At 46.2% G+C, this 72,089-nt stretch overlaps 1 protein-coding gene across 1 annotated transcript; it reads right to left on the bottom strand.

Moving 5' to 3' along the window:
• Nucleotides 1-6,149: 6,149 nt before the first annotated feature.
• LOC125945853 (uncharacterized) lies at nt 6,150-58,455 on the bottom strand. The gene is made up of 6 exons (XM_049668183.1): nt 58,374-58,455; nt 34,975-35,089; nt 23,964-24,115; nt 16,710-16,786; nt 14,198-14,278; nt 6,150-6,379 (listed from the first exon to the last, which is right to left on the bottom strand). Exons 1-6 carry the CDS (start codon nt 58,400-58,402, stop codon nt 6,246-6,248), a joined length of 588 nt encoding a protein of 195 aa, XP_049524140.1. The 5' UTR covers nt 58,403-58,455; the 3' UTR covers nt 6,150-6,245.
• Between the last annotated feature and the right edge of the window lie 13,634 nt (nt 58,456-72,089).

The raw sequence follows: 72,089 nt of genomic DNA on the forward strand, positions 1-72,089 counted from the left end.
AAAGATCTACCTAAGTCCTCTTTTGTCGTCGTTTTAAAGCTAGCCTCAAATACCAGGCGTCAATGCTGTGAGCTTTCTTGCGTTTTAATGCGATTATCCTTTGTTAGATACTTCAGGCAGTTTTTTTTTTTTGGTCTGACGGTGTTTAACCTCATTTACGGATCTCTTCAATTGCTGCGAGCACACTCCACCGATGCATGGGCAAAGTAAGAAAGCCCGCCTCTTCTAGCTGACAATAACCAAACGTTTTATGGCTGAAATAAACACTATGCAATCGTGTAGTTGCTCTTCAAAGTCAAACAATCTGAATACAATTCCACAGTACTAGCGGGACAAATCTGGGGCGGCATTTAGTGAAACTTTGTTTGTAGTGTCCGAAGGTGAACACACTGGGTAAAACGCTGAGTAACGAACGAGATAGAGCTAAACCATGGGATGGCCTCTGCATTGTTTCAGACACCACCAATGTAGGTCTCTTCGTGCCAAATGCTAACCTCAATAACAGTTGGGTCATTGGATCATTGACAGACAGACAGACAAAGAACTTTTATTCAGGTCCTGAGGAACTGCGTTTGGACGCCCCCTTTCAGGGGGAGTCGGTAGCAGTCGCGGGCCGCTCCCACGCAGGGACCGGAAGACCGTGGCCCTCCGCCCTCTCGCAGGCCCTCTGGACAGCCCGAAGTTGAAGCGAGAGGTCGCCGCTTTTAAGGGCTTCCTCCCAGACCTCTTCGTTGTTGAACTCTGTGTCGCGTAACGCAGGACATTGCCAGAGCATGTGAGCTAATGAGCAGTACGCCTCTCCGCAGTCCGGACATTGCGGTTCGATGTTGGGCGAGAAGTGACTAAATCTGCCCCTCGAAGGGAAAGACCCCGTTTGGAGCATCCTAAAGGCCGTCGATTGCGATCGAGTGAGTCTAGGGTGAGGAGGTGGAAAAGCCCTCCGCGAAAGATGATAATGAGTCAAGATCTCGTGGAAAGTGAGGAGCGAGTCCCTGTACCTCCCGGCGTCCCCGCCTTCGAATCCACCGGCACCGCCGCGGTGAGCGAAACCTCGCGCACGGTCATGGGCAAATTCATTGGCGTTGGGAACATCGGGATGTACGTTGGCCCCCATGTGGGCCGGGAACCATTTTATAGTGTGAAACCCGGCAGCCCCCTCGCTGCCGAGGATGGCCGCTGCTTCCCGCGAGATCGAGCCCGAAGCGAAAGCCCTAGCTGCGGAGCGCGAGTCCGTGAATATATTTGGACGCGACGGGTCCTTCATTGCTATAGCGATGGCCATTTGCTCAGCCACCGTTGCCGAAACATTTCGAACCGAGGCAGAACATAGGAGTTTGCCAGTATGGTCGACAGAAACCACTGCGAAGCAATCGGAACGCTCGTACTGGGCTGCATCGACAAAGGCTGCGAGATCCCCACTATCTGCAACCGATTTTAATAATGAACGGGCCCGAGCTATGCGGCGCCCTACATTGTATTGCGGGTGGACATTTCTTGGAAGTGGAGCTACCATAAACGTACCTCTGATTGAGGATGGTAGAGTCACTTTACGCTGGTTAGTCTCCGTAAGACCGCAGCCTATGGATTCCAGGATGCGCCTACCAGCCCGCGAGGACGATAGACGCACGACCTGAGCCATCTGCTGGGCCTCGATCACCTCCGCGAGTGAGTTATGCATGCCTAATTGTATGAGCTTCTCGGTGCTGGTGGTGATAGGCAAGCCTAGAACTCGCTTTATACTTTTGCGCATTAGTGCATCGATTTTTGCCTCTTCCCTTTTGGACCAGTGCAGCACCGAAGCGACGTAATTAATGTGGCTCATGAGAAACGCATGGTAGAGCCGTAGGAGATTGCTCTCGCTCAGCCCTCCCCTGCGGTTCGAGACCCTGAGTATGAGCCTAAGCATGTTCTCCGTCTTGGAGGTGATGCGGGCTATTGTCTGTGAGTTGCCCCCTTTGGACTCCAATAGGAGTCCGAGGATCCTGATGGAGTCTACCCTGGGGATCATTAGCCCATCCCGTGTGTATAGAGCTATGGGAATCTGCTCTAAAGGAGTGAAGTTCCTCACCCCTTGTCGTGTGGGTCTGTACAGTAATAACTCGGACTTAGCCGGTGACAGGCTCAGGCCCGAACCGACTAGAAAGTTCTCCGTGATGTCTAGTGCCTGTTGAAGCGCCTGCTCTACCCCGGCGTCGGACCCTCCCATGCACCACACGGTGATATCGTCCGCGTAGAGAGCATGGTTAGTCCCGCGCACCATGGCGAGTCGCTCCGAGAGGCCCTTCATGGCAATATTGAAGAGTAGAGGAGATATGACTGCCCCCTGAGGGGTGCCTCTCGCTCCCAAGGTAAATTCCTCGGATTTGACTTGACCGATCTTGATGGTAGCCCTGCGATCCCTCAGAAAGGAGCTAACGTACGCGTGGAAACGTTGTCCCAGCCCCATATCCGAGACCGCCTCAAGCACAAACTTGTGCGAGATATTGTCAAAAGCTTTGGCCAGGTCTAGAGCTAGTATGCCTCTAGTATCCCTGGTGTAGTTGTCAATAATCTGTCTCTTGATAAGGAGCATGACATCCTGTGTGGATAGTGCAGGTCTAAATCCCACCATATTGTGTGGAAATAGCTCTTTGCACTCTATGTACCGGGATACCCGATTGTGAATCGCATGTTCAGCCACCTTGCCCACGCAGGACGTAAGCGAGATGGGCCGCATGTTCTCCGGCGCTAGAGGTTTACCTGGCTTTGGGATGAGCACAACCGAGGCCGTCTTCCAGGATTCGGGGACCAGCCCCGTCTCCCAGATTTTATTGACTTCCTCAGTGAGCTTTTCGATGGATTTACCGTCCAAGTTGCGTAAGAGCTTATTTGAGATTCCATCCGGGCCCGGTGCAGAGCGCCCGTTGAGCTCATGGAGGACCTCCAGAATTTCAGGTTCCGTAAAAGGTGCGTCCAGCTCCTCAACCGGTCCCCCCCGGTAACGAGGATAGTCCGCATCCCCGGAAGGGCCCAGCGGAAGATATCTGTCCGCTAACTCCTGCAGGAGGGCCTTTTCGGACACCCCCTTCGCCTTTTGGCTATGAACGATTCTGTCAATAGCCAATCTCTGATTTCCCTTGGACTGCGACTCATCAAGTAATTGTTTGAGGAGGTTCCACTTGCCTCCCACTCTCATCTGTCCGTCAACCGAAGAACATACTTCGTTCCACTGCTGTTTCGACAGTTCAATAGAGTATGCTTCAATCTCGCGATTCAGCTGCGCAATTTTCTTTCGAAGCCTGCGATTTAATCTTTGCGTCCTCCATCGGGCTAGGATGGAATTCTTGGCCTCTAAGAGGTGCGCGAGACGCGCATCCATCCGATCAACCCTCAGGTCCGTTTTGACAACCTTGGTCGCAGCATTAGCATCCTCCTTGAGCCTTGCAAAGAGGCTGTCTAAGCTGTCATATTCATCCTGGTCCTCCTTTCGCAATTTCCGAAAGGCATCCCAGTCCGTCACTTTAAATTCTTTGAGGGGAGCTGCATTGACTGCTAGGGTAATAGCCAATATGAAGTGGTCGCTACCTAGGTTCTCTTGTAAATTTTGCCACCCTGCCCCTGGGACGTTCTTGACGAACGCCAAGTCCGGAGTTGTGTCTCGAGCCACCGACGTGCCAGTTCTCGTTGGGTATTGCGGATCCGTAATAAGTTCCAGCGAACAGTCCGATACCGCCTTTAGGAGATTTTTACCCTTGGGGGATTGCCTATGGTAGCCCCAAGCGTCGTGCGGAGCATTAAAGTCTCCCGCTACCACGATGGGGGCTCCCTTGGCTAGAGCCACCGCTTTTGCCATGATAGAAGCGAACGCCTGCCGGTTGTCCGACGGCGAGCTGTAGACATTCAGGATGAAAACTCTGTTTTTGAGCCAGCTGTTGGGGATGATTTCGACCATAATCACCTCTGCCCTGGTTTTGCCCAGTTGTAAGCTGTGTTCCTGAAAGGAGCATTTTCTTGCGACCAAGGTTGCCAAACCACGCTTCCCCTCCTCGCGCACCGAGACTACTCGATAGCCCGGGAAGGTTAGCTTATTACCTAGAGTTTCCTGTAATATAATTACGTGCGGTTTGACCGCCTGAGAAGCAACAAACTGCTGCAGCGGAGCCCTGCGCCTTTTGAAACTAGCGCAGTTCCACTGCCACATGACCAGCTGATTATTGTTGCCCGCCATGATTACTGTTCTCAATTAGCCACTCCCTTATGGGGTTCACTGCTACAGCACCTGAAGGTGACTGTGCAATGCTCGGGCCTTTCGGAGGCGAGCGTGCCGTAGCTAGCGCTGCCTGCGTACTTTCAAGAGATGACACTCTTTTAAGTAGAGTAGTCATGCTATCAGCAAGTTGTTTAATCGATTGCTGCATGCTTTCCAGTGCCTTGGTGTTGGACTCGGTCTCCATAGAGTCCCACTCCCCTTGCGGGGGCGAGGCCCTACGTTTACCCGAGCGCGCCTGTGCCTCCCCTGGCGGGGGCGTCTGCTGTCTCTCGCCCTGCGAGGAGTAAGATTTGCGGAACGACTCGAAGTCAGCCCTCATCTGTTGAAGCTCGGCCTTCAGGCGAGCATTCTCTTGGATCAACGTAGCTACCCTGGGGTCTTCCCTATGCTCAGGCAATGCTACCTGCGTTACCTTTCGTGGCGGCGCCGCTGGCTTCGGCTTGGCACGATCCGCCCAGGTTGGCTCTTTCTGGATCCGCACCCGGGAGTGAGAGCGCCCTCTGGAGCGAGAGCGAGAGCTGCGCCGGCGGCCAGCGGGCGTGACGGAGCGCCCCCGCCTGCGAGCACTTGCCACGCTGGAATCACGTGGCCGGCCCTCCTGGGCCAGCTGTTGCTGAGTCTTTTTGGCGCGCTTTCGGCGCCGTCTTCTCCGTCGCACGACGTAAGGGACTTGAAAGCGTTCTTTACACGTTCTGTCCGCCATGGGATGTGGCCCTCCGCAAAGGGCACATTTCGGTGAGCACTGGTGATCTTCGGGTGGGGAGGCGAGTCCACAGCCTCGGCACACCCTCTTGTTTGGGTTGGGGCAAACATCGGCCCTGTGGCCTAGGCCTCCACACGCGAAACACACGTCGGTTTGGCGCTTGTAGAGTGTGCAGCGTAGCAAGCTGACGCCGCACATGACGTAGTTTGGCACCTGCATGCCGTCGAAAAGCACTACCACCGTCGTGGTGTTCTTGATCCTCTTGGCTTCTAGGGCCTTTGGATTTCGGTGGTTGACAATCATCTTGTGGAGCTGGGCCTCGCTGATGTCGGTGTCCACGCCTCGTATGACTCCTTTACAGGTGTTATCGGGGGCCGCCATATATGCCGCCACCTTGTATGATCCTTCGCTTAGTCGAATCTGTTGGATCCCCGCGTAGGCATTTGCATTCTTCTTCGCCGGAGTGGAAACGACGAGAATGTTCTGGGCAACGTTAGGGCAAACGATGTCACCCTCGGACTCTGCCGGGGCTAGAGCAGCCGCCATTGCAAGAGCTTGTGCGAGCCTAATTTGGCTTGTTTTTCTGATGTCAAGTCCGTCCCTCGGCCTGACGATAATTCGTATGTGGTCCCTCGGTAGCCGGGGGAGCCTCGATGCGGCTGCGAGGCGCTTAATCGCGCCTTGCGGGGCTGCCGTGCGGCGGCCTCCCTTCGAGCCCACGTGCGATGCGTTGCCCGCCGAAACTGGCGTTTCTACACGGGCTTTCTTGTTCCTGCCCAGCGCTGTCGTCCAACCAGGGCTATTCGCTTCTTCGCGAGAGATATCCTCTCCCTCCACCATCTCTACTTCGGGCATGTTGCCCCTCTTCGTCGAGGTAGGCCTAAGCCTACCCGCGCCTCGCCGGCGTGGTCCACACGAAAAGTTCCAATAATTTGGCAAAACGATCACTCACCGAAAAAGGTCCGGTAACGACGTGATCCCCTGAAGTTACTGCGTCGAATGATGCACAGCTTGGCCACGGGAACCACAAAAATCCGACCGAAAACATTTAAATGAGCCGGAGCCGATCTGTCCACATCCGCACTCTTGGATCATTGAGCTTGTGGCTTTCTATAAATGTTCTTTACCAATCTAGAGCTCTGACAATCTAATTACTACGCACGTAAGCGAGCTACGTAACAAAAAGCCCTTGTAGTACCCGTTACCGCATTTATTTTATTCGCGTCTTTTATTTGAACACCTAAAAACCTGCATTTTCTGCCACCTCAATGCTTGCATCTTGGTCTGCTCTTCCTACATGCAGTCGTGTTCCGTGAAAACCTCTTTTTGTTCTCCGTCACAAAGTTTTTTGTACTCTTCATCACAGGATGTAGAGTGTCCTTGTGTGACTTTTTCCTGCCATAAATGCAGCTCGCATTTAGTCTCACCTGAAACAAGAGAAGAATTAAATTTTGATACATCGGGTACGCTCTTTCATTATCCTTCCGAGACCCAAACACAACTATGCGATATAATCGGTCTTCAACGTGCTTTCATAGTGTGGTATTATGTTAAAAAATAAATTATGGGGTTTTACGTGCCAAAACACGATCTGATTATGAGGCACGCCGTAGTGGGGGACTCCGGGAAATTTGGACCACCTGGGCTTCTTTAACGTGCACCTAAATCTACGTACACGGGTGTTTTCGCAATTCGCCCCTCATCGAAATGTGTCCGCCGCGGCCGGGATTCGATCCCGCTGCTATTATGTTATGCACTTGAAAAACTATTTTTTTATAATTTCAATACCATGGTTAGATACCTTGAACTGCGTATCCATGTACGTAAGAAAAAATAACTGTCTCCATCATCTTATGTTTCCTGTGCTAAAAACTGCATGTCATTGCTTAAACGCATAGATGAAGATGGAACTACGTGTTAGAGCACTGCACGGGCTCGGGCTTACCCGAAAGCCCGTGGGCCGGGCCGGGCCGGGTAGAGCAGTTTTTTCACGGTCTCGGGCCGGGCTCGGGCACGGCGTGTGCGTTTTGACCCGGGCCCGGGCCGGGCTCGAGTTTTTTGACGCGGGCCCGGGCCGGGCTCGGGCTTTCTGCGAGTTATTCTCGGGCTTCTCAACTCTGAAAAATATGTATTTTTCGGTCTCGGGCCGGGTTCGGGCCGGTTTCGAGCCGGGCTCGGGCCGGATCGAGCCGGGCTCGGGCCGGTTTCGAGCCGGGCTCGGGCCAGGCTTGGGCTTAAGGTGAAGGGGTGGCGGGCCGGGCCGGGCGGGTAGCGTAGATTATTTGCGGGCCCGGGCCGGGCCTGGGTCTCACCATAAAAGTTTTGATCGGGCTCGGGCGGGCCGCCCAATGTAAAAACGGGCCCGGGCCGGGCCCGGGCCACAAAAATCGGCCCGTGCAGTGCTCTACTACGTGTACTACATTGTCGTGTTGCTGCCGCATTCGGTATAGTCACGCAATCGCAGTGATTTCGAAACACACCTCAAGGTAGAATTCCGCCGTCTGGGACGACACAGAGGTCTAGATCAATTGAGTGTCAAATGCTTCCAAACTGGATGACAAGAATATCAGTAAACCACTTCTTTACAGTTACACGTGCACTGTACTTCATACCCAGAATGAATATATTGCGTAATCGCTTTCGAGTGGATTTCGAAAAAAAAATCTTGAAGGCAATGTGCAATGTATTGTACAAGGTATTGTACGACGTTACACAAAACCATCGAGATACATTCGACCAAGATATGAAATCACGGCTGTCTATTGCAACCATGTACCACTGAGTGTTTCTACACGTCCAGCAATCCAACGTTGCTGACATTGTGTCATGCACTCCACAGTTTACTTGTTCCGTAGGGTTGTAAAGGTTACAGGTTGTACAGGTCAGCCAACAATCAGTGGCTTCAGAGCAGTGTTACATGGCTGTGTAAAAAAGGTACCAGTCAAAGGAATCTAAAAACGTCATCAACCATTTGATACATCTGAAGAAAAAAAACTGCCGAAAATATGCGTTCATCACGCGTGCGCTTACTTTCTCAATGTATGTTTGCCTGCTTCACGGGCAGCAACGTATTTTTCAGTATTCTGAGCGATTAGTGCACTAGCAAGTTATGCTCAAGGCTAAGTGCACAGATACTGTTTGGTAATAATCAATGCGACACTACTGGAAATCAGCTCTGCCTAACTTGAAACTTTCGCCGCACGTGTTTGTATATTCTGTCGCAACGTATTTATTTAATTATTGGTATGTTTGTGCTGTTGCACGCAATACAGTGTCCACAACAGCTTCAGACTAGAGAATCAGGTGCATCACAACTTCAGTGTTTATGACTCAGCTGTGGTTCAGCTCACTTTTAAGGCCGTTAAATTGTCCGATTTACTCATTACTTGTCCATCTTGCTACGTTCCAACTCATTGGCGCTTCTTGATTAAACTGAATAAAACAAAAAATAGTTTATGTTTCTATGCAGACTACATTCACAATTATTGATATAACGAAAGCAGACGAGTTACGCCGGCAATAGATCCTGTGATGAGGAAACACAACGACAAATTCGCCGGTGTTTCCCAGTTGGGCCCAGGATCCTTTTAATAATGACACGGCAGACGGGAGCTTGCTACACGAAACACAGACTTTATACAGACACGCTAAACGATACAGACTATTTACATACAGACGATTTACATGTACGTGGACTAGAGTCCGCGAATCATTTGTCCTATATAAGTATGTGCCTAGCCCTCATGCGTCACCACTCGCCCTACTGCCTCGTCGTTGCGGTGCCCATGACGGTGGTTGTGCCGGTGGAGCGTCGTTGTGGCTAGGTCGCTGCTGTCGCGCCGCACCTTGTCGCGACGTGGCAGCAGGAAGAAACAGGAGGCCGGTAGAATAAAGGCCACTGCTGTAGCTGGCCAGTAACGCCTGGCCTGTCACGCCTCGGCCGCTATAACATCGGGCTCGGTCGGCGGACAGGTAGCTCAGGCGCCCCGGTGGCCAGCAGGAAGCACTGCACCAGGCCGCTGTCACAGCAGGCCGCTGGTACACAAGAGAGCAGAGCCACGGGCGGGATCCACGACCAGGTCCGCACGGTAGCAGGACGCCCGGTCGCCAGTCCTCGGGCTCGCTCAGCAGGCTGGTAGCTGGTAGCTCAGGCGTCCCGGTCCAAGCAGGAAGCACTGCACCAGGCCGCTATCACAGCAGGCCGCTGGCGCGCAGGAAGGCCCAGCCACGAACTGGATCCTCGACCAGGTCCGCACGGTAGCTGGACACCCGGTCACCGGTACCAGAGCCTGGAGCCGCCGTTTTGCGAGCTTGCGTTCGAAGCTGCCGCTCGCTCTCACGCTCTGCGTGCTCTCGTACCACTTCTTTGTTCATGGCACGTGGTCATCATCCATTATCACCATCATCAATCCTCTTCTTGGTGCTGCCATACAATCATCATTCCAAGCTGGTCTTCTCTCCACCGCACGCCACTATCCACATCATCACAGATCCATTGTTTTAAGTACACTAATGTTACCCATGCACAAATATTCTGCTTAGAATAAGATCAGAGTTAAAAAAGGATTTTGCGCTTCAACAGACATCATTACAAAGTGGCTTGGAAAAACTAGAATTGAAATAAAATGCCCTCCGGTCATCCTATACCGTATACCGTATATCGTATACCGGTAGCTTGCAGCTAATGACAGAGAGTCCACAACTAAGATACCAACATACTATGGTCTCCTCTCTATGTTAGGCCTTACGAATAGCAAAAAATAGCTTGTTCTTCCTTCGTACCACAATATAAATATTGCTGCATTATCTTCGTCATGTCGAAATGCTCCACTGACGCTCCCAACGAACGAGAACTTCCTTGATGTTCGCGTCGGCGGTGTCCCTTTGACGGCGTTAATAGATATTGCATCCCAGGTGTCCATAATGAGTTGTAACCTCCGTCATCGACTGAGGAAGGTTCTCACGCGTGCTACTACACGAGCCGTGAGCGTCGCCGATGGCCGCCCTGTTGCCGTCACTGGAATGTGTACTACCCGTATAAGTATCGCTGACCGCCACGTTCCAGTTTTATTGCGATAGCAATTATATGGACACTTCAACCGGATTTCTGCCGTCGGCGTCGCCGTCGCCGTCGCCGTGAGGTTTCGTATAGATAAAATCTTCGCCGCGCGCCGTATGCCCGAGCGGAAGCGTGCGGGCACGCACGCTATCACGGAGAGCGAACGCACTCAATCTCCCACGCGCAAGCAAGGAAGCGGGAAGCCAGCGCAGGAGGGAGCGGGGGGGGGGGGGGGGGGGGGGGGCACTTCTACTCTGCCAACAACCGCGCTCGTCGCTCGCCCGCACAGTCTCTTATCTCCACACGGCTCCGACCTTTGTACGCGCTGTGCATTCGCCGCTCAGTTTCCGTTGAAGCGATAGACCGCACGTACCTTCGCCCTCTGCGGCGTATGCACTTGCTGCCAGCGTTATGACAGTCGTTGTCTGCAGTCAATCAGTGTGATCTATTCATGTTTGTTTGTGCGCGCTCACACCCGGCTTGTTCATTCAGTTCGTAATATTCGGGCCACATTTTCCAACGCACGCTACACATGCAATGCTGCCCGGATCGGCAGTGCAGCGCTACAGGTGTGTCCCTTCACACGCGCTGCCCACGGGAAGAGCTTCTCATCAACACCACCGTTCACATGCACCTTCTCGTGGTCATGGAGTCTCTCTTCATGTCGGTCTACTTATGCCGCGGCACACCTGCTTACTTAATGAGCTCATGTTTACTACAATTCATATTGCTACCAAAGCCGCTCACCTTACTTCGTATGACATTGCTGTGTTGGTATCGCATTCATTGCTTCGCCCTTAGGGCGAAACTGTGACATTGTTTTACAGTGCTGACCAATTGTCCCCATGACTTAATCCTCGGACTCGACTTTCTTACGGCGCATTCAGCTTTGATCAACTGTTCTGCCGGTACCCTATGCCTCGAATTTCCTCTGCTCGCGCGTATTCGTGCCGAACTGTCGAACAACTTTAGTACGATCGCCTTCGTCCGCCTGCCGCCTGTGCCTGTGCCTGTGCCCTGTGCCCCTGTGCCCAATGGCGATTACGTCACCACACCTGTGCCGGATGTCCTTTTGATGCACGATATCACTGTGCCCCACTCCGTCGTCACCGTCGCTGATAACCGTACATGCCTCCCCGTGGTCAATTTTGGCCTGACAAACGAAGTTCTACCCCAAGGCATATCGGTTGCCACGATGCGTGCTATAGAAGATGACCACGTCACGATGTTTTCAGTAGATGTTCGCTCCAATTCTTCACCATGTCCACAGGATACTATTTTCCTTGACGCAACATTTCGTCCCATGATTGCTCCGGACCTATTACCTGAACAAGCAGAAGCTCTATGTCGCCTTTTGGTTTCCTACCACAACATCTTCGACCTCAGCAATCAACACTTGGGCCAGACTTCAATTGTTAAGCATGACCTAAATACTGGTGATGCCAGTCCTATTCATCGCTGGCCATATTAAGTTTCTGCTTCAGAGCGTAAGGTTATTCAACATGAAGTGAAAAAGATGCTTGCCAAAGGCATTGTTGAACCCTCGTCGAGCCCTTGGGCGTCGCTCGTGGTGCTCGTAAAAAGTCGCAGTTTCGCCCGTAAGGCGAACCATTGCGAGGCAAATTTACTAGTTGAGTATACGGAGTAAGGATGGTAGTTTTATCGGCAGTATAAACTTGGACACATTCGCTCATTAACTGAATTAACAAGCATGTTGTCAGCGCGCTGAAGCAAACATGAATAGATCACACTCGATGACCGTAGACGAGCACTGTCAAACTGCTGGCGTGTGCAAGCGCGGCTGGAGCAGTGACCGAAGGGTCGTGTGATCTGTCGGCTTCAACGGAAACTGAGCGGCGGAAGCACAGCGCATACAAAGGTCAGAGCCGTGTGCAGTCGCTTTCAAGGTACGGTGCGCGCGACAGCCCTAAGCCGCGCAAAGTATGTAGTTCTTGGCTGAGTAGAAACCACGCACTCGCCCTCCCGCACTGCCTTCCCGCTTTCCTCCTTTCGCGTGGGAGATTGAGACGCCAGTTCTCCTTGCGCCCGGTCGCAAGATACGCATTTAGTGCCGCATCTAAACGTTGCCTCCCCTTCCCCCCTCCCATCCCCCCACGGCCTTTCGCACGACCGGAGACGTCGTGTTTGCTCTCCGCCGTGCCTTCGCTCTCCGTGAAAGCGCGCGTCCCTCGCGCGCTTTTCAGTGACACATGCAGCATACGGCGCGCGGCGACGAGTTTATCACCGTTGGACTTTATACGGAACCTCACGGCGGCGACGACGACGACGACGACAGCGACGGCAGGAATGCGCTTGGAGTGTCCATATAATTGCTATCACAATAAAATAAAGATGGCACATGGCGTTTCTGCGTAGATTATCGTCATATAAACCGAATTTCCAAGAAAGCCACCTACCCCTTGCCTCGCATTGACGACAATGCGATGCCCTCGCATTGTCTGCACGGTGATAACTACTTTTCACCAATAGATCTTCGGTCTGGTTACTGGCAAATTTATGTGGATGAAAAAGACCAAGAGAAGACTGCGTTCGTCACCCTTAATGGTCTATATCAATTCAAAGTTATACCATTCGGTCTATGCGACGCCCCAGCAACGTTCCAACGTATGATGGACTCTTTGCTTCAAGGGTTCAAATGGTCAACATGCCTCTGCTACCTAGGCGACGTTCTCATATTTTCGCCTACATTTGAGACACACTTTGAGTGCTTGTCTGCGGTTGTTCAAGTCTTCAGGGAGGCTGGGCTCCAACTAAATTCATCGAAGTGTCACTTTGGTCGTCGGCAGATTACAAGGCTTGGCCACCTCGTTGACGCTTCCGGTATTCAACCAGACCCGGAGAAAATTCGTGCTGTCACCTATTTTCCTGTACCTCAGTCTGCCAAAGACGTCCGAAGTTTGGTAGGATTCTGCTCCTACTTCCGGCGGTTCGTTAAAGACTTCACAGCGATTGCCCGATCACTTAAAGATCTTCTGAAGAAGGACGTGCCGTTTACGTGGGGTCCCGCTCAAACTTCCGCATTTGCCCACATGACCAACATTCTCACCACGCCACCTATACTGGCCCACTTTGACCCGTCCTCTTCTACAGGGGTCCGTACCGATGCCAGTAGTCACGGTATCGGAGCCATCTTAGCCCAACGCCAACAGGGCCAAGATCGTGTTATTCCCTACACTAGCCGCCTCCTCACAGCAGCGGAGCGAAACTATTCGATTACAGATCGTGAATGCCTGGCTCCCGTCTGGGCGGTTTCCAAATTCCGCCCGTACTTGTATGGCACGCACGTCTCTATAATCACGGACCACCACGCGCTCTGCTGGCTTCCCTCTCTCAAGGATCCTACCGGCCGGCTTGGTCGCTGGGCTCTGCGGCCCTGCTACGCCTCAAACCATATTACTCTCCTGTTACCACCGATATTTAGACGCACCGGGATGGTGCTTCTGCCGCCGGCGATAATGATAGATGCACATTGCGTGTTTCTTTTGGACGATGCCCGCGGACGCCCCGACGACGACGAACTGCTTTTGGCTCACGAACTGTCGGGTGAACTGGCCAGAGCTGCAGTTATCCTTTGTACACATATTTTGTAAATAGTCTCCAGTTCTCAATCCTTCGTTCACGTAACAATATGTATATATATATATATATATATATATATATATATATATATATATATATAACGCGAGCGTACTTGAGGCTTTCTTTGGTTTATATGGTATATTACTCGAGAAATAGAATTTTAGGAGGAATGTACGAAGCCCACCCTAATTATGTCTCCCCCCCCCCCCCCGAACAGATCGCCCGTTCAGTGTCCGCGAATATGCACCTGGATTCAAGGTCTTCAGGCATGTTTTTCCTCCACGCACCACACATGACTGGAACTGCCTGAAGCATACTGTTGATTCTTCGCTATACTCCTCCTTTTCTGCCGCCCTACAGCAGCGCCTCAGTTGAAGTAGTGCACTTGAAGTATACCCGCAGTGCACGGTTGGCTCACATCAATTTTGTCACATATAGTTGTCGGCAAAGCGGAAAATTGAATGAAGTGTTTTGTTGTTTCCATGGCTTTTATGTCTTTAAGAAGATGTGTACGTTGTTGAATCCGCCCTACAATAATGCCCTATGTGCGCTGTAGGTGCTCAAATGAACAAACAAACAAACATACCTTCATTTCCGGTGTTGCGGGTTAGCACAAAACATTTACCACTGGGATCCCATTTCTGCAACGTGTAGGAGACTTCCCCTTCTGCAAAATACGAGTACTCGCGTGAACAGCTTTCACGAGCAACATTTATAGCTGCAATTCATGCCAAAACATAAACCCGCGCAGACGCAGGAGGCTTGAACGATAAAGTGCTTAGCGTTACGATGAGTTGACGTGTTTTAACCAACAGCGTAGCAATCTAGGATGCCGCGACATCATCAATAACGTGCATACGACACGGAAGTGCTTCGGCGAAATAACGAAGCAATTGCAGCGACGTCACCGTCGCACATCAAAACGGCCAGGGGAGCGAGCCCATAACAGGTATCGCTGTAAAACAGCTTCGTGCTGACCAGCGACTTTCAAAGGGAAAGTAACACGTAGTTTGCGTACAAGACTAGGCAACTTGAATAGATGCTCTTTAGAGACCACCACATTATCCCCGAGTCGATAGAATAAATAAATAAATAAATAAATAAATAAATAAATAAATAAATAAATAAATAAATAAATAAATAAATAAATAAATAAATAAATAAATAAACCAGCTTATGTCGTTTCCTGTGTCGAATCATTATCTCCAAACGAAAATAACGTCGCAGCATTCACGTGCATTAGAACCCGTCACCTTCGTCCTTACAACTACTTTCTGCACGGCGTGAAAAGTTGCGTTATTTCTTTTAGTATTTTTCTCGTTTGTAGTTACGTTCCCTAAAGGCATCTTTTCTGGTGGCTAATAACAGTCAACCATACATTTTTTTTTCGCTATTAACAGCTGTTAGGGCTTCTGAACACGAACTTTGATCCGAAGTTTATGCAGTCACGCGCAACGTTACTAAAACCAACTCAGTTTTGCAGCTCCGCATATCGGCCAGCGCAAGCATGTGGGCCACGCGGTGGTAGCGCGAACTAACGGCGCTGCGGTCGAGTCCGGCTACCGGTTGGCCGCGTCGGCTGCTGCTGCAGCAGCGCGGCAGCTTGGTATTGCGCACGCGTACGCTCGTCTGCGTCAATTCATTGCTCCACTGAAAAGCTATACTGCCTTCGTAATTAGAGTTCATGGTTTTTGGCTATGAGTGACAGCTTCGCAAGCACAGTATGAATCCGAAGGGCGACGTGAACGCTTCGATTGCAACGACTATGCTATACTGTGAAGCTACTCCGACATCAATTGTGACTGGCTGTGCTCGTCACATAAAGCAGTTCATAACCGATAATGCAGGATGGGGATAAAAGCAGGATGGCTAATGAGGCAAGAAGCAACAAAAAAATAGAAAACTACCAGATAGCGTGAAAAAAAATTTGACACATTATTGTTCATTTGGCCATCTGCAATTGGAGAGTTCCCTTACTTCTTATAGAAGAGTGTCCAAACTAAAATGCACCAATATTTAAAAATATACAGATGCCACGGTGCTGGACAGAACCAAGGTAATGTTGTTTGCCGTCGCTTGGAAATATATTTTTTTTGCATTCCACCTCAATACATAATTACTCTCAATTAATTAATCAACTTCTGAAATATTATAATTCGATTAAAAGCGTCAATGAGAAGCTTGTAGAGCACCATGAACAAATCCTGATCTAGATTTCTGTTGCTCAATTCGTGCTACATATAAGTGCTTTTCCGAGCGTTAAAGAAGCCCGTGAATACACGCAAAATTGCCGCTGCGACTGGCCGCTCGAGGCACTTTGCGTATATTCGCGGGCTTCTTTCACGCTCGGAAAAACACTTTATGTAGCACGTATTGCGCAACAGAAAGCTGTATCAGGAGTTTTAGGGGCGAAGCTCCTTATGGCGGCACCCGTTCCGTCCCCGTCGTAGTAGTAGTAGTAGTGTGTAACCAGTCTGAGAAAAATGAGAAAAAAAAAATGTCACAGTTTCGCCCTAAGGGCGAAGCAATGAATGCGATAGCAACACAGCAATGTCATACGAAGTAAGGTGAGCGGCCTTGGTAGCAATATGAATTGTAGTAAACATGAGCTGATTAAGTAAGCAGGTGTGCTGCGGTGTAAGTAGACCGACATGAAGAGAGACTCGATGACCACGAGAAGGCGCGTGTGAAACGGTGGTGTTGATGAGAAGCGCTTACCGTGGGCAGCGCGTGCGAAGGGACACACCTGTAGTGCTGCACTGCCGATCTGGGCAGCATTGCATGTGTAGCGTGCGTTGGAAAATGTGACCCGACTATTACTAACTGAATGAACAAGCGTGGTGTGAGCGCGCACAAACAAACATGAATAGATCACACTGAATGGCTGCAGTCAACGACTGCGCGCAAACGGAAGGGCAGCCGGTAGCTCGACTCGATCGCAGCGCCGTTATTTCTCGCGACCGCCACGGCGCCCATGTTTACAGTGGATCTGTGAAGCTGAGTTCGTTCTAGTAAAGCTGGTCACGGGTATGTGTCTGTTTGAGCGTGCTTGCACGTACGGTTGAAGCCACTACATGTGAAATAAGATATTCACTCACCCGATTGATAGGTTACACTCAACGTTGCCTTGTCGCCCTGCGCATCTAGTGTTGCATGTGTTCCATTTTCGCCAAAACTGTAAGTTGCAAGAATAGTAACCAGTGCCAGACTTTCAGTTAGGAAGGAAGGAATTCTTCACTACAGAATTCAGTTATCACTCACGTACTTTTTCACGCAGCGGCTACGCTCTCATACACGAACAGCTTTATTTTGTAGTAATCACTCATTTCTTTAGCTTACTTAATTTTTTCGTTACTGAGATTTAATTACGTAATGATAACTACTTATCTAACTCGAGAAGTACTGTCCTCATTAACGAATTTTAAATGCGAAAATTGTAGAGCAACATGAAAAACTTCCGATAAAGCTTTTTGTTGCTCAATACATGCTACATAAAAGTTCCAAGTTGGAAAGAAGCCCACGAATACAAGTAAGATTGCCGCACGAATGGCTGCCCGAGGCACTTTGCGTATATTCGCGGGCTTCTTTTCGCTACAAAAAAAACAGTTTTATGTAGCCCATATTGACCAACGTAAAGCTGTAACGGGAGCTTTTCATGTTGCTCTACAATTTTCTCATTGACACTTCGATAATTAGGAGAGTACTTCTCGAGTTAGATAATTAGTTACAATTACCTAATAAAATGTCAGTAACGAAAAAAAGTTACTTGCGGCTACTTCACTGTACTGGAAACATTATGCACTACGCTTTTGTCGAGTAACGCTATTGCTCTTTTCTTACATCTTGGTGCATGATAGTTGGCACACCCTGCATAACACATACGCTTGCTGTATTGCATACATCGATACCTCGAAAACCAGAAAAACGGAAGCGAACGACAAAAGTAGTAGCATTCAAAAAAATTACATAGAATTTATGGTCATATCTGCAATTATTTACAATATCTGGCTATAACAATGCTGTTATGTCTATTAGAAGTGCACAAGTTCACGAGGTAATGCGTGAAAAGTCACTCCGCATTTTCCAGAAGGTGCCTGCGGAAGCGCACGTTGTCTGCCACTCGTAAATTCCAAGCGAGTAGCGACTGAAGACTAAAAGAGCTTGACTGTTCTGCGGACACACTTGGCAAGTTGGAGAGCAGAGCCGAGCTTTGAAGTGAACTTTCTTGTCAAATCCATAAGCTACTCCTTCTGTCAGCTCGTGAAAGGTTTGATAGTTGTATTTACAGTGCAACATCAAATACTTACTCAGCTATCGTTTCACACGATATAAGTTTTACATTTGCCATGTTGTTTCCTGCTTGTGCCATTGCAGGGTGATCCGTCATTTCGCTGCTCTCATTCTTCTTCATGTTAGACGCTGTAGTCATTGCGCCGGAAAACCCACGCACACACTTGGTGGCATCCGGTGATTATAGCGGTCTCATTTAGCAAATTCTCCTACGTAGTAATTTTTGCAACCTCACCATGAAGATCATTGGCCACACAGCTCTAGTGGCCCATGTGCCACTTTTTTGGGCCAGAACAACAATTCTTGAATGGATCTTGTAGAATACCTGTTTACATAAGACATATCTAAGAGTATAGCATCCTTCCAGAAGCTACTGGAAGGATTTGTGCGGTGGCTGTTTCGAAACACTTCAGCTGCTAAACCTTTAGCATAGCTGGTAGAAATCTTTTTAGCGAGACCAGATATTTGCCTCAATTAGATCTCCTTTCTTTGGACGTTCTGAGTGCATACTGCAGGACGGTAATCCTTCAGGGCTTTTACTTGCGTGGCTTGCAGTGTCAGTCATAAAATTCCACACATTTATTCATTCGCTCTATATAAGTACGTCTGTGCCTGAAATCACCTTTCTAGTAAATATTACAGTGAAGTGAATCTTCGAATTGCTGACGGAGTAGGTACGTCTGCCCACAAAGTATTTAAGATTGCACGAACTATGAAAGAGCAAAAAAAAGAATGTAAGGTTCAGCACATCCGCACAGCCTGCAATTAAGGGGCTACAATTGAGCGTAGGGCCTCAAATGTATCGTTTCTAACGCAATGCTACAATGTGTTAAGTTTGCTATCCGCACTTCTAAAGCTTGTGCGTGCATTCGTACATGCTTAAATGCAAACGCAAATTAAACAAGCATAAGGAATAATTACCTGCTCATGCACTTTGTTCAACAAAATGCAATGGGCACGACAAATACTGGTCCGGTGTATTTTTATAGCTTACACTTATGGTGTTATATCTATATTTATGGAATCCGGCGTCGGATTCCTTAAAGCACCACCAGATGGTGTTCACGTCCGCGTAACCGCGGAGGAACGGCGCCGGTAATGCGGGGCAAAGAAAAATAAGAACCAGAAAGCACGCCTTCGCGCATAGCTTTCGCTGCAAGCGTTCACCGGTAAAGATTACGGTAGCTTAAGCTGCAGTTGCCGGGAAGCAGCCACTGCGTGGCCGGCCTGTATATAGCGCTGCGCGTCGCGGCTCGGCCAGTCAGTGCGGTGATTTCGGTGAGTTCTCTCGTGCGCTCGATGACAAACCTTCGACTTCGACTTCTTAGTCAGCTGCGGTGCCCTGCTCCTTTAGACGTCCACGCAAGTACGCGAACGAGACCGAGGCGTCATCGGAGAGACATTGCTATACTGCCGCATTCACCCACGTAGGGATACATAAGTGCCCTTGAGTATTTCTGGCACTGAGCGGCCTTTTGCTTGCCTGCCAGAGTCAGCCTTAGCACGTTCTTGTTTCTGCATTATAGCAGGGAAAATTATCGTCGCTCCTTGGGAACTTTATGCACCCCAATCCTCATTACTGTACTGTGCTGCATGGGGAAGTCTCATCGCTGTGGACTCTTAGAATGGAAGCTTGGGTTGACTTATGCTTTTCTAGAATAAAGCTTCCCAGCTGCGATTAGCTTTCTGTGGTGATTGATAAAAAATGCACAATACATGCAGCGATATTCGTAGAAATAGACCCCAGTGTGAGAGGACAGTGTATTCAGCGCTGTCTTGCCCTGGGCGCGAAGTGCACGTCTATTTTTCTTGACGTGTGTGTGGCTTATGTCAGCTTCCATTAGACTCATATTAAACTTTTTTTCTCAGTTTCCACCCTTCATCACGTGTTTTGCGAGCTGATTTGTGATTCTTCTTTAGTGGAGTGAACAGATAGATATACGCGTTTGTGCTTACTCCTTCCTACGACCGTGGGTGTTACACAACACACTCCTTAGCTCCGAGACAAGCATTTTGCCGAGGAGGCAGTGACGTCAGCAAACTGTACACGTATTGACAAGTCAGTGTAAAACATTTTGTCATGGAAGAGTTCCTAATAAACATAGTTAAAGTTGTGTTCTTTATAACACGAGGGATTCTGCCCAGAAAACTCACATAGGTCTCCTCCGTCGTTTACTGGTGTGTCATTCGCATGCAACTCACGACACTGGCAATGCGTTTATTTCACTATAGATGAATACATAATTGTCCTGGTGCTGAGGGAAAAAGGTATAATATTACATGAGTCACCTTTACCCTCAGCACCATGCCAATCATGTACTCACGACATGAATCACCTGACCCAGCCTCCAGCACCATGATAGCAATCAATATATCAGAGATGATCTCCACAGCGATGGTCAATTGCAAATGGCACCTAGAATTTAAAAAAATATAGGGTTTTACGTGCCAAAGCCACGATCTGATTATGAGGCACGTCGTAGTGGGGGACTCCAGAATAATTTGCACCACCTGGGATTCTATAACGTGCACGTAAATGTAAGTACAAGGGTGTTTTCGAATATCGCCCCCCTCGAAATGCGGCCTCCAATGGCCACGATTTGATCCCGCGACCTCGTGCTTAGCAGCCCAACACCCTAGCCATTAAATAACCACGGTGGGTGGCACTTAGATAAGAAAAATGGGAGAAGTATTAAGACTACGAGCACATGTATTCATGTGTTTTCGAGTCGAATTGGTAAAGCTAGCAGAAGCTTGAATAGTTCATGCTAAATGGTTATTTTTCTTTAAAAGCAAGTTTTACCTTACCAGCTGCCTCCTAAATACACGAAATCGGAGAATTCGTTTTTTTCGCCGTCGAAGCACCGAGTCTGGTTATTTTTTTTTCATATTTTCACGAATATCACAGAAATATATGCAATAATATAAAAGAAATCGTTGGAATTTATGGATTGTAATAAGATATTTTACATAAGTCTAACAATTACTTTGAAATAACGGAGAAAACTAACCAAATTTAGCAAACATTAGGCATCAAGATTACCGATGTGTCATTCGGCAATAAAGAACGACGTCACAAATTTTGTAACTTCCGTCTATCGTGGTTGGTTATGTAGGCAATACTGGCTTAATAGAACATTACCAAAATTATCCTAAACAATGTTGCGATTGCACGTAAAGTGTGAATGAAGATGCCGCATTCGTCCACTTCAAATGTTTCAGCAGATGTAGTTTACAAAATTTGCATATGTGTCTTTCATACGCAGTTACCGGGGTGAACACTTTTGTGATTAAACTGTTTTCTCTATACATTATCTTTTGTTATTCTGGATAAGATTGATAATTGTTTATTGCTAAACAATTTTTGTTTCCTCTTCGGTATTGAGAGGCGTAAAATAAAAACTGTCAGCCCTTCCACTGGGGTGGAGATGGAATACCAGCGAAGTATGCTGGGAATTATGTATTTCCAATTATGACTATTAAGATGTGATGATGTAATTGGTTATTTAAAGTATTAAATAATGAGAAATATATATGATCCGGTGGTTTTCATTTATTTAGTGACCACAGGGACCATGGCCTTATGCCTGAAAGCGCATAGGGCCATGGTCCACGGCTTCTACACGCTTACTTGTATGCGCGAAAGTATAGCGCATACAAAGGTAGAAGCCGTGTTGCAGATCGGTTTCAAGATACGATGCGCGCGACCGCCCGGCGCCACGAAAACTACAAGTACGCAATCGCTCGCAGAGCAAAAGCCGCCCTCCTTCCCTCCCGCGCTGCCTTCCCGCTTTCCTCCTTTCGCGTGGGTGATTGAGTTGCCAGTTCCCCTTGCGCCCGGTCGCAAGATACGCATTTGGTACCGCAGCTAACCGTCGCCTCCCCTCCCTCCCTCCTGTCCCCCCACGGCCTTTCGCGCGACGGAAGCAGTCGTGTGTGCTCTCCGCCGTGCGTTCGCTCCCCGTGAAATCGCGCGTCCCTCGCGCGCTTTCACTCGCACATACCACATACTGCCAATGAGTTTTTTCTACACGCGGACATGACCATCGAAGACTGAGCCCTTAATAGCTTCGCTGTAAAAGAAGAAAGGCTCTGCCCATACCATAAAAATATAGCAGGCGTCTCTGAAAGACAGCAATTTTATTCCAATCAATACAGCCGTTGTCTAATTGGGGCATTTCTGTGTTTCACATGTATTTTATTTGCAAAACTGGAATTGGCACTGGGCAAAATCTTCTGAACAACTATAGAATAATAAAAGACTTCTAACTTGAGCGAACTTTGTAGGCACATTCGGAAGGTATTATACAGGGTGTTTCATTTTAGCTGCACCAAATCTTTAAAAATAGCCTGTGGCAGATAGCACAATTATAATCCTTGATCTAAACCACGCGATGAGGCGGCCATTACTTCCACGAGAAATAAAAACGCCTGAGTAATTAGCATAATTACACTAGTTAACTTTTTAATTCATGATTTTACGGCACATCTTTCAATCTACGAATTATAGCCGCTGAGTTCGCAAGGCGATACACTTGGAACGAATTCTCAGGACCTAACCAGTTTCGAGATAATAATTTTCAGTGTCCGACGAAATGCATGGGCGTTCCAGTTAACTTTGTGCTTCAATGCATAAAACAGCGTTTTCCTCAAAAAAAATGTGATTGATCCCTCTTATATAGGAATCGGTATAGAACACGAAAGTGAAACGTGTCTTCACAGAAGTAGTGTAATGTTTATTGCACATTGATATATAATGTCTATTGGTGTTTTGTGGCTAAAGCGCCCTTAGGCGTTGATGCACCCACGCTGACGCCTGGTGGCACGTCTCCTCCATCACGACTACCAACGTCGATGACCATGAGCAACCGTCGTGCATATGGAAGCTGCACTACGCTGCACACGCTAGCGCAACGCGAAAGACGAAGCACGTAACTGACACACTAATACAACGCGCAAGACAAAGCACGTAACTGAATCGTCACCGAGTCAAATCAGCGCGTACAGCGCGTCGTAATTGCAGCCTCCGCGATCAACTTCAGAAACATTTTCAGAGCTAATTGCGGAGGCCACGCTCCGCTGTGCTGAGTACGGTGAACGCCACCTGGCGTTGGTAGTGCTTCTTGATGCCAGCGTCCCTTCGAATGCTGGCATCGAGGCGTCGGAGTGCTGAGACCACCGAAGCGTTCACTGTCGGTGCGCGTTAGTGTCATAATGCAATACTTCTCTTTTCTGCTCGTAGGCGGCGGCACCGCCCCGAGCAAGAGCGCGGGTACACGGAGGAGTGTTAGATATATAAGGCGCGTCTGTGTAGCTCTCTGCAAATGCGTTTGTGGCGCAATGGGTTAAACGCTCGGCGATCTATCGTCGCGGACCGAGAGGTCGTGGGTTCGATTTCCAGATTTTGCATGTTTGTGGAACTTTTTCTTCTGGTTTCTTTCTTTGTATTATGTTCGTGTACATTATAAGCTGACGTATTTCCGTGACGGAAATACGTCAGTGAAGTCTTGGTGGACCCCGGCATAAAACACTTTCGTGTTAAAAGTTAACTGGAACGCCCATACATTTGGTCGGACACGTTAAAAATTAATATCTCGAAACTGGTTCAGTCCTGAGAATTCGTTCCAAGCGGATACGCCTTGCGAACTCAGCGGCTATAATTCGTAGATTGAAAGTTGTGCCGTAAAATCATTAATTAAAAAGTTAACTAGCGTAATTATGCTAATTATTCAATTAGGCGTTTTGATTTCTTGTGGAAGTAATGGCCGCCTGATCGAGTAGTTTAGATCAAGGATTATAATTGTGCTATCTGCCACAGGCAATTTTTAAAAATTTGGTTCAGCTAAAATGAAGCACCCTGTATATATTACTAACGAAACGGCCGACAACCGATAATGGCAAGGCCGCCAGGCGGAATGTTAGTAAAATAACAGTAGTTTTGGTGTTGTTAACCACGTATATATTTTGTTCGTGATTATTTTGATATATACAGATGAATTTTCAGCAAGAAAGACTTCCAGGAGAATGGTTTCCATATAAGAAGAGATTCCAGAAATACTCACTATGCCTCGTTAACTTTGTAGTAGTTTTCAAAGTCGTAGCTTGATCTTGTAAGACTTTCGAGATGCCAGCGCACACATTTTTGATTCCCACCTTTTACAGTGACGTCGTAACTTCGATTATACAACCAGATGGCTTGAGTAGTGTTCAGTGCCTGCAAAAACGATGCTTGTATGTAAAAATTGCCCGGTATTGGCCTTACATATACTGAAGCTACAGGGAGGTTGCATCATTTGATAAAGCGACCCTTTGTCGTGAGTGAGTTGACATTTGTGGAATGACATTGAGCGCCTTCCAACACGGACTAGTAATAGCATTGGGGAGCATAAAAAAACGGGAGAACAAAAGCACGCAAATTATTTTTTTTACTGAGACAGCAGTTAGGTGCTGGAAACTGGGTGTTTCTTTTCCGTCAATTAGTCTTTTTCTTTTATTACGCTCACGTTGTCGTCGCCGTCAACGTGCCGTCGCCAGTCTGCCTCGTCATCCCCAGCTTGACCATCGCCATGGGGCGAAGAAAAAGAAAACTTTTTCTGGAGCTATGCGCACTTGCGAACTGGGAGCGCTAATCATGACCCTATACATAACAGCAATAGCAATGGGCATTAGTGCAGATTACACTCCACACGGCCTCTGAGAGCGGTAGCGTATGTGCAGAATTTCAGAAACCAGGGTCCGTATTCTGTAACGATTCGGTTTCCAAAGAATTCCCTTTGGTGGTGGCGTCAGTCACATCTGGTTGGTCCGCTGAGGTAATCAGAACTCGACGAAGGACAGAGGCCACTCGGTGCACAGGTTTTTTTCTGGATGTGAACGTCACAAACCTAGGGGAAATACAGCACATTAGGCACGCTTCGTGCTTTCAACGCCGATCTCTCCCGTGCACACGGCACGCACAGGCTCTGCACACGGCGCATGGTGCCTTCGAATCACATCGAAGCACCACGCGCCACTTCGCTTCGTAGCAGTTGTCGGATTCGGGTCTTCCACCATTGACATGCGCATGACGTCATCTTAATATGCGTGCGCGCACCGAGGCGATGGTGTCACCGAGGCGGCGACGAATCGCTGCTCGCAAAGCGCATTCTTCGAAAACCGAAGCGCGACAGAGTATGGCCCGAGAATAAGCACACGCTGAGAATCTGGGCATCGCATATAGAAGGTGTTCTTGACAAGATGGCGGTGCGATGGCGTGCAATTCGTGGTCACGTTCGTGAAAACAGCGTCGACGGCACAAGAGAGGCATGCGATCATAACCCAGCATATGGCGCATACGCACGATGAAGGATACGCCAAGAATCAGGCGGCTGGTAGAACACAGCGTCGAAAGCATCGACGATGTCGCAAACGTAACGCCACGCATGTTTTAAATTATTAGTTCACAGCATTCACAGTCACCAAGCGCGCCATAAAACAACACTACAAATATACAGTAAAAAAAATTCCTTCCAATCTTGCAGTGGCAATGAATGCATCCTTTGCTTGTGACATTAGATATATATGTTTCGAGTTCGGTGATGAACAATCCACAGCCAAGACATTCAAAGGTACTCACTGAACCTCCCAAATAAGAAGCCTTAACACACCAACTTCCTGATCAACGTCGGCTTAAACGGACACTAAAGGCAAATACTAAGTCCAGCTAAAGCAGTGGATTAGTGCTCGAGTATCTACCTCTAAGGCGCCAAAATTATCGCGAACAGAGCCTTAGTAATCGAGAAACTAAGGTAAATGCAGGACACGATTAGAGACTCCCCAGGTGCATTCGAGTACTTACCGATGACGAAGGTACCCCTCATTTAAATTCTGTCACTATTACAGTAATGTGGAAAGATGGGAAAGTTGGCGATTAATCATCATACCGTATTGGTGAAGCAGCGCATAGACCACGACAATTTAAACTTGAGATACACAAGACAAAATGGCAGAGAGTGTCGTGTATTCTTGTGTCTCTCCACTTTGTCCTGGTCAGTGCGCTGCTTCACCAATACAGTATGATAATCTGTCACTAGTACTCAACCACAAGTTATAAAAACATCGTTGTATCGTAATTACACTGTTGACAACGACGCGGGTTGTCGAATGGTTTCGTTTTCGGTCGACTCTCCGACCGCCCGTGCTTTCGCTTTTCAATAGTTCCGTTATCGCGTAGTGCTGCGCTTGTTTTACTGGCTCGCGAAACTCTCACAAACAGTGTGTAGCAGGAATTTCATTTCCATGTGATATCGCGGGATACCCAACTGTCCACGCCGCTTGACCAAAACAGCTGCAGCGGCACATCGTACCGCCGTCTCTCGGATGACGTTTAACTCAGCGACGGCAGCAAAGGGCGGTGATGACGTATGCAACGTCACCACTCCCCGGTTGGCATGGTGGGAGATTTGGCTTGCCATAAAGGTATTCGGACTCTTCAGATGCAATTTTCCCATAAACTAAGCCGTTTCTTTTCACGAAACAAGCGTTGCGAGGTTTCTGGAATGGTATTCGCTCTAGAGCACTGCACGGGCTCTGGCTTACCCGAAAGCCCGGGCCCGGCCGGGTAGAACAGTTTTTTCGCGGGCTCGGGCCGGGCTCGGGCACGGTGTGTGCTTTTTGACCCGGGCCCGGGCCGGGCTCGGGTTTTTTGACGCGGGCCCGGGCCGGGCTCGGGCTTTCTGGTGGTGTGCATGTGACGTGCAGCGAGTTATTCTCGGGCGTGTCAGCTCTGAAAAACATTATTTTTCGGTCTCTGGCCGGGTTCGGGCCGGTTTCGAGTCGCGCTCGGGCCGGGCTCGGGCCTAAGATAAAGGGGTGGCGGGCCGGGCCGGGCGGGTAACGTAGATTATTTCCGGGCCTGGGCCGGGCCCGGGTCTCGCCATAAAAGTTTTGATCGGGCTCGGGCGGGCCGCCCAACGTAAAAACGGGCCCGGGCCGGGCTGATAAAATCGGCCCGTGCAGTGCTCTAATTCGATCAATCCACGTCGACTTAGTATATACCTTTACTGTCCCTTCAAGGAACACTATACATAAACACTGAATATCAAAAGTGGTCTAAGGATTCTTTAAACCGAAATGACAAATCAAATGCACACGGCCCACACGTCGAGCATGTAGGTTCTGAATGGTAGCCTGCTAAATGATGAAAAGAAAACATTCGGCCCGCCTTCCTCCACCGCGCGCGCGAGATTGAGTCGCGATTGGCGGCTGACCCTCGCAAAGAAGGAAGGAAGGAAAGAGTGGAAAAGGAAAAGCAGGGAGATTAACCAGTTTAGCACAACCACTTTGCTAACCTACACATGGGAGCGGGATGGGGGGGGGGGGGGGAATGAAGGATGGGGAGGAGACAGAGAGCACATAGCACAGCACACACACTGTCAGTCACAGCCCGTCACTCTGGCGTGGTACGTGACATCACTGTCACAGCCGCTTGTCCAAGCCCGTTTCTTTCAAAAACCTAAGTGGTTCCTTCGTCGCCTTCAGCTGCGATGTCTTCTGTCGACGACGTGTGAGAATCTTTTCAGTTGACATTGGTCTATTGTAAGGTGTGCTAGAACGGACGCCAGGGAATGTTGCTGAACATTCTATTCAGGACATTCGCATAGAATGTGTTCTAGCGTCTCCTCACAAATACAGGCGTTGCAAAGAGCGTTGTCGGCCATTCCAATAAGTAATGAATAAGATTTCTTGAAAGCCACCTCTAGTCATAAGCGATAAAGCAGAGTGGCCTCTCTTCGGCGGCGACCAGTTGGCATACAGAGATGCATCAAAGAGGGCAGGTGGTGTTGACGATTCCACCGGTTGGTCTGGCTGCTTGGTTTGCACCATAGAGAGAGCGTGATCTCCTGTGCAAGCACTCGGAGTCTTCTGGCTGCGTTGGACCTTGAAAGTGGTATGGCTTCTTCCTGTGTGTCTTCAAGAGCTGCCCGAGCGGCATGATCGGCTTCTTCGTTCCCTATCACGGCGCAGTGACTTGGCAGCCCCTGAAACGTCAGGTGGTGTCCTTTGTCATGTGATGTATGGAGTAGGCTTATTCTTCTTCTTTCCGAGGTTTTACGTGCCAAAACCAGTTCTGATTATGAGGCACGCCGTAGTGGAGGGCTCCGGAATAATTTTGACCACCTGGGATTCTTTAACTTGCACTACAATGCAAGCACACGGGCGTTTTTGCATTTCGCCTCCATCGAAATGCGGCCGCCGCGGCCGGTATTCGATCCCGCGACCTCGTGCTCAGCAGCGCAACGCCTTAGCTGACTAAGCCACCCCGGCGGGTAATGGAGTAGGCTTCTAAAACCGAATACAAGCAGTTTGTAAATGCCCGCGACGCAAAGCTGATAGCACTGGCTGTAGGGCTGCCTTTGAGTCACTGAAGATTGACCATTGTCAAGTTGTGGTTCCCGATTGACTAAACAAAGTGCAGCGCGCAGAGCAGCTAGTTCCGCAGTTGTCGATGTCGTTGGGTGGTCAGTCCTGAAAGTGATGGTAATAGCTCTCGCTGGGACAACCACAGCACCGAACAAACACTGGAGGTTTGTGGAACAATCAGTATAACTATGTACACTGTCCGCATACCTCTCGTGCAAAAGAAGCAGAGACAGTTGTTTCAGCATGGGCGACGACAGCTCAGATTTTTTCCTGATTCCTGGTACACTGAGATGTACTGTGGGGCTAATAAGACACCAAGGGGGTATCGATGGTTTAGATGCAGCGGTGAAGCCCGAGGGGAATTTGTTGTTATACTTGACGATAGTTTTAGAGAACGATGCTTGGCGCCTGTCTGAAGGTAGTGTTGCAAGGTGGTGATAGGGGGCACGTGCAAAATGTCTGATGTGCGTTCTCAGGGCTTCCACCGTAATGTGAGTTTGCATTGGATGGTCCCGCGCAATCGCAAAAGTTGCTTCTGTTGACGTGCATCTGGGCAAACCAAGGCAAACTCTGAGTGCTTGACCTTGTGCTGCCTACAAAACACCAATATTTGTCTTGGAAGTGTTGCTCAGTACAAGTAGACTACATCTTAGAAAATCGAGAAAGAGAGCACTGTAGAGTTTCAGCATTGCAGCTTTCACTCGCACGGATGTTATCGTGTTTGGACTTTATACGGAACTTCACGGCGACGGTGACACCTACGGCAGAAATACGCTTGGAGTGTCCATATAATTGATATCGCTATAAAATAACATTTAAACATTATTTCAAGGTTACGTTCTACGAACCTGTAAGAATAACACTACCGCCATCAAATTGGATACTTCCTCGCACGAAAACTACTACTAGCAACAGTTTCTGTTGTCAATTCCCGTCAAAGTTGAATAAATTGATTCTTGCAGGCCTAAATTTTGGGGATCTTATGCTTTCACACCTCCGTGAGTGTCTGATCAATCTTCAAACTTTTCAAACTCTTTGGGAATTCATCGCCTTCTTGTACATCCGCTATTGTATTTATCTCTTGTTGAATTGCTGCTTTTTGAGATGTAGTTTTGTTAAACGCTATTTATTTGTGTTTTCCGTCTTGTATACTTATTCGTTTTCGTCATGTATACAGTACTGAGTTTATTGTGTTACATCCGTTGCCCCCCCCCCCCATGCACCTCCGCCAAATGTACAGGGGGTGAAAACCCACTGAAGTCATGGGCGTCGGCAGGGGGGGTGCAAAAGGGGCACTTGCCCCCCCCCCTCAAGCCACACCAGCGTTCCCCAGCCCCCCCCCCCCCCGCCGCGATGCAACCCGTTTGCGCCCCCCCCCCACCTCCAAGACAAAATCCTGCCGACGCCTATTACTGAAGCCCATAGTCACTCCTTATAATTCGCTTGGGTTTCTACACGGCATAATGTCAGAATGTATTTACATATATGCACGGAGACAAGTTTTAGGCCAATACTGCACATCAACTTTTTAAATTTATCGTCGATGAGCCATCGTCCATAGTCTTATGGTATCTTTGACTGGCGGCCTCCATTGTCAGAATCACAGCTGGGTAGATCTGGCATTCCTCGAACTCAGAGGCAAAGGACAAGCACGCACGCCGAACGAGCGATTCGCACTGGGAGGACTGAAATGGCAGAGGCGAAATCACGGGACTGCAGCGAACGTCCAATTTCTAACAGCCTAAGTTTCTGGCACCACCGGTGAAAACGGCGGACGCGCCGGTGTGACAAGAGTTCGTTGAGACGCCAGCATGCAGTCCCGATGGAACGTTGGCAGCAGCGGCGACACTGTGATGTGATGACGTGGCGGACAACGCTCTAAATCTCGGCAAGTACTCCGACGACAACGCTCTACACGGGAGAAGATCGATCGAAAATAACCAGCTGAAAGCAAGGCGCGCACTCTCTTTCAACGAGTCAAAGACAGCGCTGCTCGAGAGAGAGAGAGAGATCTAGAGGGCTCCAAAACCGCTACCAGAAGCAGCCGTTATTCTCACTGCTTCTGTTAAAGTGGTATTGATGGAAAGAAATCGTTATTGATGGGAAAGCGTCAAATGGTGCACTGAGAGCCGGCGTCTGTCGTCTATATAGCAGCGAAACGGCAGGTAAATTCCCATTGTCTGTCACCCCACGTCACGAGCGCGCCTCAACTGAGCAGAGAGGCGAAAGGAAACACTTACTGCGGCCTTTGCGTGCCAGGTGTTGCTGAGGGGAAAGGGCATCTCCGCGACTGCCACGTCACCCTCGCTCTTGGAAGCCGGCGCGCAGTCCGTATGTCTCTCTCTCACCACTACTGGGCTTAGCTGCTGCGCGCACCTGTAGGCCTTGGTGGCCGCTGCTGCTTCCTCGGTCTCTCGTCGCGCAGGACGTCAGTGGCATGCAGCGTTGGAACCGCAGGCTACAGCTGCTTGTTGGCTCGGGCAGCTCGTACCACTACGGTGCATTACTTGCAGTGCAAATATCGAAGGACCGCTCAATGGCGTTCAATCGGACATTAATGCTTTCACATTCACAACTCATAAGTGCTTAGGTACCCTCGGAATATTATTATCATCATCATCATGACGAAATCACATGACTACTTTGTGTACTAAAGACTGAGCTTGAACTGAGCTGTGTGATTAAACTTGCCATCTTGGAGTGGATGCTTGGGCTTGTAGGTACTGCATTGCTCAAACTAAGAGCTCAAAATGCGATATAGAGACAGAGATAAACACCAATGCGCAGTAGTGGTCACCTTATGTCTCCCACCACATATTCTTGGGCATTATCATTGACCGCGGTTTGTCGTGGTCGAGGCATGTGAATATGTTGAAACAAAAACTTAATCTGTTTTGCCATGTAGCACTTCGTAGCAGGCATAAAATGCGGCCCCACGGAAGGCTCCCTACTACGACTTTATCAGTCTCTATTTGTAGGCTACATTCGATACAGCCTCCCGATAGTCTCAAACTTGAGTATTTCGTGCTTACGGTCATTAAAGAGCCTTCAAGCGCAGGCACTCAAAATATGCATCGGCTTGCCACGGCGTGCCTCCAACAAAGGCACAATTGAGAAAGCCCGCGTATGCCCATTATCGGTATACCTGTCCCACGAACCACTTCGAGTATATCTACGCTTACTTACACGACACCATTGCCATTCATTGACGTCGGTTCTACAAGAGCGGCCGGACAGCAGTTTCACAAGTGCACTCCACATCAGGCTATGCCCTTCCATATCACCCCGTCAAACCGCCGTGGGTGATGATTCAAGCTTCGGTATGCGTTAACGTCCCCGGTATACTAAAGAAATCATTGGTTCCAGTTAGTGAACTACTTGCTTTGGCATACATCTGGTCAGAATACCAGACCTATGTTCATGTTTACACAGACGGGTCCGTGTCACCAAAGGCATCGACAGCAGCTATGGTGATACCAGCCCAGCAGATGACTCCAGGTTTCATTCTAGATCATAATTCAACATCAACCGCTGCAGAGCTTGTGGCTATACGAGAAGCGATTCGCCACATCTGCGGGGAAATACCTCAAGAGTGGTGCATTTTCACGGACTCAAAACCCGCGCTGCAAATTTTGAGATGCTTCCTGCGCCACACCGCATATCAGGCTCTGGCACTGGAGATCACCGAGCTACTTTCATGTGCTCACGAAAAACACCACCGCATAGTGTTCCAATGGATCCCAGGACACTGTGGGCTCAATGGTAATGAGATGGCCGATGCTGAAGCAAAGCGCGCCCTCAGCAATGGCCTCCGAACTGTAGTGCCGTTCTCTAGACCGGACACCACATGCCTCCTATCGAAATTAATGAGAGTGTGACGAAAACATACTGGGCCCAGCCAGACGCTCGTCACGTTCGCCTTAAAAGGCTGGGTCCCGATATGCAATTTCCTGTTCTGCGTGAAATTCCACGCCATCATACGTGCCTGATACACAGACTGCGATTAGGCGTCGCTTTCACGCGCAAATATTTGCACATCATTGGACGGACAGAATCCCCGGAATGTTCAGTGTGTGGTGTTATAGAGACGATAGACCATGTGCTTGTGGTGTGCCCTGAGTATGCGCCCGAAAGACTCAGACTGGCAGCCACCTTGAGGCATTTATATAAAAGACCAATGTCGGAGGACCTCTTGCTAGGCGCAGGGCCACAGAGTTGGCAGACAATTGAGGCAATGCGTGCTCTTTCACGTTTCTTAGGCGACACGGGCCTGGACTCACGCTTGTGATAATCATTTATGAAATGTGTCCTTTCACCTAGCTCCTCCCATTATAATCCCCCATTGTGACCCTCTTTCTTCCCCTCTTTCCCTTTCCTTACGTAGAGTAGCAGGCCAGATGCTCCGTATTCCGGCCGACCTCTCTACATTTTCAAATCAATAAACTACTTCTTCATCTTTGTCTCTGCGTTTCTGATATTTTTAAGCGAAGCTTTGTATGCTCACTATTTTCGGCGGTGGTCACGTAGAGGACTGCACGGGCCTGATTTTGCGGCACGGACTCGCTTTATGAAGCCCGAGCCCAGTCTGGGCTCGGGCGTGCATGACCAAGCCCAGTCCGGGTCCGTGGTTCCAAGCCCGAGCCCGGCCTGGGCCCGGGCGTTTAATAATAAGCTTAGCCAAGGCCGGGTGTCCATGACCTGGCCCGGCCTGTCAAAATGCGCTCAGCTTGACACTAGCAGTGCCAAGTCTGAAGAAACAGCAGAGCTGAGTGACGTTCCTTAGCAACTAGTTGATGTAGGCTTAACGTAGCCTAACTTGACTTTTTCTAGGCAAGGTTGGGCTACCCGGGCAAGGCTAGGCTTGAAGGCGCTTCTCTCGTCCGGCAGCCTCTTGTTCCGGCGTCAAGGTGCACTTAGGTCGAGTCATATAGCGGTAGAGCGGAGAAATGCCCGGGCGCCGGCGCTCGCACGCTTTCATTAGCGCGGTCCCATGACTCTGCTGAACACGTGCTCGGCGCAGCCACGACGTCAATGTCCAGGCTCCTCGCTCGCGCATAGAGATGTGGCTCCTCCTTTCTCAACCAGTTTTAGCATTGCACACCGAAATTTTGCCAAGCTTAAACAGCGCCGCGGTTAAAAATGCATTGTTGACTTGCAGATTGCACCGTATGTGTCAGCCTCACCTAAGCGAGGTCTAATCAGCTGCAGTGTATAAGCGCAATAAAAGACCAAAATATTTGTTTCTCCCCTAGAACGTCAGTGATCTGGCGCGTAGCCTGGGCTGTTATTTTTGTCCGCTGGTGCGCATGCATTTACATTGATCCTACGATTTGGTCCTGCTAGGTCATTTTGTATATATATATATATATATATATATATATATATATATATAAACAGTTGAATTCACGAGCGTGCTGCATTAAAAATGCACAAGTAAAAAGAGACGTCCCTTGCGTTAGCGCTAAAATAATATATTAGTGTCGCAAGTGGTAATATTGCATTCGCAACAGCGGTAACAGGGAAGTGGTTTGAAGAGCGGTTTTTTTGTATAATTTATTTTTCTTGACACAGAAACAATGTTCGATCTTGTGGAAAAGAAAAAAATGAACTTTATCTGGCATCCTATTTTCTGTGGTAAGGTATACTAAGAGCCAGCTCTTTGCACGTGTCATTTCAGCTTGGCACAGAATGCCTTGAATCATGTAATACATGACGTTCGCGTGTGCTGGAAGGCCCGACGTAGGCCCGTTACTGAGCGGGCGCGAGTCCGGCCCAGGCCTGCGGCTTCAAGCCTGAGTCCGGCCCGGGTCCGTGGCTTCAAGCCCGGGCCCGGCCCGAGCCCGCAGAAAAACGCTTCGAATGGCCCGGCCCAGCCCGGCGCGGCTCGGACTTTCGGGTCGGTCTGGACCACCACCACCACCACCACCCTCTAGGTGGTGGTTGTGGTGTCACGCTGAAAAGTGGGCGGATCCTAGCCATAGGGCAGAAAGGGTCCAAGCTCCATGGCAAATACCAGGGACAAAAAAAGAGAAGAAAGAGAGAGAGGGAGACAGAAAGAAAGGGAGAGAGAAATCGAGAGAGGAAGAAAGAACAGAGAGAGAGAAGGAACGAATGAAGAGAGAAAGAAAGAACGAAATGAAGAGAGAAAGAGAGAAAGGAAGAAAGATAGGTGGAGAGAGAGAAAGAAGAGAGAGAGAGATAAATAAAATCACCACGAAGGTCAGATATACACACGACCACCTTTGCTTACCCCCATTTTCTCTACAGGAGAAGGGCGGTTAATTTTTTATCATTCGTCGTTTGAGCACTGCCATTTTGGTTATTACGCTGACTACTTGTGTGCCAGAAAGTAAAGACTGTGTATCTTATAGATCATTAAAGTAATGGCGAGTAAATGCTAATGTTACTTGTCGAGCGAGCCCTAAAATGCGGCCTCCTTGTGTTATTCCTTTTACCTTCACTATCACTTCTTTCGTTTATGTATCTATCTTTTTTTGCTGTATAACAGAGAAGAATGAGCTACCTTCGTACTTGAACAGGGTAGTTCGTGCCTGAATATCAACACAACAACCAACTTATACAGAACAGAATAATATTTTCGCATTGAGAACAAACAAGACATTAACACCGAATGTAAACGTAGGATTGCTTATAAAAGTAACATTGTCTCACATTAACGAGGTCCTCCAAACCGGCGCCATATACGTCGGCGAAGAGCCCGAAAACAAGGAACAGCATGATAGCACGCATCGTTTCTCTCGTAGAGGCGACAGCAGTATCAAGCTCTCTGTAAGGTGAATGCTTTGAAAACCGATGCGGTCGTTATATACAGGTCTCATACGCGCCGACAGAAATTGATTCCATGTTACTGATTTGCATACCATATTTCGAAATATTTTTTGCTATTTGAAATCCTTGCAAACAAAGTGCTTCGTGTACTCATACGCACCGACAGAAATGGATTCCATGTCACTCAATTGCATACCATATTTCTAAATATTTTTAACAACACAGCTCTTTAAGCCAGCGGTAAAACGTGCGCGTTTCACGAAATTATCGTCATCAGCATTGGCTCGTGCGTCATCATCTTCTTCCACAGCTGGCTCGTTGGCGCCCCTCCCTTAGCACGAACTCGGGCTCGGCACGCCCTCGTGCCACCACTCCCGCGTTTGTCGTCGTCGTCTTCTTTCACAGCTGACTGCGTGGCCGCTAATCATTCCAGCGTGCAATTTCACTTCTCTTCTGTCGTCGTAATGGGGAGGCAAAGCTTGCACTAGGCCGCGCAAAGCTCGAGACACACCGAAGCTGGCCGATTGATTGTGTCTCCTGGTTGTATCAAGGTTGAACTTGGTAGCAGCGAGGTTCGGCCGTGGCTACACTGAGTTGAGCTTGGTTATATCAGGTATATCTTAGGTTATGACGCAATCGTTCGGCCAGCTTCGGAGTGCCTCGAGCTTTGCGCGGCCTAGTGCATACTTTGCCGGTTTTTTGTTTTTTGTTGTTTTTTATTTTCATTTTTTTTCTGCTCTTTGAACTTCATGTTGGCAGCTCTTAACCAAAGGGCTTCACGTAATTAGTTCGCTCACCAAATCCCGATCGTACTAGCGGGCCGCGCATTGACATTTTATTCAAACGCCATATTCGAATTTTGTAAAGCACTTGTCGAATGTGAAGCTAAAAAAACATAAATATTGAATTAACAACAATGTTTTGTCATTTACATGAGTGCAGTTCCTGCATTTCCAAGAAATGCTTGTGTTTGACACATACAGTTTCATAAGTCCCGATTTTGTTTGTCTAAACTGTCTTGGCCCGAAAAAACTGCCGACGTGATTAGGTATTCATTATGCTCTTTGTGTGATAAAGTGACTATGTATATAGCTTTCAGAGAGGTTGGAACGAAGTACATGAAGTTGAAATGATTATCGAGAAGCTTGAATGGCAACCTCTTGCCCTTGACGTCAGTTGGGCAACTCCGCTGGTGTGCCTGGCGCACGTTTTTGCTACGTAAAGGTTATTTTAGGCGGTCGATCACCATGACCAGCTCGAGTACTAACACCACGAGAGTCGGCAGGTTTATAATCTAGCACATGGAATATTCACGCACACTATACTTAGCACGCAGTCCATACCTTGAGCCGGGTATATCTGCGGAACGTTGCTGCTCCAGGTATGCTGAGGTAATGCGCACTCGACGTGTCATTGATTACCACAAAGTACATTTAAATTCTGCTTTCTACTGTTGGACAGTGCACTCACCGCTTCATAGATGCTGTGCTGGACTGGAGTCTCACATGAGCTCATTAGGTTCATGGCTAGAACTAGAAGTGCTTTTAACAAAACTCACTCGACAGATGGGACGAGATGGTGATCTTCAGCAACGCTCCGGTTAGCTTATCGATTACTTCTCAGAGAGGAGATTGCTGACGGTGTTAGCAGATCCGGCGCTCCTCCGATCGTCTATTAACCCTTAGTCATTCATAGCCGACAAAGAACCTGCCAAATGCAGGTACAAATAAGGTCGCCTAGTTGGATGACCTATTTCGATACTCACAGGAGATTTGCCGTGGGACATTTTTTTAAGTGTATTGTCTAAAACTACGTCGGACGTATGCGCAATCAATCCAGCTTATCGCACTAAACATATGGCGGAATGACGGATGCATAAGGTGAACACTCTCCCAAAGCCATATTCAGCGAAGCCTTCTCAAGGCAAGCAATAGAAATTGGTCAGATCTTTATTCTCTGTCCAGTTATCCCCGCAAAAGGTGAATCCTCTCTTTAAATATCATTTCACATTACAGGGCACAGTAATGTCAAATCAATGGACAGTTCTCCTTTCCCAGACATTATATATTGATCCGGAATGCATCAACAGTATTTCCCAAGAGTTGTTGATTGGCCTCAGTCTCAACAGCAATCTTTCTCATGGAACGACCGCAACAGTCACTGGTTCTTGCAGGTCACCGATCGCTTCCGCCTTCTTCTGCCCCCGCAAGCTTTACTTAGATCAGCGTGAAAACAACTGCTATTTCAGTGTTGTTGTTCGTTCTCATAACAAGTGGCCGCACACATGGGCTTAGGTTTCACACGTGGGACCCCCTTGTTGGCATAAAATCACTCTAACAAAAAAGGTCAAAAGTGAGTCACAGCAATGTGACTCTTTTTTTCTGTGCTAAGACCCCCTTTTGCGCGAGTAGAGTCACAAAATAATGGTCAACCCTTCTGCATGAGTCAATTGACTCCCGATGGCTTGCGAAGAGTCGTCGGGGAAAATCGTGACTTGTTTTTGTGCAGCAATTGACGAGAGAAAGATTATAATGCAGGAGAAGAAATACCACATAAATTCTTCTGGCGTTATGCTTGCTTCTGGTTCAGTCAGACCCTCAGGGTTTTATGTCCTGGTTGTAATGCAATGTCTCACTCTTTCGTACCATGAAGAAGGGTAAAAAAACGACACCGACTACTGGAAGAATGCAAGAAAAGACGTTTCGGCTCCCCTGACGGGAGCCTTGTGCACAATCTGAAACGTCTTGCGCTCTTTCAGTGGTTGGTGTCCTTTTTTACCCTTCTTCAAGATGTCTCCCGACCAGACGGGCTTCCATCAAAACCTCGCAAAACCAGCTATCGCTTAAGCGATAGCTGGTTTCCTGTGCTAATTAATACCAGGATTTGTCACACTGGATTATGACCATTAGTAAATTTTAAAAAAAGGATTGGCTACTAAACAGAGCACATCAATGAGGTAAAAAGTTAAGTTCAGTGCATGCTCTCAACAGTGCCGATTGTAAATGTAGTTCTGTGACGTAAAATTTAATTTCGGGGGTTTATGTGCCAAAACCGAGATCTTATTATGAGATACACGGTAATGAGAAACTGCAGATTAATTTTCAGCCGCTCGGGTTCTTTAACGTGCCCGGAATGCAGCTTTTTTTAATGCTTTTTAATGCAGCTTTTTTTTTCCTTCATCCCAACCACTTATGGCAAATAAATGAACTTGAACTTTAATTCACGGTGCACGAGCGGTTTTGCATTCTGCCGCCATTGGAATGCGGCCGCCGCGGTTGTAATTGTACCCGTGACCTCGAGTTCAGCAGCACAATGTCACAGCCACTGGGCTACCGCGGTTCGTTACGTTCCGCGACACGAAAGAAACATGAGCGTACACTACACTGCTTTTGAGCCCCCTTAGAAATATTTTAACAAAAAGTCGCACTTTCGCCCGAAAGACGAAGCTATTGATAGCTATAGCAATGCATTAGACAACTGCACGAAGCAAGGTTCGTAGTTTCATGGGCTGTATAAGTTGCAGTAAACATTCATTTACTAATTACATTAGCAAGCATGAGGTCACGCGCGCACGTGCTAACATGAACACATCTCAATTGACCGCAAACGCTTGCTGTCACAGCGCTGGCGTGATGAGCGCAAACAGAGGGGACCGAACGCTACTGCTGTCTCTTTCCTTCAACGCCTCTCCGAAACTAATTACACTACCTCGGCTTACTCCGCCTTTGGACCCATCGGAGATTACCTCTAACAGGGCGAGTGTGGGGCAATGCCGTTTTAGAGCAACGGCAAGAGGAGCCGCCTGCTAAACCAACGCCTCCCTTCCCCTCGGCTTTCGCGAGTGTTATCACGTTTCATTGCGCGCCCATCAAGGCACTATCCATCGCGGCTCACCCTTGAACACTTGCTCTCACGCGCGCAGTCAACGGCGCGGGATAGCATCTTATCGCACTTGGACTTCATACGTAAGCTCACGGCAACGCCAACGGATAAATTTCACCGGTTGTGTCCATATAATCGCTATCACAAATAAACGTTCATAGTTCTACCTTGTTTAAATTCATGGCTGTTTCATTCGTGAACATTATTTACGTGAAGGAAAATTATCAGTGAGCAAAGCATTTTTTAACGCGAGGAAAGAAAGCCCAAACTAGTGCATGTGTTGTGCGGCCCCAGAGTGATCCAAAGCCGAAGCCATCAAAAGGCTGGCGCCATTTTGTGGTTGTGTTGCACCATGTGCGAGCACGCTGTCGTCGTTGAATGGCTTTGAAATCACAGCATTTGGGTGACTGCAACCGAACGTTACCGCAAGTTACGGTGGGAACTTCTTTCCGTGCTACGTCATTGCGACGACAAGGACGGCCAGCAGGAGCGTGTCGCCGATATCGTCTTTGCCGACATCGAACAAGTGCAGCTCGCTGGACCATGGCAAGCACCCGAAGTGTTGCGATCTGCACTGCGTTGTCTTTCATTGTGATGTGAGAGATAGTAACGCACAGAGACGGCCAGATCCATATGAAAGCCTGCCAGCATGGAGTGATTGTTCCATTTTCTCTTAACGTCTGAGGTGAGTATATCAGCTTTTGTTGGAGTTTACAAACGGCGCGTGCTCGGCTCTTCCGGTTTGGCTACATTTTCGCAGTTACAGACATGCGCGCGGATGCATGCGAAAATACTACTGGCAGACGGAGGCTTCAGGAGAGCATCTGATATAACAAAGCTGTACTGCTAGGAGAAACACCGTTTTTGTCGATCCTAGTAATGAGCGGTCGGTCGCATTGAAAAATATGCAGAATAACAAGTACTGCATAGCTTGAAGTGTAGAAAAAAAATAGTAGCACCAGTGTGACATTCGCTGCCGAAGACAAGTCGTCGAAAACGTCGAAGACAGCTAGTGTATCTTGAAGATTCGCTAGTGCTTCAGGTACATTACCGATATTAATAAAATCACTACAATGCTGTATAAGCGTTGAAACAAAATAAATTTATTTTCTTTTTGGCTGCAGCTCAGAAACATTAGCTAACAATCTAAACCGATATATAATGTATTATTTCTCAAGTAATGTTTATTTTGACTTACTATTTAAAAACATGAATTTGCTGCAACCTTTATATAGTGAAACCTATTAGGGTTTCAAAAGCGAGGTGTGTTCTGTGGTGAATTTGTAATATTATTACTGGATTTTTTATGCTGTGTCTTGTGTTTTATGGAAAAAAGGGTCCTTTCATTTGTATTTTACGTTAGTATATTTGTATTTGTATATATGGCAAGCAGAAATGAGTTCATTGCAAAGTTGTACCTCCCAGTGAGCTGCATATGAACCCACTCAAGTTAAACCTCTCTTAGCTATTGTAATATGCATCTAAAAATTTCAAGTACAGCTGTAGTTGGCTTAATCGCTGTAGGATATTTTATTGCAAAAGTACAATCCTTGGTATTATTTCACTCTGACAGCGTTGAATGAAATGTAATGAGCTGTGGTGTATTATTTTACTAATTTAATTTTTAAAAGTTTCGTCTGTCATGTATCAGAGATTAGTTTCCCTTCTTGTAGAAAATGCTGTGTTATCTCCTACTCTACTGCGGTTTTCCTGCATATTTTTGTAATTTTGTAATGTATTTTATTTTAGGTATTGAAGAAGCGGCAACAGCCACAGGAAGTAGCCATCTTATCCAGCACGTTATGGGTGAGAAATCGCAAGGGCACTCTGGAATTTCTCCTTAGCAGTATCATGCTATTTGTTGTACTTTTTTGTCCTCATTCCTGTCATTTATTTTAGTATTATTGTGCAAACGGTATATGTTTACACACGAAGAGATAGAGTAATCGCTCAAGGACGAGACATGGCTGGAGGATACAAGACACAAGCCTCCTTTGTCCCTGTCTCAATGTTGCGCAGTTACTCTGTCGTTATCTACCAACAAGTCAAACTTTCTCGTCATGTACGTTTACTAATTCTTTGTTATTCCAATTTCATCAACACAACATTGAAAAGACATGTACACACATAGGAAGACGGAGTCTTCAAATGATGAAGAGTCATAGAACAAGAAGCATTGCTGCAGCCAATGTTTCAAGAAGTAGGAGACAAGTCCTCTTGTCGACGCGTTGGCTCCAGTGACATTGCTTGTTCTACCACTATTTACTGTTAACAGGAACCATTACTGCTCATGCTGAAGTATTATGCGTTAAGGAATAAAAATTAGCAGGGTTAAATGTGAAGAATGTGAATGTTTTTCTGTATTCTAATGCTATAGCCAAGACACAGGCAGAAAAACAAGAATAAGATTTACAGAAGCACAATGTTATTCTTCACTATCCGGTTGGCCAGCTTCATTCGCAGCGTCCACTTTATTGCATTATACATCATAGAAATTTGTTAATTGAAGTAGCTTGATGATTTACTTATGTCAAGACACGTTGAACTTGGAATAATGCAGGTTAAAAAATATACATTGACATTTTAAGATGGCAGGCTTGCAGTTGACAGGCACATCACTTCATGGTGTGAGCACAGGTTTTTGTCTTTGCTGGCATTTTCATATACATAACTGCAGCTTCGTTTGTGTCGGGGTTAGAGTTGTGTTGTGGGACCTGTTTACCTTTATTTGTATTGGTAGCCATGTTACACAGACAACTGCTGCATTTTTGTAAATTACGACATGGTAGAACTTCGAACACTTGTGCGAATTTGTTGCAGGTACAACTTGGCAGCTCCTGCTCCTGCCCTCCGCCACCACCCTGTCCCGACTGCGTCCACTAGAGAGTTTGCAGCCTTAGATATGATGCCAAGTAGGCCGACGGCAGACAGCAAGATGCAGGTAAATACATGTAATCCAGCACTCTCTTCGTGCCTGAAGCAGCTTGTAGCCAATCGGCAATGAATTAACTTGCAAGTAGTTTAGACGCCCCACTATTGGTGCAGCAATGCTCAAGTCCACGCAATTTAATTTAGCCACCAAAAGGCTATGTGGATTAGATGAACCACGATGCACATTTTGATAGTAGTGGAGACCACTTATACAATGTTTTCTTACTTAACACAAAAACTACGTTGATAAAGTTTTACCAATTTGAAAGCAATACAATGTGCTCTCAGATCTGGTATTTGGCGTATTTTTCCTAGGACCACCTCATTGCTAAACCTGCGGATAAACATACGCCAAAACTGAGTTTTCTGCAAGTTCATCCTCATCTTTGTGCACTTCTGCATGAGATATATAATTCTGAAACCATTTTGTGTACTCAGCACATGTCCTGAGCACTTGGATCAAGTTATTTGACAGCTTTTGCTAGAAGCCATTTCTATGAAAATAAAACTGGGTCTTTTTGCCCATTTTAACGGCCCATAATAAACTGAATAATGGCCAATGCTCAAGGAATACAATTTTAGGTGTAAGACCTCTTCATTCTCCTGAGAAAATTTTCTTCTGCTCTCATATTGAAGGAACCGGTATCTTGGCTATGCCTTTTGGTGCTTTAGAACAAAACTCACATAGAACTTATGCCAGTAAAAAATGTTTCACCTAGAAATATTTCGTGAAATGATGATTTGTGCTTATATTGAAGGGCCTCCAATTTTTCAAAAGGAAATCCCAAATGGTCAAGCGCCAGGTTTGGACAGTTGGCATGCAATAGCCTTCGTACATAAATGCGGCATACGGAGGGCCAAGGTGCAATTATTGATACACTAAGACAAAATGGCAAGCATTCCATCCTATAAGTAGTTCCTCACATTTATTTATACTTTCTGCACATTTATTTACCTTCAGTCTGGTGACCTGTGTCTGCTCTCATTATTAGCTTACCATCATAGATGGTAAGCTTCAGATTTGTCCTCTGGTGAAGAATATTTTGGTGCTTATAGATGTGGGTTTCTGTTTTTCAGGTTGCCGCTAAATTCTACCCAAGCTGCGCCACACACTTGAGCCAGGCCTCTTGGAAAGGACACATAACCAGGGTCCAGGCGTTGATGTCAGACGATGCCAGGGATCGAGGCAACCTGTTGTGCCCCAGCATTCAATACTTGGTGACCCCTCTACATGTTTCACCTATTTCGCAGCTGTACCTTGGCTGCCATCTATCCAAACAGCATCGCCAGCTGTTACCACTTATCGAACCATGAGCAAATTTTGGCGTGGAGTGTTCCCTGGGCTTGACATTCTATTTGCTCCTTAGGATTCTTAGCAAATGCTCCTCTTATAATTAATGCGTTTTTAGTACCCACTTTTTAATATTTACTTTTTCTTGGAATTCCTAGCATCATCTCCTTCTATTATATCTGTACTTATGCCCAGTTTCTCGTACTTCTTTTGTACTTGTGTATGTAATTGATAGGTTCTTACCTCTTGTAATGCATAAGGCTAAAATGCTGACTTACGTCATGTTTTCTTAATTTATATATCTGCAGTGCTGTAGAATATTCAAAAATTTAACTTAACTAGGGCTCTATGGCAGGATAAATTGAAGAGGAACATAGGGCGCTTATTTCAAGCACCCATTATTTTTTACGAAAGGAAAGAACATAAGCGTGAAAAAGAAAACAGTATTAAAATATGTAAACCTGGGTGCCCATCATAAGCGATGTGACTTCCTTTCACTGCACTAATACCAGTGGCACTGGTGGACAACGTTTGAGGCATGAAACCCATGATACCCTTGGCATTCGTCAGCGTGGCAAATGGTTTTGCACACTTACGACTGCCAACGGTATTCTAGGTTTCATGCAGACGTTGGTTGTCTTATACCTTATGAGTATCGCATTTCTCGAACATCAAGGTTTACAGCAGTGCTTTGAATGACAAATATATTTCCTAATTTTCAGAATTTCTGAATGCAAGAGAAGTGGTACAACTCATCTAAAAATTATTTTGCAGATTATATGCCCATGGATACACGCTTCTTCTGATGACATAGCAACGACAGGTGTTGGCGGGATGCACGTCTTTATTTCCAGATTTAAATATTGCCTTCCAGGCATGGGTTAGTCTACTACACTGAGGATTATAGTCCCTGCACTAGAGGGAAGAGAATTAAACTAAGAATTATAAACAAGAAAATATCTTCTACGTGACACCAATTTGACAATCAGCAACGTTCTTTCTGCATTCATTTCCAAATATGTGAGATATTTTATATTACTGGCTTCATTTATGTGAGAACAAATATTTGTTTATTGTCAACACAGTTGATGGCACCCATTTGCACACCATTCCTTTACAGGCTAAAAATTCTATGTATAATTGGGTTGTTTAAGGTTTTGAGCACTCAATGTTAAGGGATCCAAATGGTGGCATAGAACAGAATGCAATAAAGAACAAAGGAATGCAAGTAGGGCATGGGGCTTTGTAGGCAGACGCTTTGGTGTGCTATTTCTAAAACTCCCTACGGTCTGCCTGAAGTCATAGTCTAACGCTTCGGCTGAATACATTGGCAGCCACTTATTAAGAGGAAATGCTCCTCGAAACAATTTTTTAAAAATTATTTCTGCTTGAGATTTGAAAAAAACTGCTGCATAGAGTTTTGGTAAATTTTAAATATGTCAGTGGTTTTTGTGTAGCCGCTATATTTTTTTAGTTTGTCCTACACAGTAGCAATGTATCTGCGGGCACTTTATTGTTTATAACAGCTTCACAATAATCATCGTGCTGTATCTTATTGAGCTCATTGTAGACGGCACAGTACTGATATCTACCCAAACAGCATGTAAAATTACTGAAACTAGGCAAAAAAATCATCGTCATAAGTCTATACTTATGTCCACTGCAGAATGAAGCCTTCTCCCTCTAATCTCCAGTTACCCCTGTCTTGCTCTAGCTGATTCCAACTTGTGCCTGCAAATTTCCTAACTTCATCGCCCCACCTAGTTTTTTGCCATCCTCTACTGCGCTTCCATTCTCTTGGTATCCATTCTGTAACTCTAATGGTCCACCGGTTATCCATCCTACGCATTACAATGCAATTTAAAGTATACATTATCATTCTATATATTTTGAAGAGTATGTATGCCAAATATGGTTAGTATCGGACAATTGTAAGTGCACAAAGTTATTCTCATGGGACTGGTAAAAAATTATTCAAGTGTACTGAGCTTTACTTGCCTAGTCCCACTAAGTTTACATGGTATTTGGATAGATAACGGCCCTTTGCCATCTACAAAGAGCTAGGTTAGCACAATGCTTTTTGGGAAAATTTAATATAGAAGGAAGTGCCCGCAAAGATCACTATACATTGTGCCATTGTTTAAGACATAACTGAAGAAATGTAGCAGCTAAACAAAAATAACATATACGAAATCGGCTTGAATAACTCTCTAATTGGCTTAATTTTCAAACCTCTAGTACAAAAAGATTTTAAAAACATTTCAAGTAGCATCTCCCTTCAACACAAGATTTAATAAACAAAACTTGTCCCGTGCTATAGTCACCTATAACATAGCTGGGAAGACAGCCCAGAGTCGCTTAGACAAGAAGACTCGCCTTCAATGTTGAAGGCAAGTCCTCTTGTCTAAGCGACTCTGGGCTGTCTTCCCATGGGCTACTGTTAAGCACCGAGTTTTCCTGCATTCTCCAGAAGTGCAATACTAAACATTTTGTTAATGTGCCCTAACAAGGGGAAAAAAGTTCCCTGAAAGGCAGATAAGACTATCACTTTGTTCGACATTTACATGTTGAATCCATACCTTTGTTTTGTGTTTTGTACTGAGTGTTTCAGTGGTGACTGCCTCTTATTATTGAACATAACTGCTTCAAGACAGTGTGGCAATTTTCGCTAACAAACATTTATAGCAGTGGCAGGCGTTAGAATTGCAGTACTCAAGAATTTTTGCTTTGTAAGAAATAGACTAGTGCCAGTTCTGAAAAACACATCCTCAAAAGCAATGAGAGAATAGATTTCTGTTCCACACAGAATTGTGCTACAGGGCTTACAAAGGGCTTTGTGGCACAGTAATATCTGAAACAGCAAAGCATGCTCCACCAAGTAAGGTAACAAATATTTCAGGGCTGCCAGTCTGAGTTCTCTTACCAACTAGCCATACGTTAAGCTCTGATTAGCCTCAATAGTTCAATGTCAGCATTCTGCAGAAGTTGTTTATTTGCTGAAGTTACTCTACTTTTATTAGTTTGATCTTGTTTAAGAAGACATAGGCAATTATCACGCACTTATAATTCTGTCAGTTTTGTAAATATTTGCCAATTATTTTTTCAGCCTATGATTCTTGGTAATAGAGATATTCATTGCAGAAAGAACTAGTACATTGTATTTAATTATACAGGTACTAGTCATTCGTAGATTTGTTGTCTTCAGCATTTGTTCTGCCCCACAACTGTTTCTTCAAATCTGAAATGATGTACTCGCCTCCTTAGCAATGTACAGTGAAATCTGTCAGTGTGTCTTGTTTAAAATACTGCTGATAGACCAGATAGTTAGGCTATTTGTTATTATAAATTATAACGATGATAGTGTAGGACCATAATAGGATTGGCGTTGACTCACAACTGCGCCCAGCTACATCTAAGCAGCTGTACCATACAATGTGCATGTGCTCATAAGAGCTGAACGCCACAGATAAAAAGTAATGGCCACCCAAGGCTTTTACTCGTTGAGTGTCATCTCTTAAGACCAGATTATTCGCCAGATGTAATTTATCCTCAGTAAATACATAAGTCAGTTATGTGAGGTGTCTTATTTTTATGTTGCAAGTGCGGAGTTCTTGTGAACCTCCTTGTTGTTATTTTGTTTCTTTTGTGAGCATGAGTGATATAGGTTGCCTCGAAGCATATTTTAAAAACCGTTTCCTCATCACTGCGAGTCACGAAAGTTAATTTACACATAACTTTCCTGGTTACTAATATCGCAGGCTTCACGTTTAATTTTCTTATGTTTGGTGTTATGTGTATCTACCAAGTCGTTTTGTTGTACATTGAAACATATTCACCCATTGCACATTGGGCACCCAAATTATGAATATTTGTTCTTTATTTCTACCTTGCTCTGGTGTTTTCTTAGCTTAGCGCAATGGCCTGTCTGCACCTGCAAAAAAGTAGCAAAGTGGCTAAAGTTAAAGGTTGACAAAAAGATAAAGATACCAAGCCGTATATTCAACAGTTTGTATACAATTTAAAGAATGTGACATGCCCCTATGGTGTGAGAGATGCTTTCGGCATCAAATGAACTGCGTAGCCTATTTGCTATAGTACACAACAAAGCAAAAAGTCACTCTAGGTAGGAGCGGCAGTGGAAAGTTCAGCACAGAAAATGTTTTATTTCATGCACCATTATTGTGGGTTATCAGCTGCTCCTATTGTGTGGGAACGCATATGTTGAGTAGACTAGCCTTCGCACCAATGTTACCTTAAGGGGACACCAGAGAAAGGTAGAAATCAAAAACAGATATTCACACTTGGCTGCCTACTGTGCATTGTGTGGATGTTTTCGCGGTACAAAAGCCTACTGTGGTACGTAATCACAAGGACAAATAATTAAAAATTAGTGTTATGTTTCAGTCAAGCTTCTGTAACCACCAGTGTTCATAGAAACCCCTTTTTTCTGTATGTGCCGAGCCATAGGTAGGCTTTACGTAACTCAGTCATGCTTGCTAAGTTAAAAATCAGTACAAGAAAACTCACAAGAACTTTATATGAGTGACATGCAAAGGGTGGCACCTAATGTAACCTAATGCATTCACTGAGGGTAGATTACAACCAGTACCTAATCTGCTCTTACAGGGTGACTTGTGATAAGTAGAAGTCGTCTTCCTCACGTCTCTACTGTCTGTATGTGTCTTTTGGCTCTTCATGCACCATGTGTATTGTATTGTTACAGCTGCATGTGTGTAGCTGGGTACAGTTTAGTTATCACCTGATCTGCTTCATTCCTTGTCTTCGTCATTCATGCGCTATATTTGTAGTAACAAAATGCAGCTACCTGTGCTACATATTTTGCCAGCGTGTTTGCTTTATGGCAAGTCTTGTATTAGTGCTTATTGCAATCAGTGAAATTGTTGGTGTCTTAAAAACTTAGTCTTAAAAAACATGTTTGTCATTGGAAATAAAATGTTTACCTTAAATATTGCTGTATGTCATCTGTAATACTGTGAGTTAAGTTTTTATGCACTGTTGCAGATTGTATGAAAGAATAAAATTGATGCACAACTTTTTAATATGGTGTTTTTCAGATCAATTTTCAATTCAAGCTAAGAAACATGCATGATTTGTGTGGTAAAAGTGCCAACAAGAGTACCATACGGTAAGACAGCTGTTTTTACTGTTAAATTGGATTATCAATTACCAACCAGTTGCTGTCTGCATCTTGTAATGCATAGATTATGTAATCTAAGTTGGAATGTTGTTCTTATTGCACTTCATTAACTGGTTCTCCTTTTTGCACCATTGTAGCCGTTCGTTATATTTATGTGTACTTTATTTGCATAGGAGGTTAAATTAGGTTCTAAATAAAAATAAGCATGTGAGAACCGTGAACTAGGTTTAGCTTAAGAACCTATTGATTTATTATAACTTTATGACTTGTGTTGGGGTGAATTGAACTTATTCAGGAGTGACATGCTATTTTGGGGTGTCATTATGGCTCAGAGTGACATTGCAGTGTCATACACAGGCAGCTGCAAGGTGCATATCGGGTGTATTTTTTTAAGACTGTTTTGCTTGGTTGGCCATTGATTACAGTTTAATAGTAAAGAGAACTGTCTTGTGTACATGGTGATTCTCTGCTGACTCATACATTTGACACTTCCAGAAGACAATAACAAAGTGTTGAAATATTCAGTTTTTTTGTTGCCAACCTCCCACATGCTTCTTAGCAGATTAGCTATGGATTCGTTATTATTCTATGTTGTGAAACACTAGTAACTTTGCACTGTCAGCAAAAGTTTTTGACTCATTTTGAAAAGCGGCTTGACACTGCCAGCCAAGAGTCGAATGACTTAAATGGATTAGTTTACTCTATTTGCAAGAGTCCTGCACCATGCGTAACGCGGCACACACTAATGCAGTCATCAGACTCGTCAAGAATAGTTACCTGACTCCTTCAGCAGTGGTCATGTGACCCTTTATCTTGACTCATCTAGAATAGATAACAGACTCCCTCAACAATAGTCATGTGACCCTTTATCTTCAGTCGTCTGACTCATCTAGAAGAGTTAAGACTCCCTCAGCAGTAGTCTTGCAACCGTCTTGAAAGGGTCCAGGGGACTGCTAGAAAAGAGTGTGCATGACTATTGCGTGAGTAGTTAAATAACCACCTTGTATACATCACAGATAGTCTTGGGACTCTCTGGCAAAAGTGAGTTCGGGTGTCTCCCCCAAAGTGTGTCATATATGTGGCGAGTCCAGCCTCCGCGAAAAGAGTAAGGGATACTCTTTTTTTTCTTAGTGTGTAGTCGAACACAACCGTGGCGCCCATTTCCGGGAACCCGCTTCTTCTGCATCGTGATAAAGTAAATGCCGTCGTTTGGAGTTGATGGCGTTCACAGAAGTACGTTTTGCAAGCGATTGGATGGCAAACGACCTTTCCGTGTCCAGGCACACTGTGCCCCTTGGACGATTATGCATCAAGCCGAACGAATACACAAGTATGGTGCGTGGCAAGTGGTCTGGCTGTTCCACAAGCTGACCCGTCGACTCTTGTTGCAGCGGCCATCTGTCGTCAGCCAGTTCGCTCTCCAGTCTGCAGAGCACTGTTTACGTCGACTGCGATGTTTATGTCCGTTCGTTTGGTGCCAACTCGCTCGACGTGGTGCGTTGGACCTGACAGGCGTTTTCCACAAAGCGTTTATTCGATGAAGAAGCGTATTAACTGCTCTAATTTCTCCTTTCTTTATTAAGCAAACAAGATGCCTTCATTTCTAATTCTTGCAGCTGACTCCAACTAATAAATGAAGAACACAATCAACAGGTGTGACACATAGCATAAAGAACTTTCTAGCATAAGAAGTGTGTGACGTGCTGCTGCTTTATTTTTGCAGTGTACTACTTCGCCATGCGCAGGACGCCATGCGGAAGACGAAGATTGAGTCTCGCCGAGACTGAAACAGCTTTGGTACTCTTTCTGTCTGACTCTAATGTATAAGTTTTGCATTTATCCGCGGGTTCCTTTTACAGCAGAGCTGTTAAGCTTTTCGTAAGTCCGTTTCTTGCCGATAGAAAACTCGGCCCAGCTGTGTGTCGCCAAGCCACGCAACCTCCTCACATCACACATGTGCGTAGGGCGGAGTCTCGCCGCGGCGTGCATGCGCTTCGCCTTCCCTCTCCCCAGCCGAGGAAAAGGAAATGTTCGCTTTGCCATGACGTCACTGATATGCTAGAAATCTCCGAGCAGCTGGTGCGCCGACAGACGTGTCGCCTCTAGGCTGTTTCACATGATGCGATTTTCATCGCACCGGATGTGCGATTTCCGTCGAATTGCGACGAAAATGGAAGTCGCAGTGCCGACCCTGCGATTTTCAGCTGCGACCAACCGGTTGGTCGCAGCGTCGCAGCGATCGCTGCGATTTTCCGTCGAAATTGCGCTGATAGCTATTTCGTGGTTTGTTTTGGGAAATGGCGTCGGTCACTCAACACAATGTTTAAAGATAGTTTTTGTCTATAAATGTTGGCTCAACGAGCCTCAAGCAGTGCAACTAATTGAGTGGAGCCGTGGATTGCGCAAGCGCTAAGTACCATCAGCACTGACACGCGAACAAGGCAGATAAAAACTCGTAGGAGAGATTCGGTTCTGTGATTTCTATGCGTTTGATGACACACTACGTTGCTAATCGTGTGACGCCTTTTTTACTTTGGCTTCAGGTGCTGATAGTACGTACTTTTGCATGCTTTTTCGTTATTCACACGCGCTTGGCAGTTGGTATAAATACTACCAGGAGCCCCTCACGGGAACACATGGCCTTCGGATGTCGTCCCAATTTTCTGGTTGTACAAGCTACTCGAGATATACGAAAATGCCACAGTTCTGGAGCGGTGTGCCTTTACGGACGGAACAACTTGAAGAATATGTAACTACGGACAAATGCTATCGTCAAATGGTCCCGCTATACGCCCGATTATTTAGTTGCGATCGGTTAGATTGGAATTTCGCGCGCATTTGCCCCAATTATTATCTTATTTCAAGGTTCTATTACTTCCGCTGCGAGACTGCAACTGCTTATCAAGCTCGCAACGCGAACCTGCAAACTATATATCTTAATTATGAGGAAGAAGATCGGCACTCTGAACAGCCCCGTTGCCATCATGTGAGCCGGCTCCTTCCCAGTTCGCTCTCTGGTTACGCCCTACCTGCTGGTGCTGCTTTTGTCGCTGCCGCTCTACGACCCGAATAAACCACCTTTACAATTGGTGGAGGTGCTGGGTGCGACATGAAATATGGAACTTCGTAACTGGACACTACAGTATGTCTTCATTATGCCCGAAGAAGGACCACCACAACCACAACCCACTGCCCCGGTGACTACCTTAGTCTGCCCTGGCCCGTTACGTCAACGCGACCCACCCATCTTCAGTGGTACAGAAGAGCATGGCGTAGAAGACTGGCTCGCTTACTACGACCGGGTGAGCACCCACAACGACTGCGACGACACCCAAAAGCGGAAATACGTGTCGTTTTACTTGAGCGGTGTCGCCAGCGTGTGGCACTGAAACCGCGAACGTGATCTCATGACGTGGGCGGCCTTCAAAACTAGCGTAACGGAGGTATTCGGGCGCCCCGCCGTTCGCAATCTTCGCGCCGAGCAACGTTTGCGTGGTCGTGCGCAAAAGAGCGGGGAGACATTTACCAGTTACATAGAAGATGTTGTCGACCTCTGTAACCGCGTTGACGCCGCAATGGATGATGGCGTGAAGATCAGGCACGATCATTTAGTTGTGATCGGTTAGTTTCGAATTTCACGCGCATTTGCCCCAATGAATTATCTCATTTCAAGGTTCTGTTACTTCCGCTGCGAGACGCGACTGCTTATCAAGCTTAAAAAAAGCTTACTTGAAGGGCATTGAAGACGACGCCTTCCAGATGCTGCTTGCGAAAAGCCCGGCAACACTGTCAGAACACGTCAGTCTCTGCCAAAGCTTCGATGAACTACGCAAACAACCCGTAGCCACCTGCCAATCTCTTTCACAGGACACTTCAATGTCGAGCTTGGCTGTTGCCCCGGACAACACTTCGCTGTTAGTCCAAATCAAGGAGTTCGTCCGTGAAGAAGTTGCTCGTCAGCTTTCGCTGCTGCCGCTTACACACTGCCAGTCGAGTTCTCCATTGGCGCCCGCTCTACAATATGTCATCAAGGAGCAGGTAGCCGACCACGTCCCGCCTTCTTTCTATCAGGCTCCGACTGCCGCTCCCCTGACGTACACCGAAGTCGCTGCGAGACCTAGACTGCAGACCTACGGTCCACTTCGCCCGCCTTCGCGCCCGCCTGTATCCCTCCCGCCCGACCAGTGGTACAGCATGCATGACCTCAAGACTATTGGCGCACGGAAGACAACCGTCCGATTTGTTTTATTGCGATAGCAATTATATGGACACTCCAAAGCAGATTTCTGCCGTCGGCGTCGCCGTCGCCGTCACCGTGAGGTTCCCTATGACGTCAATGGCGATGAAATCGTCGCCGCGCTCCGGACGCTGTATGTGCGAGTGAAAGAGCGCGAGGGACCCGCGCTTTCACGGGGAGCGAACGCACGTCGGAGAGCAAACGCGCGTTCTGCGCTGTGCTCCCTGAAGGGCTGCAGAATTAAGCGTCTCTTTCCTCCTTTCCATATATAGAGAGCAAACGCAGCTTTTTCCGTCGCGCGAAAGGCTGTGGAGTGGCGGGAGGGAGGCAGGGAGGGGACGCGACGTTTAGCTACACTAGCCACTGTAGTTTAGCTGTGGCACCAAATACGTATTTATATAAAAACGCCGCGCGCGTTCGGTGCGAACGCGGGCAAAACGCCGACGGCGTCGACAACAGTTCTGCGCGTTGCTGGTGCTGCTGCATGTCCTAGTTTATACTGCTGATAAAACTACTATTCTTACTCCGTATAGCTCTCTACTAATTTGCTATCACAATTGCTGCTTCGCCTTTCGGGTGAAACTGCGGCAAATTTTTATTGTGGCCGTGCTGGACACGTGGCACGTCAATGTCACCTACTTGCACCGAACGTCTCCAACAATGTGCGTCCATAAGCACCACGTTTCCAACAACACCGCAATTATTCAGACACCTATGAATCTCCTCCTACCGCCGAGACCGCCTTCTCCACTCGCCGTTCAACATCTCCTCGCCGCTGCTCCGTTTCGCCCATGCACCGTCGGCGGAGCCCTCTGAGCCAGGAAAACTAAATATCACAGTTCAGGAGGCAAGAACTGCAGTGTCAGCAAAACCTATATGCCTCACACTTCCCCGAAAAACGTTATTGAATGCCGAAAACTTGCCCGTTCGTTGACGTCTGCTCAACAGTGTCGCCAAAAACAGCGTCATGACCTCAAACCGCCTCCTCACGCTTTCGCCATCGACTCCCTCGTGTGGCTTTGGGTCCCGCCTGTCGCTGCCCCTGGCCTTTCGTCGCAGCTCCTTCCCAAGTACCACGGGCCCTACCGCGTAGTTGCGCCAACATCACCAGTTAATTACGTGGTTGAACCCGTGTCACCATCTTCCGATCTCCATCGTCGCGGGCGCGAGACTGTACACATTGACCGGCTCAAGCCATACTAGGATCCACTGAACTCTCCCTAGGTCGCCAGGATGGCTACTCTTCCATACCGGGGGGTGACAGCGTTGCCAGGTCGGACGAGGTGGCGTAGCCCAAATTTAAGGAAATTGTAGCCGAAATGTAGCCAAACACAAAAATAGAGCAAAATATTTCGTAGCCCAATATAGCCATTTTTATTTGCAGTTTTATTTCTATATAAATTTTCACATTCAACAACGCGATCCTTTTTTGCACAACCCGTTGTAACCAAATGTGATTGCCGCCGTGACGGTATACATCACGCTTGCAGCGAATCGTTGCAGAAGGCGAAATCATAGTGATTTTATTATGTGACAGATAGTAAGTATTTTTAACCCATTGCGCCACAAACGCATTTGCAGAGAGCTACACAGACGCGCCTTATATATCTAACACTCCTCCGTGTACCCGCGCTCTTGCTCGGGGCGGTGCCGCCGCCTACGAGCAGAAAAGAGAAGTACTGCATTATGACACTAACGCGCACCGACAGTGAACGCTTCGGTGGTCTCAGCACTACGACGCCTCGATGCCAGCATTCGAAGGGACGCTGGCATCAAGAAGCACTACCAACGCCACTTAGGTGGCGTTCACCGTACTCAGCACAGCGGAGCGTGGCCTCCGCAATTAGCTCTGAAAATGTTTCTGAAGTTGATCGCGGAGGCTGCAATTACGACGCGCTGTACGCGCTGATTTGACTCGGTGACGATTCAGTTACGTGCTTTGTCTTGCGCGTTGTATTAGTGTGTCAGTTACGTGCTTCGTCTTTCGCGTTGTGCTAGCGTGTGCAGCGTAGTGCAGCTTCCATATGCACGACGGTTGCTCATGGTCATCGACGTTGGTAGTCGTGATGGAGGAGACGTGCCACCAGGCGTCAGCGTGGGTGCATCAACGCCTAAGGGCGCTTTAGCCACAAAACACCAATAGACATTATATATCAATGTGCAATAAACATTACACTACTTCTGTGAAGACACGTTTCACTTTCGTGTTCTATACCGATTCCTATATAAGAGGGATCAACCACATTTTTCTCATTTTTTAGGTGTATACAGTAATACTAACTACGAACTATGCTTTTTAGCTCACGTGGACTCAAAATAATGTCAGCATCATTGTGCTTTCACGTGACATGCGCCTACGGTGTAGAAAAACTTCAGCTGTCCAGCGGTCTGCGACGGTGACGCGCCCACGGCTTCTCTTTTATGAGCCGAAACCAGTGTATCGCGCCATGATATAACGCGTTATTTGTCTTATGGTCCTATCTTGTTTTCTCGTTAATTATATTGACCCCGGTTACCTGGGACACACTCAATATAGTTTCCACTTACATCAACCTGATCGCCACTTAGGTCTCCAGCATGCCAAGAACATGCGTTAAAAAGAAGTGAGGGACAATAGATGCCACTCGGTGTCTCAATCGGTGAAAGCGAAACCTTAAACCGTTGCTGCGCAAAACGGCACACAAGTGTAAGAAGCGCGCAGTCGTTTGCGGCGACGAGCACGTCCCAAACGTAACTCGCTCGAAATGGCAAAAGCTGCGACGGCTCATAAAGAGCAAAGGTGAATGACAAATAGATGACAGTGGTAATCCTGTGAAAACCGGTTACTGTCAGAAAGCAAACCATGTTGATATACTATTAATAATAATTACTGGGGATTTACGTTCCAAAACCATGATATGATTGGGAGGCATGAAGCAGTGGGCGACTCCGGATTAATTTTGACCACCTGGGGTCCTTTAACGTGCACATAAATCTAAGTACACGGGTGTTCCAACATATAGCCTCGATCGAAATGTGGCAGCCGTGGCCGAGGATCCAACCCCCTTCCTCGAGCCAGCAGCGCGACACATCACCTGCTAAGCTAACACACTGGGCGATGTTCATGTGACGTGGTGCACTAATGGCATCGCGGCAAACTTGTTTCGATATTAGCACAATAAGTACCTGCATCTGTCACGTTACGGGCAAGCCATCTATAAGTGAACGCACCAGGACCCACTTTGGGCTCGGGGTCTTGCTCCCATTCTTTTTTATACTTTGTCGCATACTTGGCCCACTTTCCCATGGTTCGATTCTTCTCTCCGAGGACGATTCGGTCTTAAGTCTAACATACGGAAATGAACCTCTAATGTAAGCACAAACAAAAACTCATCTCGCAAGAAGAAGAAAACGGCAGTAAAGCTTAGCGTGAGAAACATGAAGCAGGTCGAAAGCTGTGCTCGGCGCGATAGTTCACCAAGAAGCCATGGCCGTGAACACGCTGGAGCGGGTGATCTACCCGTGCTTCTTTCATGTCGGCGCCACGATCGCCCGACCCTATTTTTTTCTCTATGAGCATAGCGATGAAAGTACATCAAAGATCAAAGCCACTGGTTCAGACAACGGCGCAGAGAATGGAGGGGGAAACGGGGCGGATGGCATTTCGCGCACGCACACACGCACAGGCGCGCTGCCGGCTCAGTCAGCTAAAACATTGCCTTCGAGATTTGTTTCTACTCGATCAGAGCCCCTCTGGAGCTTTGATTAGGGCGCCCCTTATAGCCCAAACAAAGCCAAGTCGCAGATTTTCAGTAGCCCAAATATAGCCACATAGCCAACTCGTCGAAGTCGACGCCAAAATTTTTTTTCGGTTGCCCAATTTGGCTATAAATAGCCAAACCTGGCAACACTGGGTGGTGATTGTGAGGAAGAAGATCGGCACTCTGAACAGCCCCGTTGACATCGTGTGGCTCGTTCCCAGTTCGCTCTCTGGCTACGCCCTACCTGCAGGTGCTGCGTTTATCGCTGCCGCTCTACGACCCGAATAAACCCCCTTTACATATAGAATGTTGTACAATATCATACTTAACGCTTTGACTGGGAATAAACAGCATCGTCAATTTGTTTTAGAAGCATTATTTAAAACAGTTTTTCTCATTTTTCTGGTGTATCATTTTTATCCTGCACGAAAACCGATAAACCTTCAATGTGTTGCAGACTTTGTATCTTTGCTGCACCTAGAATTAACCCTCATATTAAAATGTAATTGCATATTTCTTTTACTCCAGGGCATCGAATTTCGTTTGTATATGCTGGTCGTAACATATCCCAGTATTTTAAGAAACTACTTCGCCATAAACCTCCTCGCCTTTCCTTGCTTTCCTCTCTCTACTTCCTGTAAAACACATGCAACAATGTGCAAAATCGGCAACACCTTGTTTTTATAAGCAGTAGATAACACTATAAACAAAAGCAGATCAAAATTGTGCAGTGAAGTCAGCCGGTTGCAGCCCTTCCTGTGAACGATAGCATCTTTTCAAGTGTGGGTGGTTCTTGCATGTCTACAGCTCATAAAGTGTGCAGACGCATCACGAGGCATAGGCCATGCCCAACAATATGGAGGCAATGTTGCTAATGCGTTTGCAATTGCATGTATATTACTGCATAAACTCGTATAACCGTATCCCATCATTACTCAGGCCAGCTTGCTGTGGCTCATATTCACCACAATTATACTCAGCAGAGCTTACTCCGACTCATATTCACCAAGATTCTACTCAGCCGAGCTTACTCTGAGTCATATTCACCAAAATTCTACTTAGCCGTACTTGCTCTGACTCATATTCATCAAAGTTATACTCAGCTGAGCTTGCCCCCAACTCATATTCTTTCAAATTCTACTCAGCTGAGCTTGCTTTGATTTACATTCACAAAACTTCTACTCAGCCGAGCTTGCTCTGATTCATGTTCACCAAAATTCTACTTAGCCGAGCTCGCTTTTAGTCATATTGATCAAATTATACTCATCTGAGCTTGCTCTGACTCATATTCACCAAAATTATACTCAGTCGAGCTTGCTTTGAGTCATATTCAACAAAATTATACCAAGCTGAGCTTCCTCTGACTACCACATGACAATATTCACTAAAAGCTTACTCAGCCTAGCTTGCTCTTACTCATATTAACCAAAATTCGACTCAGCCAGGCTCACACGAACTCAGCCACATGGTTAGGTCCGAGTCTTAGTGAGCCGATGCCTGAGTGAGTTCACCGAGCTATGTAAACATGACCTTATGTGACCTGTGCGATGCACAAGCAAACATTGCATGTGAGTACGTGTTGCATATGATGAAATAAGGACAACTGTACAGATTGCAGTTAGTTTTATAGAATTTAATTGACCGCTGCGTGAAAGGTTCGCCTCATGTCGATTCCAGCAAGTGCATTGAATCTGCATCATATTTTTCCCAATGCCACTGGCTATCTTGGCCATTACTGGGTGGCCACATTTTGTACATTTCAGTACAAAGTTGAGTAAATTATTGCGGTGCAACATACTAAAAGAAGATGCTTGCATCACTGAAAAAACAACCTGAACCTTATACAAACACATGCACAGAATAAGAACCACGCAAATGCTAAATACCTGAACAGATGGAATCACTTGGCCGCCACATTTTGCAAAGAAAAAGAAAATAGAAGAAAAAAAGCGCAGGCCAGAGCTGCGATGGGGCCACGCATAATCATTTCCCTGGTCAGATACATGAGCTATAGGAGAAACACACGTGGAACCTAGCAGTTACCTTGAGGTAGCAGTAATGGAGACTTCCATTCCACAGCTGGCCACTCAACCACTCAAGTTTGTTCAGTCTGCACTTGTACTTAGGCACACTTTTTATTGTCTGTATCTTAAAATTTTAATTTTGGTCTCCTAAAAAATTTGACGATGTTCGGATTCTGACACTTGCAAAGGTAAATAATTTTATTTCATCCTTGTTCATAAAGAAAGCTCATACAAAAGCTTAGATATACTTGTCAGTGCCCCTCATTTTGCCTCAGAACATATGTAGCATGTTATTGATATTCAAGCAGCTTTTCAACAGCAAGAAAGGGAATCAGCTTACCCTGTTTTCAGCATTGGGTTATTGCAGGCAATTAAGGGAGGCATAAAGTTTTGCTAATGCAATCCGTTCGGGAATACCAAATTAGATCCTACCTTGACGCTTTTCTTGCACTTTCTTATTTTGGTCACATAATCTAGTTTGAAAAGGCTCCTGTTAGCATGCTCCAACATTGGTCTAATACAGGTTAAGTACATGACTAGTTTAACAGATTAGGATGCTGGCTTTCATTTCCAGGAAAGAAACCATAGCACCTGCTCCAGTTGCATATGTTTTTGGTTATCTGGGGCTTTCAGCCGGACCTTTAATTTAATGTGCTGAAGCAGGTAGAAGCACGCGCATGCCATTGGCGAGTAGTTTTGATAGCTTCTTACTTGACGCTTGCCACTACGAATACAAAATTTTAGCGTTCTATTTTGTTATTAAACAAACAAACGTACTCCTGACAAGGTATTTAACGTTTGCCGTGGGGCTACGCCGCTGTGCTACGTACTGCAGCGTATTGACTTAAGCTTCGTGATTCAAACAATACTAATCACGCGAGACACAAGACGAGGAAGTAGAGGACGCCCATGTCTGTTAGAATGTTTGATGCTACGTACACAAGTGGCTGCAGCTCCTAAAAAATGTGGTGACGGCTTTTACGTCTTTCAAAATATTCAGAGAGGACTTGTACACATAATTACAGCACAAGCGCCACGATGGACGAACCAGGCTGGCGCTAAGATTAAAGTTCACAACACAAATGTCATTGCACGTTTAGTAATTACACACAGATCATTTGCGGCTTCTTTCAGGGGCAGACGTGAGCTTTCGGGTTGGTGCAAGAATATTGCTAGGAGCAGGAACCACTTATGCGCAATTACGAGCAATATACACACTACCTTTCTTCAGAAGCTGACGTTAAGCACGGGTAGAGCGAGGGTCTTTCTGCGTTGACATAATGACTCCGCTGCAGTCGAATTCCGAATACTGCATATGCGATGACAACAACTATATGGCTTGTTGATAGGTCCTCTTGTAATTTCTTGTATCGCAGGTAGAACGACAAGAACATGAAAGACACACGAGAAAGCATACGGCGCCGAACGACCAGCTGCAAACAGCTGTTTACGTCCGCCATGTCTCTACGCAGTGAACCTCAGAAACCGCCGTGGCGCACTCCAAAGCAAATTAAACTTTGAAGCGTTCTTAAATGACAAAACACACGTATGATTTGCCCCTATTAAAGACGGGTGAATAATTGTGTAACGCGCAGGTTTTTATTACATTTGAAATAATGCGGCATATGCCACAAGATTTGGCAGCAAGCAACCCTGCGCGTCGCACCAGCCGCTTTGTTGAAATCGCAATCGTGTGAAATGACCCCTCTAAAAGTGAATTTCCCCGTAGTGACTGCACAGATTTTCGAAAAACAGCCTTCTCTCGTCTTGTGAACACGCGTGCACAGCTAACATGGGGCGACCGAAGAAATACAAGACTCCCGCGGAAGAAGCCGCCTACAAGGAAGCTCGGCGCGCGGATCAGCGGGAGTCGTCGATGCCGAGCAAAACCTAGCAACGCTTAGTGTCAGCATAGCCAAGCCATGCATAACCTCGAAAAACTAAGCAAAGCCTACCAACACTTACCAAAAGCCGGAACTACCTCCGCTTGTGACCCAGCCTTGCACCACTAGTGTAAACTGTCCACATTTTTTTAAGAACCTACCATGTTCAGCATTTATTTATCACATGAACGCCACAGTTTGTCACAGGGTTCGCCATGCACTTCTCTGCATTTAGTTACGCCGCATTGTGATAATGGGCAACTTCAATTGTTTATGCGATCCAACATATCGCAACGGGATTAGCTTTCAGCCGGACAGGAGTAAAGAAGTTTTCTAGGTATATGAGAGTATTGATTTTTGAGGCCGAACCGAATACGAATCGAATAGTGACAAAAGCTAATGAATCGAATCGAACATCCAATTGTTTTGGAATTGTTTTCGAATAATGAGCAGTCGTTATCACAATTATTATAAAACGATGTTCACATCCTAGTTAAAGTTAGCAAGTTTCATTATTAATATAGTACGTTATGAAGCGTTGTTTATTAAAAGAACAAATGGACAAATGGAGCATGAGGAGCAAACAAGTTTCTTCGAATGCACAGGACTCTTCATGGAGTGCGAATGATTGCTGTATAGATTGTAAAGTATTGCTACATAAGCGAAACAGCCTGTTCTATTACACAATTTCTCGTGTTTTATTTCTATACTATGCCCGCTGGGATGAAAATTTACCATGCTTTCGCTGTGATTTTTTGTTTAATTCGACGCAGTTGACGTTTTGAAGTTTTCGAAAAGTATTCCAAAAATATTCGCATTTACGACTAGCGAATGTTCGATTCGAAGACCAAATCGAACAGGACGCTATACGATTCGTTATTCCATAATTTCGAATATTCGCACACCCCTAAAGTTTTGTCTTACGTTGTAGAAAATGCAGGGCTTTATTAAATCGGCGCGTCGCGACAGGCATCTTGCTCCTATGGACCAATTCAAGGCCGCTCTTACGCCCGCATAGATCAGATTTATGTCTCTTCATACCACTTCATGGAGTAGCAGGACAGGACTATGATCCTCCGCCTAACCTCCCCGCTTTTTTTCCACAATAAATCCTCTCTCTTACTCTTTATCACTCCTCTTCAATGGACTGTCCTGTATCGCATTACCAGGTTCGTTCCCTGAAAATCGTATTGTTATTGCGAAGATTGCTAACAAGTAAGGAACTAATTTATCACCACAATACACCCTTCTGAAACTTAACTCGGAGTTCCCATATGATCAGGAATTACTTCATCGCGTTCTTATAGTCCTGTCAAAATCTTCTTTCGCTGACTTGCCTTTGTTTGGTGATTGGGAACTCTTTATGTAACAAGTTCGCACAGTGGCTATAGAGACTGGATCGGTAAAAGCATTCCATAAAAAGAGTAAAGAAAAGAGGCTTCTTAAGAGCATAGGCAGCCTTTGCGAGATGGGATGTGAAATGCCAGGCACGTGCGTCAATGACATAGAAAATGTTAAATGTCCGTTACCAAAGCAGGATGTCGTGCACAGCAGAGGCACGTGCGTTCGAATTCCAAACATGCGCCTTGTGATTCTGAGCAACCAACACGTCAAGCTCTACTTGACGAGTATTCTGGTATTTCTGGTATACTTCTGGTATACTGGTATATGTCAGTTACCAAAGCACGATGTCTCGTGCACAACAGAGGCACGTGCGTTCGAATTCGTAACATGCCTGCTGTGATTCTGAGCAACCAACACGTCAAGCTCTACTTGGCGAGTATTGTGGTATTTCTGGTATACTTCTGGTATACTGGTATATGTCAGTTACCAAAGCACGATGTCTCGTGCACAACAGAGGCACGTGCGTTCGAATTCGTAACATGCCTGCTGTGATTCTGAGCAACCAACACGTCAAGCTCTACTTGGCGAGTATTGTGGTATTTCTGGTATACTTCTGGTATACTGGTATATGTCAGTTACCAAAGCACGATGTCTCGTGCACAACAGCGGCACGTGCGTTCGAATTCGTAACATGCCTGCTGTGATTCTGAGCAACCAACACGTCAAGCTCTACTTGGCGAGTATTCTGGTATTTCTGGTATACTTCTGGTATACTGGTATATGTCAGTTACCAAAGCACGATGTCTCGTGCACAACAGAGGCACGTGCGTTCGAATTCGTAACATGCCTGCTGTGATTCTGAGCAACCAACACGTCAAGCTCTACTTGGCGAGTATTCTGGTATTTCTGGTATACTTCTGGTATACTGGTATATGTCAGTTACCAAAGCACGATGTCTCGTGCACAACAGAGGCACGTGCGTTCGAATTCGTAACATGCCTGCTGTGATTCTGAGCAACCAACACGTCAAGCTCTACTTGGCGAGTATTCTGGTATTTCTGGTATACTTCTGGTATACTGGTATATGTCAGTTACCAAAGCACGATGTCTCGTGCACAACAGAGGCACGTGCGTTCGAATTCGTAACATGCCTGCTGTGATTCTGAGCAACCAACACGTCAAGCTCTACTTGGCGAGTATTGTGGTATTTCTGGTATACTTCTGGTATACTGGTATATGTCAGTTACCAAAGCACGATGTCTCGTGCACAACAGAGGCACGTGCGTTCGAATTCGTAACATGCCTGCTGTGATTCTGAGCAACCAACACGTCCAGCTCTACTTGGCGAGTATTCTGGTATTTCTGGTATACTTCTGGTATACTGGTATATGTCAGTTACCAAAGCACGATGTCTCGTGCACAACAGAGGCACGTGCGTTCGAATTCGTAACATGACTGCTGTGATTCTGAGCAACCAACACGTCAAGCTCTACTTGGCGAGTATTGTGGTATTTCTGGTATACTTCTGGTATACTGGTATATGTCAGTTACCAAAGCACGATGTCTCGTGCACAACAGAGGCACGTGCGTTCGAATTCGTAACATGCCTGCTGTGATTCTGAGCAACCAACACGTCAAGCTCTACTTGGCGAGTATTCTGGTATTTCTGGTATACTTCTGGTGTACTGGTATATGTCAGTTACCAAAGCACGATGTCTCGTGCACAACAGAGGCACGTGCGTTCGAATTCGTAACATGCCTGCTGTGATTCTGAGCAACCAACACGTCAAGCTCTACTTGGCGAGTATTGTGGTATTTCTGGTATACTTCTGGTATACTGGTATATGTCAGTTACCAAAGCACGATGTCTCGTGCACAACAGAGGCACGTGCGTTCGAATTCGTAACATGCCTGCTGTGATTCTGAGCAACCAACACGTCAAGCTCTACTTGGCGAGTATTGTGGTATTTCTGGTATACTTCTGGTATACTGGTATATGTCAGTTACCAAAGCACGATGTCTCGTGCACAACAGAGGCACGTGCGTTCGAATTCGTAACATGCCTGCTGTGATTCTGAGCAACCAACACGTCAAGCTCTACTTGGCGAGTATTCTGGTATTTCTGGTATACTTCTGGTATACTGGTATATGTCAGTTACCAAAGCACGATGTCTCGTGCACAACAGAGGCACGTGCGTTCGAATTCGTAACATGCCTGCTGTGATTCTGAGCAACCAACACGTCAAGCTCTACTTGGCGAGTATTCTGGTATTTCTGGTATACTTCTGGTATACTGGTATATGTCAGTTACCAAAGCACGATGTCTCGTGCACAACAGAGGCACGTGCGTTCGAATTCGTAACATGCCTGCTGTGATTCTGAGCAACCAACACGTCAAGCTCTACTTGGCGAGTATTCTGGTATTTCTGGTATACTTCTGGTATACTGGTATATGTCAGTTACCAAAGCACGATGTCTCGTGCACAACAGAGGCACGTGCGTTCGAATTCGTAACATGCCTGCTGTGATTCTGAGCAACCAACACGTCAAGCTCTACTTGGCGAGTATTGTGGTATTTCTGGTATACTTCTGGTATACTGGTATATGTCAGTTACCAAAGCACGATGTCTCGTGCACAACAGAGGCACGTGCGTTCGAATTCGTAACATGCCTGCTGTGATTCTGAGCAACCAACACGTCAAGCTCTACTTGGCGAGTATTCTGGTATTTCTGGTATACTTCTGGTATACTGGTATATGTCAGTTACCAAAGCACGATGTCTCGTGCACAACAGAGGCACGTGCGTTCGAATTCGTAACATGCCTGCTGTGATTCTGAGCAACCAACACGTCAAGCTCTACTTGGCGAGTATTGTGGTATTTCTGGTATACTTCTGGTATACTGGTATATGTCAGTTACCAAAGCACGATGTCTCGTGCACAACAGAGGCACGTGCGTTCGAATTCGTAACATGCCTGCTGTGATTCTGAGCAACCAACACGTCAAGCTCTACTTGGCGAGTATTCTGGTATTTCTGGTATACTTCTGGTGTACTGGTATATGTCAGTTACCAAAGCACGATGTCTCGTGCACAACAGAGGCACGTGCGTTCGAATTCGTAACATGCCTGCTGTGATTCTGAGCAACCAACACGTCAAGCTCTACTTGGCGAGTATTGTGGTATTTCTGGTATACTTCTGGTATACTGGTATATGTCAGTTACCAAAGCACGATGTCTCGTGCACAACAGAGGCACGTGCGTTCGAATTCGTAACATGCCTGCTGTGATTCTGAGCAACCAACACGTCAAGCTCTACTTGGCGAGTATTCTGGTATTTCTGGTATACTTCTGGTATACTGGTATATGTCAGTTACCAAAGCACGATGTCTCGTGCACAACAGAGGCACGTGCGTTCGAATTCGTAACATGCCTGCTGTGATTCTGAGCAACCAACACGTCAAGCTCTACTTGGCGAGTATTGTGGTATTTCTGGTATACTTCTGGTATACTGGTATATGTCAGTTACCAAAGCACGATGTCTCGTGCACAACAGAGGCACGTGCGTTCGAATTCGTAACATGCCTGCTGTGATTCTGAGCAACCAACACGTCAAGCTCTACTTGGCGAGTATTCTGGTATTTCTGGTATACTTCTGGTATACTGGTATATGTCAGTTACCAAAGCACGATGTCTCGTGCACAACAGAGGCACGTGCGTTCGAATTCGTAACATGCCTGCTGTGATTCTGAGCAACCAACACGTCAAGCTCTACTTGGCGAGTATTGTGGTATTTCTGGTATACTTCTGGTATACTGGTATATGTCAGTTTCCAAAGCACGATGTCTCGTGCACAACAGAGGCACGTGCGTTCGAATTCGTAACATGCCTGCTGTGATTCTGAGCAACCAACACGTCAAGCTCTACTTGGCGAGTATTCTGGTATTTCTGGTATACTTCTGGTATACTGGTATATGTCAGTTACCAAAGCACGATGTCTCGTGCACAACAGAGGCACGTGCGTTCGAATTCGTAACATGCCTGCTGTGATTCTGAGCAACCAACACGTCAAGCTCTACTTGGCGAGTATTCTGGTATTTCTGGTATACTTCTGGTATACTGGTATATGTCAGTTACCAAAGCACGATGTCTCGTGCACAACAGAGGCACGTGCGTTCGAATTCGTTATATGCCTGCTGTGATTCTGAGCAACCAACACGTCAAGCTCTACTTGGCGAGTATTCTGGTATTTCTGGTATACTTCTGGTATACTGGTATATGTCAGTTACCAAAGCACGATGTCTCGTGCACAACAGAGGCACGTGCGTTCGAATTCGTAACATGCCTGCTGTGATTCTGAGCAACCAACACGTCAAGCTCTACTTGGCGAGTATTGTGGTATTTCTGGTATACTTCTGGTATACTGGTATATGTCAGTTACCAAAGCACGATGTCTCGTGCACAACAGAGGCACGTGCGTTCGAATTCGTAACATGCCTGCTGTGATTCTGAGCAACCAACACGTCAAGCTCTACTTGGCGAGTATTCTGGTATTTCTGGTATACTTCTGGTATACTGGTATATGTCAGTTACCAAAGCACGATGTCTCGTGCACAACAGAGGCACGTGCGTTCGAATTCGTAACATGCCTGCTGTGATTCTGAGCAACCAACACGTCAAGCTCTACTTGGCGAGTATTCTGGTATTTCTGGTATACTTCTGGTATACTGGTATATGTCAGTTACCAAAGCACGATGTCTCGTGCACAACAGAGGCACGTGCGTTCGAATTCGTAACATGCCTGCTGTGATTCTGAGCAACCAACACGTCAAGCTCTACTTGGCGAGTATTCTGGTATTTCTGGTATACTTCTGGTATACTGGTATATGTCAGTTACCAAAGCACGATGTCTCGTGCACAACAGAGGCACGTGCGTTCGAATTCGTAACATGCCTGCTGTGATTCTGAGCAACCAACACGTCAAGCTCTACTTGGCGAGTATTCTGGTATTTCTGGTATACTTCTGGTATACTGGTATATGTCAGTTACCAAAGCACGATGTCTCGTGCACAACAGAGGCACGTGCGTTCGAATTCGTAACATGCCTGCTGTGATTCTGAGCAACCAACACGTCAAGCTCTACTTGGCGAGTATTCTGGTATTTCTGGTATACTTCTGGTATACTGGTATATGTCAGTTACCAAAGCACGATGTCTCGTGCACAACAGAGGCACGTGCGTTCGAATTCGTAACATGCCTGCTGTGATTCTGAGCAACCAACACGTCAAGCTCTACTTGGCGAGTATTGTGGTATTTCTGGTATACTTCTGGTGTACTGGTATATGTCAGTTACCAAAGCACGATGTCTCGTGCACAACAGAGGCACGTGCGTTCGAATTCGTAACATGCGTGCTGTGATTCTGAGCAACCAACACGTCAAGCTCTACTTGACGAGTATTCTGGTATTTCTGGTATACTTCTGGTATACTGGTATATGTCAGTTACCAAAGCACGATGTCTCGTGCACAACAGAGGCACGTGCGTTCGAATTCGTAACATGCCTGCTGTGATTCTGAGCAACCAACACGTCAAGCTCTACTTGGCGAGTATTCTGGTATTTCTGGTATACTTCTGGTATACTGGTATATGTCAGTTACCAAAGCACGATGTCTCGTGCACAACAGAGGCACGTGCGTTCGAATTCGTAACATGCCTGCTGTGATTCTGAGCAACCAACACGTCAAGCTCTACTTGACGAGTATTCTGGTATTTCTGGTATACTTCTGGTATACTGGTATATGTCAGTTACCAAAGCACGATGTCTCGTGCACAACAAAGGCACGTGCGTTCGAATTCGTAACATGCCTGCTGTGATTCTGAGCAACCAACACGTCAAGCTCTACTTGGCGAGTATTGTGGTATACTTCTGGTATTTTCCAACGTAATTCTCGAAATATATTCGACCGTGTGGTTGGGTTGTAGTGCACGTTAAAGAACCCCAGGTGGTCAAAACTAACCTGGAGCCCTCCACTACGGCGTGCCTCATAATCAGAACTGGTTTTGGCACGTAAAACCCCAGAAAGAAAAAGTAGAAATATATTCGAATAGCAGCCATGTGACAAGTACGAGTGACATAGTTTCAGTTTGAAAGTTGCCACTATGTGTTGTTTTGTGTCCCCCCCCCCCCACTCCCTGATGGTCATGATGCAGAGCACAGCGCGAATTTTGCGTCTCTCGTAACGGCTTTACAGAATGAAGAATGTGCTGTCATTAATTGGCCCTTTACGATAAAAGAAATTGCGAAAGGTATTGTTCAGGTGCTTTATCGAAAAACACCCGACCTTGCTGGTCTTTCAGGTGAACCTTACAATGTTTTGAAAGGAATTATTGGTATCATATTATTGAATTACAAATTTAGAGCTACATGCCTATTTGCAGATTTTTGCAAAAGCCACGTTTTTAATCCCCAAAAGTTCTGACAACGAAAGACAGCATTCGATTGAAAGCTGCGGACCAAATACATTGTCAAACGGCTTTAACATTTTTGTGATAGTTTTGCCTAACCGATCATAACTTGTGGTTTCCATTCTCGTTGATATCCCTGAGACGTGCGCAAATAGTGGACACCCGATACAAACCAACATACATATTGCCCGTACGCTTCTTCAATACGGCTATAGTTCTCACGAGCCATTTGCAATGCTCAAAGTAGACCATGCTAAAGGTTTCAATCACGTAAATCATTCCTATCTAAGTTTTCCTCGTGAGCACACTAATGTTGGATCCGTCTTGCATATAGGCGTTAGTTTTTTTCTACAGATATAGTTCTACTCGATTAATTGTTAATGGCTATGTGTCCAAATATGTTCCCATTTGCTTTTCTGTAAAGCAAGGTCAACGATTTCCCCAGTGATTCTTGCCCTTTATCTGGAAACGCCATGCTTAAGCTTAATTCAGTCGAATTGCATGCATGGCTACAACATATTAGGTTATAAGTAAAAATGTTAACATATGTGGATCATAAAGGGTTATTCTGCATGAACAAGCCCAGTGTTCGAGAGCGAAAATCTCCAATACAGAAATTTGGCATTCTATCAGGAGCACGAATGAACCCAAAAAAAGTTTAGGCTCGTGGTTCGGCTTATTGTGCTATATGCCTTAGCAGATCGCAGACATTAGGTCGACTCATGTTCCGCCAAAATATCTTGGAGTGCCACTCTATGCACATAGATTAAAGTTACACTAGTGGAAAGAATGACTTTCCGCCCTTAAAAGTTACGTTTAGGCGCTTGCTTCACAATGCCTTAGTATTTTTTAAAGAGCTGAAAAGCTTACAATAAGTTTTCCGCAACGAAACCTTACTACGTAGTGCAGGTTATTCAGTGGCCCAGGCTTTAAATACAACCATTTCATCAAATTTTTTTCAACTTTCGTATGACCCTTAGGCCAGCTAGTGCGGGCAGGCTGGGCTTAGAGCAGTTCGGTGTGTGGCAAATACTGTTCACTTTGTTATTTTTTCGCGATACTTCGCACTGCATATCCCGGTCATTCATAGCAGTTGCACTTGTTCTTACTTTCTTAAGTTAGCTGTTCCTCCCAATTTTCCTTCACTTTCATGCTTGTGCAGGTTCGTGCATGAAGGTCATTTCGCAGTTTGTTTCTTGATAGCTTGGCTTTTCATTAAGTACCTTCACTCTGCCCCGTGCAAAACATGATACAAAACTTTATTTCCAATGCTTTCTCCACCTCCCTTTTACTGATCGCTATACATTGACCAACGATGCCACAATGTACTAAAGCGAGTTCGCAAAATGTTTCTATCCCCTTGCTGCAGAGCGTTCTCTTACAAATTTTACAGTGAGGCATTACCGGTAAGCACATGCATACAGAACAGGGTAACGTCTCTTTATTCTGTTAACCGCCGTCTTTGTGGTGTGACAGAGACATTTGAACATTGAATTATTAGCTTTAATGACTTCATCCTGTTTTGGGATGTTCTTCAATGGACTCTGGAGAAAGACTTGGGAATCAGTCCTCATACTGAGCGATACCTACTGCCAACCTCGGATGATAACGTACCTTTCCACGTGTTTTAATGCGTAAGCATTCTTTGGCGAGTACACTAGCTCCGTAACGCGAAAAGTACAATGCCTTGTATTTGCACAAAACGCGTAATTTGCGAAGACGCTTAAGCGCTATATTTATTTATTTATTTATTTATTTATTTATTTATTTATTTATTTATTTATTTATTTATTTATTTATTTATTTAAACTTACCTTACAGGCCCAAAGGGCATTGAGTACGGGGGTTTACTTAATACAATGAAAGCACAAGCAAACTAGTATGGAACAGGGTTACAATGCATGGGAACATTAAAAGGCAACGCAACAGAGTAAATTGCAAAATGTAAAACAAGTTTCCAACGCAAGTGAAGAAAAAAATGCAGCACAACAGAATACGTTTCCGAAATAAGCACTAAAGGAGCTTTTGAGTGCAAGTGAAGAAGAAAAAAAAACAAGAACGCAACACATCGCAAAATAAACAAAAGAACGTAAACGACGAGACCATGTTACAGCACTATTTAACAAAAAATATGTACCTCAAGCTTGTGGCGAAATGGGTTAAGGTTATTATCACAGGCGATATCATCGGAAAGATCATTCCACATGCGGATGGCTTGTGGAAGTGCGGATGTGTTAAAAGCGTTCGCATTGCCAAAATGCGCGTGAAGCGGAAGTGATTATGTAGCCTGCGCGACGTGAAAAAGGGGCGTTCAAGGTGTAACGAGGCTATTTTATTGCTGTAGACGTACTTGTGAAACAGGCATAAGAGTGACATTTGTCGGCGAATGGCCAATGGTTTACGGGTATGATCAAGTTTAAGTTGCGTCTCACTTGAATAAGTGTCATAGTTTTGAAATGTAACGGGCGGCTCTGTTCTGAACTGCTTCAAGCCTGTTAATTTGATAATGAGCGGAAGGGGACCAAACAGATGAGGCATATTCAAGTTGTTGGCGGACTAAAGTTAGATAGGATAATTTGCGAACGTTTGAGGGGCAATGACGGAGGTTGCGTCGTAGATACCCTAAAGTTTTTGAGGCTTTCGCGCACGCAGCAGTGATGTGTTCAAACCAGGAGAGGCCTAGTGTAAGGTAAACGCCAAGATATTTATAACATGATGCCCGGGAAAGCTTGGCTCCCTGTATGTGGTAGGAAAAAATGGAAACGTCATGCTTACGTCCGAAAGAAGTAATTTTACATTTGTTAGTAATTAAGGTCATGAGCCAGGCGCTACACCAGATAGAAATAGTGTTGAGATCGTCTTGAAGGATCAGGTGGTCGTCGGGACTGTTTATTGCTCTGTATAACATGCAGTCATCAGCAAAGATTCTAATACTTGATGATATTTTTTGGCAGGTCACTTATATAGATCAGGAAAAGAAGCGGGCCTAGAACTCTGCCCTGTGGAACGCCAGAAAAGACGTAGGAAGAGTGAGAGGAAGTATTATTAACAATCGTGAACTGCTTGCGAAGTGAAAGGAAATTCCGAAGCCATGATAATGTGTGAGAATCTAATCGGATGGCTGATAATTTAGAAATAAGGCGGCAATGGGCGACACAATCGAAAGCTTTGGCAAAATCAAGAAATATGGAACCGGTCTGTAGGCCATTGTTCATGTTGGAATGAAGGTGAGTGGTCAATTCCAGTAGCTGCGTTTCGTATGGCATGCCCTTCCTGAATCCGTGCTGGCTTGGAAAGAAGAATTTGTTAGACTCCAGGTGATTGTAGATGCGGGAGGCGATTATATGCTGAAGTAGTTTGCAGCAGATGCATGTGAGTGATATCGGACGGTGGTTTTCAGGTAATTTCTTATTTCTGGATGTAAAAATTGGTATTATTTTAGCAATTTTCCAGTCGTCTGGTTTCCAGTCGTCTGGTATGGCACGTCTGAATGATCTTCCCGAGTGAATACCGATGAGAAAAACGTATTAAATGTGGACGAGCACTCGGAATCTAAGAGAGGAAGGTTGTTATCATCCAGTAATGATAACTGGTTTGTGCCTTGGTCAGGGGATGTGAAGCGCCAGAATTTCTTTGGATTATCTTGCAAAAGGGAAGGCCAATCGGTGTGGAAATATTTATCTTTGGAATTGGAGATTGCAGAACAGTAACTGGTCAAGCATTGTTTGTATTGTTCCCAAGCAGAAGATGTACCAACGCACTTCGCATTACAGTACAGGCGTTTTTTCCTCTTTCTATGTTTACGAAGGGATTTGGTGAACGAAGGGTTTGATTTATCGTTAGAAATTCTATTAATTGGGATCCATTGGTGAATGAGCAAGTACATTTTATCTCTGAAAAGTGCCCAGTTTTCATTTACAGACCGATTGTTTGTCGAAAGAAGGTAGTAAAACTAGATTTAAAAATGTTTCGAGCTCAACGTTCATTTTGTTATAGTCGGCTTTGTTGTAGTCTCGGATTTTCTTTTTTGATACTCCCGTGAATG

The sequence above is a fragment of the Dermacentor silvarum genome, chromosome 5 (genome assembly GCF_013339745.2).
Source record: "Dermacentor silvarum isolate Dsil-2018 chromosome 5, BIME_Dsil_1.4, whole genome shotgun sequence".
In the NCBI taxonomy this organism is placed as follows: Eukaryota; Metazoa; Arthropoda; class Arachnida; order Ixodida; family Ixodidae; genus Dermacentor; species Dermacentor silvarum.

Bases quoted from the DNA above. Each gene is read 5' to 3' on its own strand.
- LOC125945853 (XM_049668183.1), bottom strand. From the start codon at position 58,402: ATGGAAGTCTCCATTACTGCTACCTCAAG. The intron at 24,116-34,974 runs GTGAGACAATGT...TCGTTTTTGCAG, and splicing joins GTTTGGAGGACCTCGTTAAT to GCACTGAACACTACTCAAGC. The intron at 16,787-23,963 runs GTGAGTATTTCT...TGCAACTTACAG, and splicing joins TACAAAGTTAACGAGGCATA to TTTTGGCGAAAATGGAACAC.